Source organism: Bos mutus, chromosome 7 (genome assembly GCF_027580195.1).
Source record: "Bos mutus isolate GX-2022 chromosome 7, NWIPB_WYAK_1.1, whole genome shotgun sequence".
NCBI classification, from domain to species: domain Eukaryota; kingdom Metazoa; phylum Chordata; class Mammalia; order Artiodactyla; family Bovidae; genus Bos; species Bos mutus.
In genome coordinates, this window is record NC_091623.1 from 94341064 (window position 1) to 94413152 (window position 72089).

Consider the following 72089-nt stretch of genomic DNA (forward strand, 5'->3'; position numbering starts at 1 on the left):
TGGCCACAGGACTGGACAAGGTCAATTCTCATTCCAATTCCAAAGAACAGCAATGCCAAAGAATGTTCAAACTACCGCACAATTGCGCTCATCTCACATGCTAGCAAGGTAATGCTCAAAATCCTTCAAGCTAGGCTCCAACAGTAGATAAACCAAGAACTTCCAGGTATTCAAGCTGGATTTAGAAAAGGCAGAGAAACCAGAAATCAAATTGTCAACATCCATTGCTGCTGCTGCTGCATCACTTCAGTCGTGTCCGACTCTGTGTGACCCCAGAGACGGCAGCCCACCAGGCTCCCCCGTCCCTGGGATTCTCCAGGCAAGAACGCTGGAGTGGGTTGCCATTTCCTTCTCCAAGGCATGAAAGTGAAAAGTGAAAGTGAAGTCGCTCAGTCGTGTCCGACTCTTTGCAACCCCATGGACTGCAGCCTACCAGGCTCCTCTGTCCATGGGATTTTCCAGGCAAGAGTACTGGAGTGGGGTGCCATTTCCAACATCCACTGGATCTCAGAAAAAGCAAAGGAATTCAAGAAAAACATCTACTTCTGCTTCATTGACTATGCTAAAGCCTTTGATTGTATGGATCACAATAAAGTGTGGAAAATTCTTAAAGAGATGGGAATACCAGACCACTTCACTTGTCTCCTGAGAAACCTATATGCAGGTCAAGAAGCAACAGTTAGAACCAGACATGGAACAACAGACTGGTTCAAAATCGGGAAAGGAGTATGACAAGGCTGTATATAGTCACCCTGCTTATTTAACTTATACGTAGAGTACATCATGCAAAATGCCAGGCTGCATGACTCACAAGCTAGAATCAAGACTGCCGGAAGAAATATCAACAACCTCAATATGCAGATGATACCATTTTAATGGCAGAAAGTGAAGAACTAAAGAGCCTCTTGATGAAGGTGAAAGAGGAAAGTGAAAAAGCTGACTTAAAACTCAACAGTCAGAAAAACTAAGATCATGTTATCCATCATTTCATAGCAAATAGATGGAGAAAATTTGGCAACAAAGATAGATTTTATTTTCTTGGGCTCCAAAATCACCACAGACTGTGGCTGTATCACCGAATTAAGACACCTGGTCCTTGGAAAATAGTGAAAGTGAAAATGAAGTCGCTCAGTCGTGTCCGATTCTTTGCGACCCCGTGGACTGTAGCCCACCAGGCTCCTCCATCCATGGGATTCTCTGGGCAAGAACACTGGAGTGGGTTGCCATTTCCTTGTCCAGGGGATCTTCCCAACCCAGGGATCGAACCCAGGTCTCCTGCATTGCAGGCAGACGCTTTAACGTGTGAGCCACCAGGGAAGCCAAAGAAAACCTTGGAAGAAAAGCTGTGACAAACCTAGACAGAGTATTAAAAAGCAGAGACATTACTTTCTGACAAAGGTCCATATAGTCAAAGCTGTGGTTTTTCCAGTAGTCATGTACAGATGTGAGAAAAGTGAAAGTCACTCAGTCATGTGCAACTCTTTGCAATCCCATGGACTATACAGTCCATGGAATTCTCCAGGCCAGAGTACTCGAGTGAGTAGCCTTTCCCTTCTCCAGGGGATCTTCCCAACCCAGGGATTGAACCCAGGTCTCCTGCATTGCAGATGGATTCTTTATCAGCTGAGCCACAAGGGAAGCCCAGAGATGAGAGAGTTGGACCATAAAAAAAGCTGAAAGCCAAAGAATTGATGCATTCAAATTGTGGTGGTAGAGAAGACTCTTGAGAGTCCCTTGGACAGCAAGGAAATTAAACCAGTCAATCCAAAAGGAAATCAATCCTGAATATTCACTGGAATGACTGATGCTAAAGTTCCAATACTTTGGCCACCTGATGCAAAGAGCTGACTCACTGGAAAAGACCCTGATGCTGGGAGAGACTGAGGGCAGGAGAGAGGGCAACAGAGGATGAGATAGTTGGATGGCATCATTGACTCAATGGACATGAGTTTGAGCAAACTTCAGGAGATAGTGAAGGACAGGGAAGCCTGGCGTGCTGCAGTCCATGGGGTTGCAGAGAGTTGGACATGACTGAGCTGAACTGAATGGAAGAAAAAGTTGGTAGAATTAGACCTCTTGGCTTAGATCCCAGGTGTGTAACTTATTAGGGAGAAGGCCTAAAGAACTACTTTTCACTCTTCTGTCTCAGTTTCCTCATCTATAAAATGGCAATTCTCCTGGAGTATTGCAAGGGTTAATTAGATAATATATGTAAAATGGCTAGGACAGTACCTAACATACAGTAAGTGCTCAATAATCTAGGTATAAGATAATATACAAAACTGAGTTGGGAACATTTAATTGTGTGTCTCAGGAAAGTGAAGAATGTCTCTTTTTCACAGCTGAGTTCCTAGGGTGCATAGCAGGTATATTTATAAGGTGAATGAGAGAGAAAGCCAATGAATGGATTAATAAAAAGTATGAGTGGATCAATTATAAGAATGAGTCAATGGAGTATAAATGCAGGGAACCCAGAGGAAAAATACTGGCTGAGGGGAATTTTTGTGTGCTGGTGATTTTTCTAAAAATATCAGTAAGAGTTGCTTGTATATTTTTGAGATTAGTTGTTTGTCAGTTGCTTCATTTGCTATTATTTTCTCCCATTCTGAAGGCTGTCTTTTCACCTTACTTATAGTTTCCTTTGTTGTGCAGAAGCTTTTAAGTTTAATTAGGTCCCATTTGTTTATTTTTGCTTTTATTTCCAATATTCTGGGAGGTGGGTCATAAAGGATCCTGTTGTGATATATGTTGGAGAGTGTTTTGCCTATGTTCTCCTCTAGGAGTTTTATAGTTTCTGGTCTTACGTTTAGATCTTTAATCCATTTTGAGTTTATTTTTGTGTATCCTACAGCTCAATTCCAGAAAAATAAATGACCCAATCAAAAAATGGGCCAAAGAACTAAATAGACAGTTCTCCAAAGAAGACATACAGATGGCTAACAAACACATGAAAAGATGCTCAACATCACTCATTATCAGAGAAATGCAAATCAAAACCACTATGAGGTACCATTTCACGCCAGTCAGAATGGCTGCGATCCAAAAGTCTACAAGCAATAAATGCTGGAGAGGGTGTGGAGAAAAGGGAACCCTCTTACACTGTTGGTGGGAATGCAAACTAGTACAGCCACTATGGAGAACAGTGTGGAGATTCCTTAAAAAACTGGAAATAGAACTGCCTTATGATCCAGCAATCCCACTGCTGGGCATACACACTGAGGAAACCAGAATTGAAAGAGACACGTGTACCCCAGTGTTCATCACAGCACTGTTTATAATAGCCAGGACATGGAAGCAACCTAGATGTCCATCAGCAGATGAATGGCTAAGAAAGCTGTGGTACATATACACAATGGAGTATTACTCAGCCATTAAAAAGAATACATTTGAATCAGTTCTAATGAGGTGGATGAAACTGGAGCCTATTATACAGAGTGAAGTAAGCCAGAAAGAAAAACACCAATACAGTATACTAACGCGTATATATGGAATTTAGAAAGATGGTAACAATAACCCTGTATACGAGACAGCAAAAGAGACACTGATGTATAGAACAGTCTTTTGGACTCTGTGGGAGAGGGAGAGGGTGGGATGATTTGGGAGAATGGCATTGAAATATGTATAATATCATATATGAAATGAGTCACCAGTCCAGGTTCGATGCACGATACTGGATGCTTGGGGCTGGTGCACTGGGACGACCCAGAGGGATGGTATGGGGAGGGAGGAGGGAGGAGGGTTCAGGATGGGGAACACATGTATACCTGTGGCGGATTCATTTCGATATATGGCAAAACCAATACAATATTATAAAGTTAAAAAATAAAATAAAATTAACAAAAAATAAAATAAAAATATCAGTAAATGTACATCAAGCACTTGAGGCGTTTTTGAGAAAAGCAGGATGGCACGGAATCTCTCTGGAGGGCAGTGAAAGGAAGATAGGTGACTGATGGCTGGTAGGGGTCTCCTCATTTGTTACCATGATTCCTCCTGCTCTTTGAAGTCATGTCCATATTCCTGAGGGAAGCTGAAGGTTTCTGTTCCTGAGTGTGGCTCTTGCCTCTTCACAGGCTCAGATAGCATGATCTGCAAAAGCTAGAACACTCTAGCAAATGCTAGAATGCCCCTGGGGTGTATTTAAAGTAATGCATCTAGTCACTCGCCAGGAGGCCTCCAGAAGATCTCTGCAGAATCTCCTCAAGCAGAACTCCCCATCTGTCTCTCCAAATCAGACCAGGGAAGTGGACTGCAGAGAAGGAGTTCTCCACTCTCCAGAGCACTCTGCAGTGCTCTGAGTTCTACGGGAACTGAGAATGGACCCAGCCTTCATCCTTTCAGTCATGGGGCTTGCAGAAGGGCACAGTCTCGGGGGGCTTGGAGAGTGGCGTGACAAGGTGTGTGTGGCTGAGACTGACGGTAGAGCCACGGGGGCCTGTCTGGGGCCTGGCAGGATAGAGGGGGAGTTTCACACATTTCTCACAGCGAGGCCTGTTTTCCACCCTGGTCCAACACCATGACATCACTCTTTTCCAGTTACAGGAAATCCAGTGAGTGCCAGCCACAGAAATTCCCTGTGATCCAAGGTAAACAAGCCACTCCTCCTCAGTCCTGGAGGCTGACAACGTGCAGAGAAAAAGCCAATTCACAGTATCCTTCTGTTGGGCCTGAGAGACTGAGAGTGAATCTGCTGGGTGGGCAGGTGGACAGTGGGCAGCTTTCAGAGTGCAAAAATGACCAGGTAATTGGGGACACACACTCCTGTCTTTTTCCTTCTTTTTAAAGAAACATTATTTGAATCCCATTTTTCCATCTGACAGTCTGCCAGGGCTGACAGCCTAGGTCTGCTATTTCTAATCTGGGCAAGTCCCTTATCGTGCTAAGCCTCAGTTTCTGCATCTGTAAACTGGGGCTAATACTAGGACCAATCCTCATAACACATGTGAGAATTAAATGAGAACATCCACATAAAGTATGTGGCATAGTGCCTGTCGCAGGTTACACACACTATAAATGTTTTCTTTTACTGTTATCACCAATGAAGATGGTCAGATCATATTATTCAGGGATTTAACTGCCTTCTCTGTCTCAAATACAGCATATTTTTTAGAGTAAAGTTTTTCTGAGGTAAAAAATCCACACTCGGAGGGTCAGAAACCCTAAGCGAGAAGTTTGATGAATGTTTAAAAAGCAAATGGCCCCCATGGAGTCACCATCTAGATCAAGATATGTAACATCACCAGCCCCAGGAAGCTTCCTAGAACCCTTCAAATTCATTATTTTCACTGTTCAGACTTCTATTGCTATAGATTGACTTTTTAAAAGTGAAATAATTGTCCTAACCAGCACGCAAATAAAAATATAGAACATTTTCAGCCATCCAGCTGGATCGCCCATTCCACTCAAAAAGAGCTGCTCTTTTGACTTCTATTACAATAAATGTTTCTGAATTTATATAAATAGAATTATACAGATTGTGCAGTATGTGCTCCTTGGTGTCTGGCTTCTTTTACTCAACCATATGTTTACTTGAGAGATTTATCCATGCTCTTGCATGGAGCAGACATTCATTTCTTCTCATTGCTCTGTAGTGTTGCACTGCATAAATATTCCACAATATTAGTCCATATTATGGTTGATGAATATTTGTGCTATTTCCAGTTTTTTTCTTTTGCTATTATGAATAATGCAACCGAGTAGTATTCCATTTATATACATGTACCACATCTTCTTCATCCATTAATCAATGGATACTTAGGTTATTTCCATACCTTGGCTATTAAAAATAAAGCCTCTGTGAACATAGGGGTGCAGATCTTTTCTAACTCATTTTTACTTTCTTTAGAGAAATACTAGAATTGGAATTTCTAGGTTGCATAACAGTTTTCTTTTCAAGTTTTTCAGGAATCTCCATACTGTCTTCCATATTGGCTACATTAATTTATACTCCCAATAATATATTGCAATAATAATGCAAGAGTTCCTTTTGTCCACATCCTTGTCCCAACATTTAGTTGTCAGGTTTTTGATAACAGCCATTTTGACAAGCGTGAGGTATTATTTCACTGTATTTTGATTTGCATTTCCCTGATGGTTAGTTATCATGGAAAAAGGAAAAGAGTTCCTGAAAAACATCTATTTCTGCTTTATTGACTATGCCAAAGCCTTTGTCTGTGTGGATCACAATAAACTGTGGAAAACTCTGAAAGATATAGGCATACCAGACCACCTGACCTGACTCTTGAGAAACCTATATGCAGGTCAGGAAGCAACAGTTAGAACTGGGCATGGAACAACAGACTGGTTCCAAATAGGAAAAGGAGTATGTCAAGGCTGTATATTGTCACCCTGCTTATTTAACTTCTATGCAGAGTATATAATAAGAAACACTGGGCTGGAAGAAGCACAAGCTGGAATCAAGATTGCCGGGAGACCTATCAATAACCTCAGATATGCAGATGACACCACCCTTGGGGCAGAAAGTGAAGAGGAACTAAAAAGCCTCTTGATGAAAGTGAAAGAGGAGAGTGAAAAAGTTGGCTTAAAGCTCAACATTCAGAAAACTTAGATCATGGCATCTGGTCCCATCATTTCATGGGAAATAGATGGGGAAAGAGTAGAAACAGTGTCAGACTTTATTTTTTTGGGCTCCAAAATCACTGCAGATGGTGATTGCAGCCATGAAATTAAAAGATGCTTACTCCTTGGAAAGAAAGTTATGACCAACCTAGATAGCATATTGAAAAGCAGAGACATTACTTTGCCAACAAAGGTCCGTCTAGTAAAGGCTATGGTTTTTCCAGTGATCATATATGGATGTGAGGGTTGGACTGTGAAGAAGCTGAGCGCTGAAGAATTGATGCTTTTGAACTGTGGTGTTGGAGAAGACTCTTGAGAGTCCCTTGGACTGCAAGGAGACCCAACCAGTCCATTCTAAAGGAGATCAGTCCTGGGTGTTCATTGGAAGGAATGATGCTAAAGCTGAAACTCCAATACTTTGGCCACCTCACGCGAAGAGTTGACTCATTGGAAAAGACTCTGATGCTGGGAGGGATTGGGGGCAGGAGGAGAAGGGGATGACAGAGGATGAGATGGCTGGATGGCATTACTGACTCGATGGACGTGAGTCTGGGTGAACTCCGGGAGTTGGTGATGGACAGGGAGGCCTGGCATGCTGCGATTCATGGGGTTGTAAAGTGTCGGACACGACTGAGCGATTGAACTGAACTGAACTGATCATTAGTTATGTTGAGCATCTTCCATTCGTCTGTTGGACATCTGTGTGTCTTCCTTGGGAAAAGTCTGTTTTTGTCTGCTGCCCATTTAAAAATCAGATTATTAAAAATATTGAGATGTGTGAGTTATTTATATATTTTGGATATTAACCTCTATCAGATAACATTTGCAAATATCTTTTCTCATTCAGCAGTTTTGCTTTCTTGTTTTGTTGATAGTTTTCTTCATTGTGAAAAAGTTTTTTGTTTGATATAGTTCCATTTGTTTAGTTTTGCTTTTATTATCCTTGCCTATGGAGAAAGATCCAGAAAGATATTGTTAAGACCAATGCCAAAGAACTTACAGCCTATGATTTCTTCTAGGAATTTGATGGTTTGGGGACTTATATTTAAGCTATTAATAAATATGCGGGGCTTCCCTGGTGGCTCAGCAGTAAAGAATCCACTTATAATGCAGGAGACACAGGATTGATCCTTGGGTTGGGAAGATCTCCTGGAGAAGGAAATGACAACCCACTTCTGTATTCCTGCCTGGGAAATCCCATAGACAGAGGAGCTTGGCAGGCTCCAGTTCATGGGGTTGCAAAAGAGTAGGACATGATTTAGTGATTCAACTACCACCACCACCACCAATCTACTGAGTTTGTTTTGGTATATAGTTTAAGAAAGTGGTCCAGTTTTAGTCTTGAATTGAAACCCATTTGCCACCTTTAACAAAGAATTTCTGATAGCCCTTAACTTCACTAATCCTTAAAACTCCTAGGAACTTACTCCTTTCAACATAATCACTCTAAATTTTTCTCTGAGTTCAGCTGTGATTGAATTGTACTGCATTTAAGGTAGTATAAAAGAAGGTAAAAATTCTGTAAAACTCAGCGGTGGCCACAGGACTGGAAAAGGTCAGTTTTCATTCCAATCCCACAGAAAGGCAATGCCAAAGAATGTTCAAACTACCACACAACTACACTCATCTCACATGCTAGTAAAGTAATGCTTAAAATTCTCCAAGCCAGGCTTCAACAGTACATGAACCTAGAACTTCCAGATGTTCAAGCTGGATTTAGAAAAGGCAGAGGAACCAGAGATCAAATTGCCAACATCTGCTGGATCATAGAAAAAGCAAGAGAATACCAGAAAAACATCTACTTCTGCTTTATTGACTACACCAAAGCATTTGACTGTGTGGATCAAAATAAACTGTGGAAAATTCTTAGAGAGATGGGAATAACAGACCACATTACCTACCTCCTGAGAAATCAGTTAGAACTGGAGATGGAACAACAGACTGATTCCAAATCAGGAAAGGAGTACATCAAAGATATATATTGCCACCCTGCTTATTTAACTTATATGCAGAATACATCATGCAAAATGCTAGGATGGTTGAAACACAAGCTGGAATCAAGATTGCCAGGAGAAATATCAATAACCTCAGATATGCAGATGACACCACCCTTGTGGCAGAAAGTGAAGAAGAACTAAAGAACCTCTTGATGAAAGTGAAAGAGAAGAGTGAAAAAGCTGGCTTAAAGCTCAACATTCAGAAAACTAAGATTATGGCATCTGGTCCCATCACTTCATGGGAAATAGATGGGGAAACAATGGAAACAGTGAAAGACTTTATTTTTGGGGGCTCCAAAATCACTGCAGATGGTGATTGCAACCATGAAATTAGAAGATGCTTGCTCCTTGGAAGAAAAGCTATGACCAACCTAGAGAGCATCTTAAAAAGCAGAGACATCACTTTGCCACAAAGGTCCATCTAGTCAAAGTTATGGTTTTTCCAGTAGTCATGTATGGATGTGAGATTTAGCCTATAAAGAAACCTGAGTGCGAAAGAGTTGATGCTTTTGAACTGTGGTGTTGGAGAAGACTCTTGAGAGTCCTTTGGACTGCAAGGAGATCAAACCAGCCAATCCTAAAGGAAATCAATCCTGAATATTCATTGGAAGGACTGATGCTGAAGCTGAAGCTCCAATACTTTGGCCATTTGATGTGAAGAACGGACTCATTGGAAAAGACCCTGATGCTGGGAAAGATTAAAGGTGGGAGGAGAAGGGGACAACAGAGGATGAGATGGTTGAATGGCATCACCGACTTGATGGACATGAGTTTGAGCAAGCTCTGGAGTTGGTGATGGAAAGGGAAGCCTGGCGTGCTGTAGTCCATGGGGTTGCAAAGAATTGGACATGACTGAGTGACTGAACTGAAAAGAAGGGAACTGGCTGGTTGGCTAGATGCCTGCAGCAGGCCTGCTCAGGTAGGAAATTCCTTGGTAATGTAATCTCAGGACAAGACCTAACCCTCAACTTTGTAGTTTTAGACACGTTATTCTATCAGCTGTCCCTGAGCTTATCAAGTTCCCAGGCACTGACTCATAAGAAAACTTAACTAGAGACAGATTTATAAATCAGTGTGCAACTGAGTGATAGTAGAAACATAAAACTTTTCCATGGGTAGAATACAGGTTTCACTCCTTCACACTGAGCTACCCGGGAAACTGAATTAGGAATTTGAGGGTTAGTGATTAAGGACTAAGGCTCTGGAGTGGAATTCTACATTTGAATCTAGGTCTTGGTGATCTCAGGCAAGTTGTCTTTAGCTCCTAAATCTCAGTTGTCTCATCTGTATATTGAGGGTGGAGGCGAGGGTGGTAATAGCAATTACTTCTGAGGATTCAATGCATATACATCATTTAATAGTTTAGGATCAGGAACATAGTAAAAGTCAATAAATGATAAATTATTAGTACAGACTCAGCACAAAAGGAATAGAACACTTTTAAGAGATGCTTTGCCCAGACTATGGAAAAGCTTTGAACTGTTTCCTCTCCTAAATCATTAGCTTTATCTGATGAAGTATCTGTCACTTTCTTTTTGTTGGATAGTTTTATATGAATATTAACAACTCTTAAACACTGAATCTTCATTCTCTAGATTTCCTGCCTACTTCTATCCTCTTCTGATGGCAGTCACTATAACACTAGATCAAATAAAAGGACTACATCATAACATTTATATTGGGCACATTCTACCCCTGAGGATAGAAGCTGGGCATCTTTATTAGATGACAGACTGAGAGATACTTTGATTGGTCCAAGAAGATACCTTGACTTCTGTGGTAAAGCCTTGGGAGAGGTCAGGAGGAGCACACAGGTGCAGACATGCTTATTTTGACTGTGATTTTACTGGAGATGGGGTGAAGAGGAAGAAGGAACTGTTTCCAGAGTGATTGATGTGTGTTATCACTTCACATATGCTACCTCAGTTAGTCTTTATAATAGCCCTGTAACTTTGGTCTTTTACCCACATTTTATGGACAGTGCTACAGAGATGTAAGTAACTAGCCTGAGACCTCACCAGCTAACAGGTGGTGGATTTGAATGTTTGGTGGACTTGAATCTGGAGCTATTTAATATGAGAATCCATGCTCTCTCCATCACACCCAACTGACTAATTTTAGCTGATGTTTCAGAGGTTGACATTTCTTCTGACCTCATCTTAAAAATAATAGTTTGGCTCTGTGGCAGTTAGCATGATCACAAAATCCTTCTTCATGTATATCAAGATTAGAAGAGAGAGAGCTGTGAGCAGATTCAGGAGAATGAGCCTCAGTAGGAGGAAGGAAATTATTTAAACTAGTGGTTCTCATATTTGAGTGTGCATCAGGTTCACCTGGAGGTCTGGCTAAACCAAACATTGCTGGGCCCTACCCAGAGAGAGACAGTGAGTCTTAAGTGGGACCTGAGGATCTGCATTTCTGACAAATTCACAGGTAGTACTGATAATGCTGGTACAGTCACTACACTTTGATAAGAATTGGCTGATTTAAACAACGAGAGGGAAAGGAACAAGAATGGAAAAGACACTGGACCAGAGGACTAATTATTACCCAAGGGAATCTACAGATGTAACACAGTCCCTATCAAATTATCAATGGCATTTTTCACAGAACTAGAACAAACTTTTTTTAAACTGTATGGAAATACAAAAGATCTCAAAGAACAAAAGTAATACCGAGAAAGAAAAACAGAGATGGAGGAATCAGGCTTCCTGACTTCAGACTATATTACAAAGTTACACTAATCAAAATAGTATGGCACTCATCACATCAAAAAGAATAAAATATCGAGGAATAAAGTTACCTAAGGAGACGAAAGACCTGTATGTGAAAAATTAAAAGATGCTGATGAAAGAAATCAAAGAGGACATAAATAGTTGGAAAGATATACCATGTTTGTGGATTGGAAGAATCAATACTGCCAAAATGACTGTACTACCCAAGGCAATCTACACATTCATCACAATCCCTACCAAATTACCAGTGGAATTTTTCACAGAACTAGAAGAACAACAAAAAAATCTCAAATAGCCAAGGCAATCTTGAGAAAGAAAAACAGAGCTGGAGGAATCAGGCTCCCTGACTTTAGACTTTTACAAAGTTACAGTCATCAGAACAGTACAGTACTGGCACAAAGATAGAAATATAGGTCAAAGAAACAGAATAGAAAACCTAGAAATAAACCCATGCACCTGTGGCCAATTAATCTACAACAAAGGAGGCAAGACTATACAATGGAGAAAAGACAGTCTCTTCAATAAGTGGTGTTGGGAAAACTGGATAGCTACATGTTAAAAAAATGAAATTAGGTAATTCTTTAATACCATACACAAAAATAAATTCAAAATGGATTTAAGACCTAAATGTGAGATTGGACACTATAAAACTCCTAGAGGAAAACATAGGCAGAACACATTCCGACATAAATTGCAGTGATATCTTTTTTGATCTGCATCCCAGAATAATGGAAATAAAATGAAAAATAAATACATGGGACCTACTTAAATGCAAACACTTTTGCATAGCAAAGGAAACAATAAATGAAATGAAAAGAAAGCCCACAGATTGGGAGAAAATATTTGCAAATGATGTGATCGACAAGGGATTAGTCTCTAAAATTTAGAAACAGTTCATGATGGTTAACAGCATCAAAACAAACAACCCAGTCAAAAAGTGGGCAGAAGACCTAAATAGACACTTCCTCAAAGAAGACATACAGATGGCCAAGAGACACATGAAAACATGTTCAACATTGCTAACTATTAGAGAAATGCAAATCAAAACTATAATGAGATATCACTTCACATCAACCAGAATGACTATCATCAAAAAACCCACAAACAATAAATGGTGGAGAGGGTGTGGAGAGAAGGGAACCCTTCCACACTGTTGGTGGGGAGGTAAACTGGTATAGCCACTATGGAGAAAGCACGGCTGCTGCTGCTGCTAAGTCGCTTCAGTTGTGTCCGACTCTGTGCAACCCCACAGATGGAAGCCCACTAGGCTCCCCCGTCCCTGGGATTCTCCAGGCAAGAACACTGGAGTGGGTTGCCATTTCCGTCTCCAATGCATGAAAGCGAAAAGTGAAAGGGAAGTCGCTCAGTCGTGCCCGACTCTTAGCGACCCCATGGACTGCAGCCTACCAGGCTCCTCCATCCATGGGATTTTCCAGGCAAGAGTACTGGAGTGGGGTGCCATTGCCTTCTCTGGAGAAAGCATGGAGGTTCCTTAAAAAACTACAAATGGAGCTACCATATGATCCTGCAATCCCACTTCTGGGCATATATCTGGAGAAAAACATGATCCAAAAGAATACATACATCCCAATGTTCACCGCAGCACTGTTTACAATAGCCAAGACATGGAGGCAACCTAAATGTCCATTGACAGAGGATGGATAAAGAAGACGTGGTATATATAATATACATATATAAAATGGAATACTACTCATCCATTAGAAGGAATAATAATGTCATCTGCAGCAACATGGATGGACCTAGAGATTGTCATACTGAGTGAAGTGAGTCAGAAAGAGAAGAAGAAATATCATATGACATCCCTTATAGGTGGAATCTAAAAAAAAATGATACAAATGAACTTACTTGCAAAACAAAGAGAGACTCACAGACTTAGAGAATACTTATGGTTGCTGGGGAAAGGAATAGTTAGGGAGTTTGGGATGGACGTGTACACACTGCTCTATTTAAAATGGATAACCAACAAGGACCTACCGTATAGTGTATTGAACTCTGCTCAGTGTTATGTGGCAGCCTGGAAGGGAGGGAAGTTTGGGGAGAAATTGCTAATCCCTTCAAGTCAACTGAAATCATCACAACATTGTTTATTGGCTATACCCCATTACAAAATAAAGAGTTAAAAAAATAGTATGGTACTAGTACAAAAACATAAATATTGGTCAATGGGACAGGATAGAAAACCCCAAAATAACCCATATATCCATGGTCAATTAATCTACAATAAAGGAAGCAAGACTATCCAATGGAGAAAAAGACAGTCTCTTCAATAAGTGGTGCTGGGAAAACTGGACAGTTACATGTAAAAGAAGGAAATTAGAACATTCGCTAACACCATACACAAAAATAAACTCAACATGGATAAAAGACCTAGATTTAAGACTGGATGCTATATAATTCTTTGAGGAAAACATAGGAAGAACACTCTTTGACATAAATCACAGCAATATCTTTTTTGGATTCACCTCCTAGAATAATGAAAGTAGAAACAAAGATAAATAAATGGAACCTAATTAAACTTAGAAGCTTTTTGCACAGCAAAGGAAACAATAAACACAACAAAAACAACCTAGTACTGAGAGAAAATATTTTCAAAGAAAGCAACTGACAAGGGGTTAATCTCCAAAATATACAAACACCTCATGTAGCTCAATTAAAAAAAAAAAAAACCCAATAAAAAAACAAGCAGAAGATCTAAATAGACATTTCTCCAAAAAAAGAAAAAAAAGACATAACACATGAAAAGATGCTCAACAATGCTAAGTATTAGAGAAATTCAAATCAAAACTACAGTGAGGTATATTACCTCAGACCAGTTGGAATGGCCTTTATCAAAAAACATAAAGTGAAACAACCATTTATGGAGAACAGTACAGAGGTTTCTTAAAAAACTGAAACTAGAACTACTGTATGATCCAGTAACCCCACTCCTGGGCATATATCTGCAGAAAAAAAGCGTAAAAAAGATATCTATGCTCCAATGTTCAGTGCAGCACTGTCTACAATAGCCGAGATGTGGAAGTAATCCACAGAGGAATGGATGAAGAAGATGTGGTGCGTATGTACAAAGGAACCCTACTCAGCTATAAAAAGAACGAAACAATGCCATTTGCAGCAACATAGATGGGCCTAGAGATATTCACCCTAAGTGAAGTAAGTCAGATAGAGAAAAGGCACATATCATATGATATCACTTCTACGTGGAATCTAAAAAAATGATACAAACGAACGTACTTACAAAACAAAAACAGACTCGCTTCAAAAACAAACTTCTAGCTACCAAAGGGGAAAGGGGGAAGGATAAATGCGGAGTTTGGGATTAACATTTACACACTATTATATATAAAATATATATATATATATTTTAATATGAATTGACTTAGTATGCTTATATAAAATAGATCATAAATAAGGACCTACTATATAGCATAGGGAAATCTAATCTGTAATAACCTATACGGGAAAAGAATCTGAAAAAATGGATTCATGTATGTGTGTAACTGAATCACTTTGCTCTTCACCTGAAACTAACACAACATTGTACAATCAACTATATTCCAATATAAAATAAAAATTGAAGTACCCTCTCCTTTGTTTTATTGGATTTCACACTCTTGTTGTCTATTTAGCTCTATCATCCCTCCACGTGCCTATCAATTCGGAGACTGGTGGTGAGATGACTGAACAGGAGGCAAGGACGGAGGGCCCACTAGCAGAGAAGGCAGAGGCGGTTGTGAACCTCGTGAGTTAGTAGCAGGAGCTCCTAGTTAGTACCAGGAGCAAGTACCCCACTCTTGCCAGGGTCTAAGCGGCCCTTTCCAAAGGGAGAAGTGACTTGGGCCTGGCCCTCTGCAAGGACAGCTGGATCAGGTCAGATAAACGCTACTAGGTAGCAGATCCTCCTGACCAGCCAGGCCTCCAACAGGGGAGGCTCAAGCCACAGAACTGGCTCTTGAATCACTCATCCTTGTTTCTGTACTGATGCATGAGCCAAACTAAGCCAAAGTTTTCCTATCAAACTGCTCTCTGTGTGTTTGCCAGAGTTGCGAAGAAGAACAATAACAAATGAGGAGGCTCCCCCTACCCACTGGAAGACCTGGAAACTCACCTGGGGGCAGGGAAGAATAGGAGAAGATTAAGCAATTCACTCTTCTACTTACTACCCAGTATTGAACTTTAAGTCTGGAATGTGGTTTGAAGAAAAATATTTTCTTCTTAACAGATTGTCCTTGGGCAAAGAAGAATGTCAACAAACCTAAGAAAAAGCTTTATCTGCTGTTATCTGCCCCTGCAGAGGTGTTTTTTTCCTTTCCTTTTCATTTCTCTAGCTTCATATATCGCTTTAGGTGAAAATAATACTGATTAATTTCAGGCACTATTGACTGTGAGCCATAGGTTTGCAAGATTCCTGAGGTGCCTTGTTTTCTTGGCCATAAAACAGAAATGTTGATGTTAGATAGTTTGAGTCATTTCAAGAGGGGATGTGGTGTTAATTCAGGTTGGGTGAGCATTTCTTGAGCACGTACTATGTGCTAACGTACTATTAGGTGCTAGAAGTATCAGTAGTGAAAAGAACATTGATCCCAAAGTGTTAAGACCTGGGTTTGAGTCCCAGCTCTACAGATGACTAGTTGTTATGTCACTGAGCTTTTCATAGCCTCAATTTCATCTGTAAAATGGGAATACCTTCAGCATATGAGATGGCTTCAAAATGACTTTAGAAATCATAAAAAAGACTTCCCTGCTAGCTTATTGGTAAAGAATCTGCCTGCCAATGCAGGGGACCTGGGTTTGATCCCTGGTCCAGGAAAATTCCACATGCCGAGGAGCAACTAAGCGTGCGCACCACAAGTACTGAGCCTGCACTCCAGAGGCCAAGAGCTGCACCTCACGAGCCTGCGCACTGCAGCCACTGAAGCCTGTGCACCCAGCGCCTGTGCTCTGCAGTAAGAGAAGCCACCACGATGAGAAGCCTGTACATTGTAATGAAGAGTCGCTCCTGCTTGCAGCACCTAGAGGAAGCCCACACGCAGCAACAAAGACCAGCGCAGCCAAAAATAGAAAATAACAATTTTTAAAAAGTGTTTAAAAATCATAAAAAGCCATACAGGTACAAGGTGGTATTGTTGGAGCATTTGAGCTATCTTCTCTTCCTCTCTTTGGAGAAGGCAATGGCACCCCACTCCAGTACTTTTGCCTAGAAAATCCCATGGACGGAGGAGTCTGGTAGGCTGCAGTCCATGGGGTCGCTAGAGTCGGACACGACTGCGCAACTTCACTTTCACTTTTCACTTTCATGCATTGGAGAAGGAAATAGCAACCCACTCCAGTGTTCTTGCCTGGAGAATCCCAGGGACGGGGAAGCCTGGTGGGCTGCCGTCTATGGGGTCACACAGAATTGGACACGACTGAAGCGACTTAGCAGCAGCAGCAGCTCTTCCTCTCTTGGCGTTATTCACATGGACTGTACTGTGTAGCCTGGGATCAACACAGGGCCTGGCACATTCATGGGAAGAAGGGCATTATATCATGCAGATTCTTGGTCTTAGCATTTTGGTTTCAGTTCTCCCGGAACAAAGATCCATAAGGGTACACTAACTGGTGAGGCAGGAGCTGAGCCATGTCTGTGCTGACTCACCCCAGGCCAGACCTAGGCACCAACCCACATTCTCTATCCTACTGATCACTGAACCTCTGAGAAGACTTCACTTCTGAGCTGTAGTCTTCAAGAAGTACATATGTATCTCCCACTCTGCCCACCTCCCTGGGCTGCTTTGAAGATCAGACAAGATAGTAGACTTGTGTACAATACAAACGAGATGTTTGCTTATCTCTTTTTATTTATCCGTGCCTCTTTTCAACTAAGAGTTACAGGAAGTCTTACATTATTTCGTTAGCTTGCTAGGGTCCTGTTCTCTTGGGGAACTACTTATGTAAAGATGAAAACAAGAGAAAAATAACCTTCTGAAACCCTTTCCGGGGAAAGACCACAGTAAAAATAATGGGTCACAAGAGAGGTAAGAATATTGTTGTGAAAGGGAGAAAAAGGAACTAATGACCAGCAGCCAGCAAGGAGGGTAGGAAGGACAGATAATGGGTGACCAGGAGCCCTTGGTTGATGGTGGAGCTGATCAGAGTGAATTCCAGTTGCTACAAAAACAGACCATCTTCCCTGGGAGGAGATAGCTGGTCCATTGGAAGGCAGGTCCTCCTCTCTTTCTTTGGCTTTGGAATTTACTGGGGAAGGACCTCTGATTTGCTAACTGTGACTTAAACTGTATCCTGGTCCTGCATGTGAGCCTCAACAGAAGGGCCCTCTTTACAGATCAATAGGACCAGGCCAGGTGTGCAAACAAGGGAAGTTTGCAGGCAAAAGAAATAGGGAGTTTGGGGCACTGGACAAGCTCAGCAACGAATAGCTGAGCTAAAAGTAGCAGCCATTCCAGTTAAATGAAGCCACTCTGGAATATAATCCAGTTTTCTAGGCCATCTAACTTGTTTAAAAAAAAAAAAAAAGCAAGAAACCTGGATTTCCAAGTTGAGATCTCCTAGTTTTAAATGTTAGAATTATTGTGTGGGGCCAAGAAGATGTATCCGTGATTTGCTTGTTTGGAGTCTCAACTGTATCACAAACACACTTTTATTTATTTGTGTGAATTTCTCATAAGAACCATCAGAATAAGCTCTATGTACCTGCTACTATTTCAGAGCACACTGACTTCTTCCCTCTTAGAAAAGCTACTGTATGTCTAGCTGGGACACAGGCATTATGGTGTAGGGGTTATGAGCTTGGACTCTGGAGCCCTGGGCTTGAATTCGTGCTTTATCACTTTCCTAACTGTGTGACTGCAGATAAGACACTTAATCTTTCTGAGCCTTGGATTTCTAATCTGACATGGAGCCAATTACACTTTATTCTTCAAAGGGGTATCATTAGGGTTCAATGAAATATATAAACGACTTGGTGCCATGCCTGACACATCAATGAACACTGAATAAATGTTAAATATTCTCGCTGTTAATAATTATTAACAAGCTGTTGAGTAGTTCAGTTTTTCCAAGCATTTTAATTTAATCTACCAAACATTCTTCTTTGAAGCAGCAATTCTTTCTCATTTTCTAGTGTATACCCTTCAGAGTCAGGGGCCCAGCCCAGGTCCCCAGATGTAGGATGATGATACGTACTGCCATCACCATTATCGCTATCAGCACCATGGCTTCCACCATCGTAACTATGACCATCACTGTCGTCATCACCACTCTTCTCATGAACAATATCATCACCTCCACCACCATAGCTGCCATCTTCACCATCAGCATCACAACTGCTACCATTATCACCATCATCTCTAGGGCTATTATTCACCACACATATTATGTCCCAGCTCCTATACTGATACTTGTACTTTTCACATCTATTGGATTTATAGCCTAACAGCAACCCCACTAAGTAGGAACTGTCTTATTCCTATTTTAGGAAGGAGGATGACTGGGTGCTAAGGCATTAAACACCTAGCTCAAGGTCACCACTACAGAACCTCTGGACTAGATCCAGGTCCAGGCCCATCTGACTCCTAAGCCTGAGCTGTCTTCTTTATGTCAGGCTCCTGAACAATTTGGGAAATGGAAGTGATGGAAGCTATAGATCATGCTTGTGTTGCCCGTCTTAGTGTTCTGAGGTGTGTGTCCCTTGGCATTTTGGTATTAATACATTGCTATCATTTTGTCTTTTTCAGATGGCTGATAGCAGTTTATTTAAAACCAAGGATTGACAGTATGTTTATCAAATAGTTCTCTGAAAGTTTCCAGTTACGGTTCTGCCACATCTCTGAAGTCTGGTGGTGGAGATCCAGCACAATGTTATCTGTGCCTGCCTAGGATGGCACACAGCAAAACACCATTCTTTGAGAGGAGCCCCTATCAGGGGTGGGATAGCCACACTCCAGGGAAGGTTATTACCAAACATAGCCTTTTGAATAGACGCTGACCACCTTCCAGTTCATGTCCTCCACTGTGACTAATCCCCTTAGACAAGGCATGGTATCATAGATCTAACAGGAAGTCCTCTGTCTTGCACGATTTCCAAAAGGTGGGTTTCTTGTCAGCCTGAATTGACACACTCTGCAATGAGCATATGACCTCCCTTCTCACTCTCACTCTTATCATCAAGATAAGCTAGTGAGGCCACAGTGGACTTGCAGTTGATTGGTCCACAGCAGCAGGGCAGCATCTGTGGCCCAGGTCCTACACTGAGCACCAGAGACACTAAAGATACAGAATTCAGAACCTTCGCCACTGTTGAGAGAAGAGATGAGGTTGGATGTGTAAGCTGGGGCTGGCCTGAGGGTATGCACCTTGTCAGGATGCTCTATGTGAAAGTCTGATTTTGCACTTCGAGGAGCTGCATGGAAGCGAAAAAACTTAATCAGCAGGCACAGCATAGCCAAGAGAGCAGCTTATCAGACATCTTCTGCCACAAACTTGCTACGTCAGCTTGGACTGGCTGCTTCAACTGGAGTCAGACTGTCTGGGCTTGATTCCCAGCTTTGCCGCAGACTAGCTGTGTGACTTTGGCAGGCTAGTTAATTCCTCTGAGCCTTAGTTTTGTTTTCTGTACAAGAAGGATACTAGTCAATTTTGCACAGAGTTGTTAGGAGAATTAAACAGGATAATGCATGTGAAGTCCTTAACATTGTACCTTGCATACAGTTAGAGCTGAAGGAGGGTTTAGTAAGAATAATAAAAATTAAAACATGTAGATATTCTCATTAGTATGTTCCAGGGCTCTGTGCTAAGTTTTGTTCTCCTTTACAGATCCACTCCCTGGAGAAGGAAATGGCAACCCACTCTAGTATACTTGCCTGGGAAATCCCACGGACAGGAGCCTGGTGGGCTACAGTCCATGGGGTCACAAAGAGTTGGACATGACTTAGCGACTAAACCACCACCACTACAGCTCCATTCACTCTCAGGATGACCACATCCTCTCTTGACTTTAAATGCTATCTCCAAATTTATACCTCAGGTCTCATCCCTCTCCTGAGCTTCATACTCATCCCACACACACACCAGTGAATGCATATGTGTATATGTATATATATCTGTGTTTATGTTATGTGTATATATATATACTTTTTTCCTTTCATAGACCTTAATAGGCCTTTAACACTCTCTAAGTCCCTCACCAAATTCTTGTTTATATCCCTACTCCACCAAACCTCTCCCAGCTCAGTAATATCAGCCCCACCTTCCTTGATACTCAAGCCAAAAAGCTGGGAGTCACCCTTGATTTCTCTGGCTCACTTGTCTCCTATGTCAGTAAATCCCATCAACTCGATGTTCAGACCCAGAATCTGAGTACATTGTCACTGCCACCACATCCACTCTGGTCCCAGCCATCCTCCTACCTCCCCTGGATTATTGTAACAGTGTCCTCCCTGCTGTCCTTGCTTTGGCCCTTGGCCTCCTGCAATCTACTCTCACACAGCTACTGAAGGGATATTATTAAGACCTAAGTCAGGTCACGTCACTGAGAAGGAAATGGCAATCCACTCCAGCACTCTTGCCTGGAGAATCCCATGGAGGGAGGAGTCTGATTGGTTACAGTCCATGGGGTCGCAAAGAGTCGGACACAACTGAGCGACTTCACTTCACTTCACTTTAAGTCAGGTCACGTCACTGCCCTGCTCAGTACTTTCTAATGGCTTCCCATTACCCTGAGAATGAATCAAAGTTCCATGAAGCCCACAAAGTTCCTTGGCCCTTGCTCACAGCTTCATCTCCCATCATCCTAACCCTTCTCAATGAACTCTACTTGAAGCTCCCACTCAGGGCTCCAAACTGCCTGCTCATCCTGCCTGGAATGCTCTTGCCCCAGATATCCATATGGCTCATCCCTTACCTTCTTGTGCTCCCTGCTCAAATAGTGCTAATCAAAGAGGTCTTCCACATCTACCCCATAAAGGAGAAACCACATCTCTTGTCCTTCTTTACTCTCACTGAAAGTGAAAGTGAAATTGCTCAGTCATGTCTGACTCTTTGTGACCCCATGGACTTTAGCCCACCAGGCTCCTCCATCCATGGGATTCTCCAGGCAAGAGTACTGGAGTGGGTTGCCATTTCCTTCTCCAGGGGATCTTCCTGACTCAGGGATCAAACCCAGGTCTCCACATTGTAGGCAGATATTTTACCATCTGAGCCGCCAGGGAAGTCCTTCTTCATAGCACATGTCCCCTTCAGACCTATCATATACTCTGTTGTTGTTATTTATTGCTTCTCTTTCCTAGGGGAATATAAGCCCCATGAGCATAGGATTTTGTTTAGTTCACTGTTGAAGAGTATGTACACAATAGGTATACTCTATGTCTTATTATGAAGGAAGGAAGGACCATTAGAAGCTTCATTTTTCCTGTCTCCAAAGAGCAGTGATTGGGTTAGATACTCTCTAAACGACCCCTCCAGCTCAAACATTTCATCTCTCTCTCAGGTCAGCAGAAGTCCAATCAATGGCTCTCAGCTCATATATTTTAGCAAAGTCATGTCACCCAGAAGACTAGAGTCCTTCTTCATAACAAATTAAGCCATTTACCAATATCCCCACACCCCCCACCCAAGTTTCATGAACTGAATCAGATTACCCTTAAGAAGACAGTCTTGAGCAAATTTCAAACCTGCTCACTATTAACCCCTGTGCAACCATCTCTTCTCTGACATCTGCTCCTCCTCCCTACTTTGTACCTAAAGAGGCTGGCCCATGGACCACTCCATCAGGGCTCCCTTGCCTTCTGGCTTGGCTGATTGGGTTTGGCCCATGGAAGCCGGAGATGAGGGGCAGGAAGCAAGAAGACCTGGCATATTTTGTCCCTGCTCCTTATTTTCTCTTCAATCTCTTCTGGCCACACTCCTCTGTGGCCCCAGCAACTGCCAGGCAGCCCTCCCCAGCTCTAGCTCCACTGGGCTCCCAGGACATCCTTTCTTTTAAGCTTTAGGGGTGAAAATGCCTTCTTCCTCTTGCTGCTCCCTGAAGTTTCAACATCCTTTTTGGCTCCATTTAGCCTATAAATGATTCCTTTATTAAAGTCTCTTCAGTGAAAGCCTATGAGTGGAATTCTGCATTCCCTCTGTCAGTACTTTGACAACAATGAGTGGATCTTGTTCCTTTGTGCTTTGAAAGGCATGTAAGTCGAGATACGTGATGCTTTCTGAGTAAACACTTGAGACCATGTGTGCGTGGGTATAGATAGCCCATGTAGTGGTTTAGAACCAGACCTAGAGATCTTTCACAATCTGAGGAGCAATCCATGCATTCTTTTTACTTGATTCAACCCCCAGACCTGTGAAATGGAGACTACTTGAAGAAATGTCTATGGATTGACACACCGTGGAAGTTCCACTAACACATGCTCCAGGGTGGGGGTAGAAAAATCCAGCTGAGTATTAATTTTATATTCTTACTATTCAGAGGAAAAGCTTAAGTCATCCTCTTTACTGTATAAGTATGAAAAAATCACTCTGCATGCCTTTCTTGGGACAAGAGTTTTGAATTCCTTTCTTTATCTTTATTCAGAACAGTTCTGCACATTCCTGAAGAAACAAGCATAAATCCAGAGAGCTGGGTGACAGGACAGTGGCAGAATGCCAGGAAACATATTATCATGTGTGCTAACCCTGTTTAAGAAAACAGATCATTTTAAACTTAAGCAGATTACTTTAAAAAACAAAGTGAAGCATAACCAAGGAGCCCTAACTGAGAGAATTTAAAACGAGACTATAATACAAACTAAAATAAGAAAAAGAGAAAAAGGCGGGGGGAATATATTTGTGGGGAGGAGTGAAAGATTTAAAAATTCAAGTTGATCATCGTGTAAATAGAGATGTAGACGTAGAGGACAGATGGGTGAACACAGTGTAGAAGGCGAAGGTGAGGGAGCTCAGTTCGGTGCTGCGTGATGACCTAGAGGGGTGGGGGCAGGGAGTTAGAGGGAGGCTCAAGAGGGAAGGGATATACGCAAACCTATAGCTGGTTCATGTTGCACAGCAGAAGCTATCATAACATTGTAAAGCAATTATATTCCAATAAAAAAGAAAAAAGTAATCAAGTAAAATGATCTTTTCTTTTGCCTTCATACTTTTGCTAGAGACAGGAGTACCTCTGAAAACATGCACATTTCAAAACAAGATATTCCAGCTAATCTGAGCTATCCAGCCAACATTGCAATAAAGAATGAGCTAGATTTCCCCATCTGGTGAAAAGCATTAAATTCACAAATACAGAGCTGTGGGTAAGAAGGTTTTATAAACTAGAAGGTAGCAATGGTCTGTGCATGTTTATTTCACCTTTGCAGGCTGCTGAATATGAAGAGCCTTCAAAACAGAAAGGATCTGAGTTCACTAAATAATAAGCCCTTTAATGCCTTCTAGAGAAAGGACAAACAGGAGAGGCTGAAAACTAGAATGAACACCTGATGAGGGGGAATAGCTCCCTCCTCCAGACCCTGTGATTCACCAGATACTACAGCACCAATCAGAGCCTTAGGTGGAGCTCAAAATTGATCTGTGACTTGGGACATAGCCAGAACACACAGAGTTTCCCATTTCAATAGAGTCCTGAGAGTACCCTGTATTCCAAGATGAATCTCTTGTCTCCATCTAGTTCTATAAGCAAGGCCATATGAGAATCTTTCTGAACATTCTGAACCTACTACTTATACTGTTGCACACTGGGTCCTTCCTTGACATGAGGGTTCACGTGATATATCGCAGCTAGGACTCAGTGCTAAGGGTTTCCCTTTCCAGGCAAATTGGTAGTCCTCCTTTCTGAGCAAACAAAAACTGACACGTTATATTTATTCTTATTTTCTCTTCTGAGTAATGTCACTCATCTTTTTTTTTTGTCTCAGTAGGCATGAATCTCAGAGCAAATATAATAATATTCAATATATATATTTTTAAAAAATATTTTATTTTTTAATTTTACAATATTGTATTGGTTTTGCCATATATCAACTAGCAAGACAACTCTTTCAGTGCAAAGCTATGTAGGAGTCCAAACATAAAATAGATATACGAGGCACTATTCTGAGGAGAGCAGAGACAGAAAAGCCCACAGATATGACCCCTTCTCATCTCCCTCATCCCTTGGTGGCCTCTCAGTCTCCTCTCAGGGTAAAGAGGGTTTCTCAAACACAACCCAGAAAATACATAATATAAAAGAAAAAAATCCATACATTTGACTGTGTTAAATAAGTTTCTGCATTTTTTTTTTTTTTGGAAAAGCCACCCCAAATAAAATTATAGGAGCAAGCAATCAACAGGGAGAAGATATTTGCAATTCTTATAACAGGCAAATGTGTTTCTGGATTATATAATGAATTATGAATGAGCCAGAAGAAGATGAACCTACCAATTTAAAAAAAATGGACAAAGTTATAAATAAGTAATTTCTAGAAGAAAGAAACTGATTGGCCAGTTAAGATATGGGAAGATGGTCAACCTTACAATTAATTAGGACATTATAATTAAAAGGCCACTATGGAGAACAGTATGGAGGAAACTTAAAAATAGGACTACCATATGAGCCAGCAATCTCACTCCTGGGCATATACCACAGAAAACTGTAGTTTGAAAAGATACACACACCCCAATGTTTCTTGCAGCACTGTTTACAATAGCCAGGATATGAAAGAAACCTAAATGTTCATCAAAAAATCATCATAAAAAAGAGGTGGTACATATACACAATGGAACACTCTCAACCATAAAAAGAACAAAATAATGCCATCTGTAGCAAGATGGATGGACCTAGAGATTGTCACATTGAGTGAAATAAGTCAGACAAAGAAAGACAAATATGGTATCGCTTATATGTGGAATCTAAAAAATAAAAGGGAGTACAAATGACCTTATATACAAAACAGAAGTAGAGGCATGGATGTAGAAAACAAATGCTTCCTAGTGGGTAAATAGGGTAGGAATAAATTGGAAGACTGGGATTGATATATACACACTACTATATATAATATAAATAACTAATAAGAACCTCCTGTAGAGCACAGGGCACTCTACTCAGTACTCTGTAGTGGCCTGTGTGGGAAAAGAACCTTTAAAAAGAGTAGGGATATGTATACGTGTAACTGATTCACTTTCCCGTACACCTGAAACTACAACTGCATTGTAAATCAACTATACCCCAATAGAAACTTTTTAAGTGGAAAAAAAAAGACATAATGATTCCAACAATAAGTAGGAATAATAGAAAACCCAGGGGGAAAAAAAGACAGTTCCACATGTATCAGATAGGGAAATGTTTTAAAAGTTTGACAATCACTATTGTTGGGGACGTTCTGATGTGCTGCTGGTGGGTGTATAAGTCAGGTGAGCCCCTTGGCAATGTCAAGAGAAGGTGCAGCTGCGGGGATGTGCACAGCCTACATGTCGTGAGTCCTCTCCTAGACAAAGGTATTTACATTTAACACAAAGTTTTCTCCTAGATGTAAGCTATTTACATATTACACAAAGTCTCCACATGCATGCAACAATAATGCACAGGAGAGCTCATTAGAGTGGTTTTTGTAGTAGCGAAAATTTGGAAACTCACTCAGTGTCTATCAATATGCAAATAAACTAGTTGGTCCTTTCTTTAGAATGTTATTCAGCAGTTAAAACAAACAACTTAGATCTATATATATATATCAACATAAACAGCAAAAACACAATATAGAATGGAAAGGCACACTGCAGAATCAAAGGTACAGCGCGTTTCCATCTGTGTAAGGCTAACACACTAGCAATACGTACAATAATACACTACATACATTACAATATACTATGTCACATGGGTAGATGCATTTGTAGCACCAGTGTAGAAACCTGGACAGAAAGGATGTGCATTCTGCTTTCTGTTCCTAAACAGAAGTGGTTTAGGTACAGTGGTTACCTCTTAGGCCCAAGAGGGGATGAGAGCTGGCCAAGCACAGGAGGACTACAGCAAACCTGGGACATCTTTGTTTTTTATCATAAAAAGAATAGATTTGAGTCAAATATGGCAAAAGCATTTACATTAGTGAAATCTAGATGACAGGTAGATTGATAGTTGTCATATTATTCTCTGTTCTAATTTTTTAAAACAAAAATAATACACTTCAATGAAAACTACTACAATTAGGAAATCAAGTAATCCCAGCCATGATTTCTGGAAGAGACAGGAAAGACACAAAGTGCAAAGGGATTTCCTTCCATGATCCAACACGTGACCTTCTACCCTCACTGTAGACAGAAGAACTGCACAAAAAAGATCTTCGTGACCCAGGTAATCACGATGGTGTGATCACTGACCTAGAGCCAGACATCCTGGAATGTGAAGTCAAGTGGGCCTTAGAAAGCATCACTACGAACAAAGCTAGTGGAGGTGATGGAATTCCAGTTGAGCTATTCCAAATCCTGAAAGATGATGCTGTGAAAGTGCTGCACTCAATATGCCAGCAAATTTGGAAAACTCAGCAGTGGCCACAGGACTGGAAAAGGTCAGTTTTCATTCCAATCCCAAAGAAAGGCAATGCCAAAGAATGCTCAAACTACCGCACAATTGCACTCATCTCACACGCTAGTAAAGTAATGCTCAAAATTCTCCAAACCAGGCTTCAGCAATATGTGAACCGTGAACTTCCTGATGTTCAAGGTGGTTTTAGAAAAGGCAGAGGAACCAGAGATTAAATTGCCAACATCCGCCGGATCATGGAAAAAGCAAGAGAGTTCCAAAAAACATCTATTTCTGCTTTATTGACTATGCCAAAGCCTTTGACTGTGTGGATCACAAGAAACTGTGGAAAATTCTGAAAGATATGGGAATACCAGACCACCTGATCTGCCTCTTGAGAAATCTGTATGCAGATCAGGAAGCAACAGTTAGAACTGGGCATGGAACAACAGACTGGTTCCAAATAGGAAAAGGAGTATGTCAAGGCTGTATATTGTCACCCTGTTTATTTAACTTATATGCAGAGTACATCATGAGAAACACTGGACTGGAAGAAACACAAACTGGAATCAAGATTGCCTGGAGAAATATCAATAACCTCAGATGTGCAGATGACACCACCCTTATGGCAGAAAGTGAAGAGGAACTCAAAAGCCTCTTGATGAAAGCGAAAGTGGAGAGTGAAAAAGTTGGCTTAAAGCTCAACATTCAGAAAACGAAGATCATGGCATCCAGTCCCACCACTTCATGGGAAATAGATGGGGAAACAGTGGAAACAGTGTCAGACTTTATTTTCTGGGGCTCCAAAATCACTGCAGATGGTGACTGCAGCCATGAAATTAAAAGACGCTTACTCCTTGGAAGGAAAGTTATGACCAACCTAGATAGCATGTTCAAAAGCATGTTCATTACTTGGCCAACAAAGGTTCGTCTAGTCAAGGCTATGGTTTTTCCTGTGGTCATGTATGGATGTGAGAGTTGGACTGTGAAGAAGGCTGAGCACCAAAGAATTGATGCTTTTGAACTGTGGTGTTGGAGAAGACTCTTGAGAGTCCCTTGGACTGCAAGGAGATCCAACCAGTCCATTCTGAAGGAGATCAGCCCTGGGATTTCTTTGGAAGGAATGATGCTAAAGCTGAAACTCCAGTACTTTGGCCACCTCATGCGAAGAGTTGACTCATTGGAAAAGACTCTGATGCTGGGAGGGATTGGGGGCAGGAGGAGAAGGGGATGACAGAGGATAAGATGGCTGGATGGCATCACTAACTCGATGGACGTGAGTCTGAGTGAACTCCGGGAGTTGGGGATGGACAGGGAGGCCTGGCGTGCTGCGATTCTTGGGGTCGCAAGGAGTCGGGCATGACTGAGCGACTGATCTGATCTGATCTGATCTGCAGTGTATATGCTCCAGTCTCTGTGTTTGAAATAAGATGACATACATAAAGGTCCTAGCATGGCGTGTGACACAAGGCAATTATGTTAATTTCCATCCCACTTGCAAGCTTTTCTGCAGCATTATATGGGGGAATTTGAATAATAAATAGTGACTTGGTTGTCCTTCATGTTCCTAGTCATTAGGCACTTCAATTTACTGTCTCACAGTTCTATAGGTCAGAAGTCCAGTGGGCTTGGCCATGGGTCACACGAGGTCAGAATTAAGGTGTTTATCTCCCTGGCGTCTAGGGGAGAAGGCACATCCAGGCTCATGCAGGCTGAGCTCAGCTGCTAGGGTTCAGCTCCACGTGGTTCTAGGACCAAGTCTTGTTTCCTTGCTGGTTTTCTGGCCAGGTTTGTTCTCAGCTCCTAGAGGCTGCCCACATTCCTTGGCTCACTGCCCCTTCATTTTCAAAGCCAGCAACAGTGGGGTGAGTCCCTCTCATGCTTTGCGTCTCTCCTGCCTCTTACTGACTCTTCCTCCTCTACTTTTAATGGTCCATGTGATTACATTGGGCCCACAGATAATCAAGGATAATTTTTCCACCTCAAGGTCTGTAACCTTAATTACATCTGCCAAGCCGCTTTTTGCCATATAAAGTAACATATACACAGGGTTAGGGGTCAGGATGTGGACGTCTCTGGAGAGCCATTATGCTGCCCACCATACCACCTATTCAACTATTAAGGGACCATCAACAACAATGATTAAAATAGTAAGGCAATGTTACAGATGACAAAATATAGGCCCAGTAAATCTTGGCTCCATGATAAGAAGTCAAGGAGTCTGACTCTAGAGACCATGTTCTTAACCACTATGCCACTGCAAAAGTGCTTGATCTACTCATTCTGGAATTTGTAGAGACAACAGATTGCTGTCTTAGCTCTGATTTTCATTGTGCCTTGCTAATGTCCTTACAGTACTCTGATACAGAAATGAGGCCTCAGGATAGGACCTGGAGAGTTGGGGTTTGAAAGTCCTTTCCATTTAAAGAGAAAATCTGAATTCTTTTATTCACAAGTTAATGATAAAGTCATGGTATTAGGGTCTTCAGTATGTCACTATACACATGGGATTGGACATAGAATCAAATATAGAGTATTAATCATAGAAAATGCTCACAATGTAAAAAGTGAAAACAGCTGATAATAGACTAGGAATAAATTACTATTTATTGAGCCCCTGAAAATACCAAGCACTGCACTAGACACCTGGATACAAAGTGACTAAAACTCCCACCCCATCTTATAGAAGCTTACATTCTATGGGTTTCTGGGAGATTGACAACAACAGGTACTGAAAATAATATATATATATTAAGTATATCATATACATGTGAGTGTGTGTGTGTGTGTGTGTGTGTGTATATATATATATATATATATATAGCATGTCAGAAGGTGATAAGTGCTTTGGAAAAAAACAGAACAAGATAAGGAAGACCAGGAGTGGTACATGGGCAAGTTTCAGTTTTAAGTGGGAAGGTCAGGTAGGATTCATCTAGAGAGTGCTATTTGAGCAAGGACTTACAGGAGGCGAAAGATCTGTCACACAGATATTAGGGGAAAGAATATTTCAGGCAAAAGGGATCTCCAGTGGAAAGTCCCTAAGGTAGGAGCATGCCTTGGGTGCTTGAGGAAGACCAAGAAGTCCAAAGTGTCTGCAGTAGAATTAAGAAGAACACAGTAGGAGGAGCAAGTCAGCAAGGGTCAGCAAGTAAAGAGGCCAAACGATGTGGGACCGTGGCTTTGACCCTGAGCAAGCCACTGGAGGACTGCCATCTGATTTGTTCCGAGTGGAGTGGAGTGGCTGCTGTGTTGAGAGTAGACTATAGGGAGAAACCTAACCTGCCTCCTGAGAAATCTGTATGCAGGTCAAGAAGCAACAGTTAGAAATGGACATGGAACAACAGACTGGTTCCAAATCGGGCAAGGAGTATGTCAAGGCTGTATATTGTCACCCTGCTTATTTAACTTATATGCAGGGTACATAATGCAAAATGCTGGGTTGGATGAAGCACAAGATGGAATCAAGATGGCTTGGAAGAATATCAATAATATAACCTCAGATATGCAGATGACACCACCCTTACGGCAGAAAGTGAAGAGGAACTAAAAAGCCTCTTGATGAAAGTGAAAGTGGAGAGTGAAAAAGTTGGTTTAAAACTCAGCATTCAAAAAACGAACATCATGGCATCTGGTCCCATCACTTCATGGCATATAGATGGAGAAACAATGGAAACGGTGAGAGACTTTATTTTTTGGGGGTCCAAAATTACTGCAGATGGTGACTGCAACCATTAAATTAAAAGATGCTTGCTCCTTGGAAGAAAAATTATGACCAGTCTAGACAGAATATTAAAAAGCAGAAACATTACTTTGCCAACAAAAGTCCATCTAGTCAAAGCTATGGTTTTTCCAGTGGTCATGTACAGATGTGAGAGTTGGACTCTAAAGAAAGCTGAGCACTGAAGAATTGACCTTTTGAACTGAGGCATTGGAGAAGACTCTTGAGAGTCTCTTGGACTGCAAGAAGATCCAACCAGTCAATCCTAAAGGAAATCAGTCCTGAATATTCATTGGAAGGACTGATGCTGAAGCTCCAATATTTGGCCTCCTGATGTGAAGAACTAATTCATTGGAAAAGACCCTGATGCTGGGAAAGATTGAAGGTGGGAGGAGAAGGGGATGACAGAGGATGAGATGGTTGGATGGCATCACTGACTCGATGGACATGAGTTTGAGAAAGCTCCAGGAGTTGGTGATGGATAGGGAAGCCTGGTGTGCTGTGGTCCATGGGGTTGCCAAGAATTGGACACGACTGATTGACTGAACTGAACTGAACTGATAGGGTGAAAAGTAGAAGCAGGGTGGCTAGTAATCCTGGCAGGCCCAGACCATGTAGTAATAACTGGAGAGTCTGAAGTCTGGTTCTCTTTTCAAGATAATATGCTGATGGACTGGTTAGGGTCTTTAGCAATGAAGGTGGAAAAGACTAAGTGTAGAACAGGTTTGGTAGGGATGGGAGTGAGTGGAAGGGAAAAATAGGAGTTCATCTTGGACATGCTGAGTTTCAAAATGCTTATTAGACATTCAAATTGAGTTGGTTGTTGGTTATGAGTCTGAGGCCCAAGAGAGAGGTCTGGACTGGAGATAGAATTCCCAGAGTTATCAACATAAGATTAAAGTAAAATGAGAGTTGTGGGGGTCCCTGGGGCACCTCAACTTTGTAGAGAAGAGGAGAAACAAGCAAAGGAGACAGAACATGAGAAAGTAGGAGGAAAACCAAGACAGAATGGTGTCCTATAAATCCATATCAAAGCTGAATACTGACCACTGGATTTAGTAACCTGGAGATCACTGGTGACCTGAAGAGAGCTCTTTTCAAGGGTTGGGGAAGCTGGAGGAACTAGGCTGGATTGGCCTTAACATTTCATGGGAGGGGATGAATTAGTCTCCACGTAAAGACAACTGTTTGGAGGAATTTTATGACCAAAGAGAAAATAGAGAAATCGGGTATAGCCTTGGGGGAATTGGAGGCTATTAATATTATTATTAAAGATAAGAGGAACAATGGCACATTTGTTGGCTGATGGGAATGATCCAATAAAGAAAGGGAGGGAAGAACTGCTGAAGTATTGTCTTTGATTGGCCAGAGGGGATTAGGTCAAGGAGAGAGAGAGAGACTGCCTTTAGATAGGACAGGAGAAGAGTGCTGTCCAGCAGTGGGGCTAAGGAAAATGAACTTTTGAGTGACTTATATTTTCTGGTCAAAGAGGATTCTTCTCTCTCCATGAGGTCACTATGCTTGCAGCTGCAATGTTCAGTGTCTGGAGTCTAGAGTCTTTTAGTGACCTCAATATTCCTTTTGTTAGAACCAAGCTGCCTTAAGTCTTTCTACCTGTTCAGTTTTTTATTTTTATTTTTCCAGGGAAAGTTCACGTAGCAGGATAGAATGTCAAAACTTACTGGGCAAAAGTAGCTATCTGATTCCTTTCTAGACCCAGAACTAAATTATTTAAAAGACAGAATATACATGTACTTAATGCCCTACCAGCAAAGGAGGGGCACTAAAAGAGAGGGATGCAAAAGGGCAGAGAAGAATTCAGGTTAATCACATTTATTCAGAATTTTGCCATCTCTAAAGCCAAACGATGTTATTTTGATTTCTGACTGCATATAAATTTTCTGTTTTACAGTTAAGCACTGCTTTATGGTTATGGTGTCTAAGTATCACAATCCAGCCCTGTTCAATCCATGTCCCTTTGAGTAGAAGAAATCCTGACCCGTGGTCAGAGATCATACTCAAGACTACATAGACAGATCTTTTACACGTGCCTGATCCAAACAGGACTGAGAAGAAGCATCTGCAGCTCAGCTTTAACTCAACACCTCTAAGTGAATAATCATAAGAAATGTGTATCCTAAAACAGTGGGCCAGAGTATCATGTCTACATGTGACAAATGACACATGGTCCATCTAAATAAAGATTTTCTTTTATGAAACCCAATTACATCAAAGCCATAGGCAGCTCCTGGTCTGTCTCACAAAAGGTATTGAAGACATGGATGGGTGCCTTTGCTTATAGTGCACAGAGAAAACACATCGTTCTCTAGTTGGCCCTCTCAATGAGGTTCCTTCACTTGATGAAATAGTCAAGCATTTATGTTCTTTCTTTCCAAATTACATTCTCCAGAAAAGAAGTGGAAAGGGTGGACAGTGGATTTGCCTTTCCCTAATGGTAGACAGGGGCAAGGTTATGGAAGAGGAGGGTAAACATCAGGGCATTAACAGGAAAGAAAACAGAGAGAGGCAGTTGGCAGTAAGAGAGAACAGGAGTAAATTCAGTTCCCACTTGCATGTGCTACAAAGAGAAATAACCCACAGTTCCTGCCCTGACTATCTGATAGGTTAGAACAGGTTCTCAGCATCTTCAGTCAGTCAGTTCAGTTGCTCAGTCGCATCTGACTCTTTGAGACCCCGTGGACTGCAGCACGCCAGGCTTCCCTGTCCATCAACCAACTCTCAGAGCTTGCTCAACATCTTGAGTAATATCTATTAGATAGTGTAGGGTTGGCAGAAAAGTCCAATTGAGTTATGGAGAAACCTGAAGGTCTTTTCGGCCAAGCCTGTATTTCACATGCCCCACCCACTCAAATTATCAGTAAGGGTACTTCTGGACTATGATAAGATATTTTGCAAAAGATATATAGTTCTGAGCTCAGAATTTACACATTTCCCCTTTTTCACTGCCCTCTGTAAGGACATTGCTGGCAGCCCTCCCATCCTCACCTCTCACTTCTCCCAGCGCATAATACACTCATGGAGTTAGGTTGATATTGACCCATCCCCAGCTCCAGGACTTAAGCAAATCTGTTATCATTCTGTTTGGTATAAGAAAAGGAGTGCGACTTCTCTTTTCCTGGAGAGAAAACCAGGACTGTGGCATAATGGTTGAGGTGGAAGTGTTGGGGGTGGAAGACAAGTTCTTCCTTGACATGTGGTACAGTGTGGATGTGGGACCTAGAACTGCTAATGTCATTTTGCTACCATGGGTGACATAAGCTTGAGATGAAGCCAGTAGAGCAAGAGCACTGCAGCCGAAAGGAGCTAGGGTCAGACACAAATATGCCAAAAGTTCATATAACATACATATATGTGTGTGTATACACATACATATTTATATATATTAGTTACAGAAGCTAATACATTCCTTTTAACATCGTTTAACCCAGTGGCAACTGGGTGTTGGGAACTTGGCACCAAAAGCACCAATACCCATAACAAGTCTCTCAACACTGTGGCCAAGAACCTCCAGTGTAGAGTAAGTTCAAATACAGTACTAGTTTGACAAAGAAAACAATTATGTGCTCATAATAGCAACTATTATTATAATATTAGATAGGTTATATCATGTCATATATAAGCATACACTAAATGCCAAAGAATTGATGTTTTTGAACTGTGGTGTTGGAGAAGACTCTTGAGAGTCCCTTGGACTGCAAGGAGATCCAACCAGTGAATCCTAAATGAAATCAGTCCTGAGTATTCATTAGAAGGACTGATGCTGAAGCTGAAACTCCAATACTTTGGCCACCTGATGCAAACAGATGACTCATTGGAAAAGACCCTGATACTGGGAAAGATTGAAGGCAGGAGGAGAAAGGGACGACAGAGAATGAGATGGCTGGATGTCATCACTGACTCAATGGACATGAATTTGAGCAAGCTCCAGGAGCTGCTAATGGACAGGGAAGCCTGGCGTGCTGCAGTCCATGGGGTTGCAAAGAGTCAGACGTGATTGAGCAGTTGAACTGAACTGAAGCCCCCTACATATGCGTACCTTCTAGTTGCAAACTTTCAAAGATGCAAATGTGGGACTTCCTGGTGGCACAATGGATAAGAATCTGCCTGCCAATGCAGGGGACACAGTTTCAGTCCCTGGTCTGGGAGGATTTCACGTTCCATGAATCAGCTGAGCCTATGCACTGCAACTACTGAGCCCAAGCTCTAGAGCCCAGGAGCCACAACTACTGAGCCTGCATGCTGCAAATACTGAAGCTCGAATGCCCTAGAGTTGCACACCACAACTACTAAGCCCACAGCTCATATGGCGCAACTACTGAAGCCTGCACACTAGAGTCTGGGCTCTGCAACAAGAGAAGCCGCTGCAATGATAAGCCCATGCATCACAATGAAGAATTGCCCCTGCTCACTGCAATGAGAGAAGACTACGTACAGCAACAAAGACCCAGGGCAACCAAAAATAAGAATAACAAATAAATAAACAATATTTAAAAAACAATATTATACAAAAATGCAAACATGTTTGCATGTCCAATCATGTAAGCTGAGGTGTTTGTAAGGTAATTGTACTCTAAGGCTAAGGATGCTTTCTTTATTTTTTGTTTGTTTTTTTTTATGTATTATTTGTGTGAAAAGTATTATAAACCGACTACAGTTTAGTAGTCGGCTTCCACTGGCTTCCCTGGTGGCTCAGACAGTAAAGAATTTGCCCGTGGTGCAGAAGACTCAGGTTTGGGTTGGGAGGAACCCTTGGAGAAGGGAATGGCTACCCACTGTAGTATTCTTGCGTGGAGAATCCCATGGACAGAGGAGCCTGGTAGGCTACGGTCCATGGGGTCGCCCAGAGTCAGACACGACTGAGACCAAGACTGCCACTGTCACAGTACAGTACTATATAGTTGATGGTGTTAGTTGGGTACCTAGGCTAACTTTGTTGGACTTACAAACAAATTGGATTTACAAATGCACTGTTGGAACGGAACATGTTTGTATGTAGGGACTTAATGTATTGTATACAGATATGTAAGATCCAAAAGCAAATGAGAGCATTTAGAAAGATGTCTTGGGATCGAGGTGGTGATGGCAGTGGTGACACAAGACAGAGAATGAACATGAAAACTCCAGACGAGGTAATACTTCATAATTGTTCATCGGCTCTAAAATATATAGAGTTACCAGAGAGGTCTTCCCATCATAAAGCTATAAACAGTATGGGAGAGGTGTTGCTAGAAGACAGAAAGTCCCCACAGATAAGAGATTGTAGATCCAGACAGGAAATACTAAAACATCTCTGGTGCTAAGTCACTTCAGTCATGTCCAACTCTTTGTGACCCTAAAGACTGTAGGCCGCCAGGCTCCTCTGTCCATGGAATTCTCCAGGCAAGAATACTGGAGTGGGTTGCCATTTCCTCTTCCAGGGGATCGTCCCAACCCAGGGATTGAACCCAAGTCTCTTATATCTCATGCATTGGCAAGTGGGTTCTTTACCACTAGGGCCACCTGAGAGGCCAAACATCTCTGGACCAACCAGCAAAACTGATGCTCAGTGTGGCTGACATACTACGACCATCTTGGAGGCCCTGAGGTATTAATGCCACTAGTGTGTAAAGTAAACATTTGGTCATTAACAGAAAAACAAGTGTCTCAAACACACAGGCAGCTAGTTCACATGACTATGGTGTGTTTAAACTAGTATGTTAGAGGGTCCTCCAGAGAACACAGTACCTGAGGATCCATCAACTTAGTTGATTCAATAAAACATGACACCTTTATTTAGTTGCATCCTTTAACTACAATGTTCACATCCTTTAAGAAAAATATTTTTCCCTCCCTCCATCTCAGTTCTTTTATTTTTCCATTCCTCTTCTTTGTGTGTGGATGCTTGCCTTTATAAGTACAGCTTCTCATTGATACTTGAGGTCATTTTGCTCTGGGGCCTCAGGATTGTGCAAGCTCAGCCTGCGTGGCTCTAGGCAGGTTCTTGAACTTGACTGCATTCAGGAAATTTTTAATATTTCCTGGAAATTGCTTGAGTCAGCTCAGAAATCAATGATAAGACATATCCTGTAAGCCTGTGTACAACATGTGGGCAGAGTAAAGATAAAGTAATTTTCCAGCTGTTAAAATCATGAGCAGAGGAGTCCCTTCAGCGAGTTCCCTTGTGTAGGATAGAAAGTTAAGGCAGGATGGAGTGGGCAGGACGCTTGCATGATGCCTGGAAAATGAAGTGGGAGAGAAGACCATGTGGTTGTGGGAAGGCCCCTGAGCGCTGAGAGGACAGATCCCAGGAAAGAGGTAAGTCTACAGTCAGACCAGAAAGTCCTCCAATTTTCATTTTTCCAAACACATCTTAGCATATAAGCTATGAGAAAAGAAAAGTGCACAGTGTGCTTGGAAAACTCAAAAGAACAAAATGTTTGAGCTTTTCTGTCTCACAAATCCCATATTCTACCTTGCAGTTCTAAGACTGGAGATGAACAGTGTTACTCAGTTCAGATAAGTGGCTGAGAAATAAAAGACATTTTCTGGTTCCAAGTGCTCAGATATCTTGGGTACAGGAGAAATCCAGAAATCTTGTCCCTCCACTTCACACAGAGCTTTAGTAAGTCTCCCTGGGTTTGAGGACCCTCAGGGGATCAACTACGTTCTTTTTCCCCTCCCTTTCTCCTTCCTCCCGCCCTCTTTTCTGCCATTCATTCAAACAGCTCAGGGACCACGGATCACTATCAGATACTATGATAGGTGCTGGGAATAAAAGGATGACTAGGCATGGTTTCTGTCCCAGAGGACAGCATTCCCTAGTTGAAGAGCCAAAATATGACTAGATAAGTTATAATATAGAAAGATGATTGTTATGAAGAACATGGAACAGTGGGAGTCTGAGCCTGCTGTGGGGTGCATTTCTACTAAGGTAGGGCAGGGAGCAACTTATCAAATATCTCCACAGAACCAGGCATCCAAGAGATCATCAGCTAACAGGAAGTTCTGATACCAAGAATAATACTTTAGCTGGCAGAGAAATACCCTCAGGCAGAGGTTTGATGAGTTGGTGTTAAAAAATTGCCAAATTTCCTCTTATAGATTGTTGATTGGAAAGGAAACTGGCACTGGTTTTTATTTGCCTTTTTTTTTTTTTTTTTTGAGGAGAGAAGTAATCTGGCAGTTTTTCTATCAAAACAAGAATGGGCATAAAAATATGTATCTTTGACCCTGCAATTCTATTTCTAAGAAATATGCTCTCAGATACATTCTGAAGAATGTATGAGGATAAATGTATAAGTAAGCTCACTAAAACATTGTTTGTAATAGTAAAGCTTATAAAAGACCTAACTAATTATAGAGGAATGGTTAAATAAATTATTAAATACTATGCAGCACTTTAAAAGAATAATACAGAGATCTAAGTGGAAAGAACTTGTTCAGTACAAAAAGCATGATGCAGAATACTTTATAGAGTCTAATACCAATAATGATTTTTAAAAACTCTCCACACATACACACGCATTCTATTTTTCCATATATCTGTCTAGAAAGAAGCATAGAAAGATGTTCACAAGTTAATAGCAGCTATTTCTAGGGAAGGGAATAAGGCTGAAAATAGGGAAGAGGATGGATGGAATGGATACTCATTTTTCCATTACCTATTGCTATGTGATTTGAATTATTTTTATACTGAGCATGCATCTGTAATCTGTGTGTTACTCTTACTATAACATAAAAATGACATTTCAAATTCCAATGGCTTCAAAAATACCACTTTGGGCATGAGGCAGGAACAGAACCTCTAGTGAAGTGGTGAATGGTTGGCAAATTTCAGCTGCACAGAAGTGGCCTCTGACATTCTGCACATTCCCCAAAGGGAGAAGGCCTCAGACTTGCTCTTTCACAGTCAAACCTAGGACTCTAGGGAGTCAGCAAAGATTATATGAATGTGTGAAACTTCTGAGCTGAGCTTCTGATTCTGTCCATGTGGTGCCATAGGGACAATCAGAAAAGTGGAAAGTTCAGTCAATTGAACTAGCTGCTTCAACTATAAAACTGGGCCCATCCCTTCCCCATATGGATCAGTGACAGCATCAGTCAAACCAGTTATACTTGTTGGCATGCAGACAGACAGAAACATTCCCTTTCCAACCAATAGCTGCCCCTTCTTGCACAGGCAGAACCAAAAGCATGCATGGCACTCTCTGGCTATTAACTTAAGTTGTTGGCTTACCCTTTGTTCAAAAAATTTTTGAAGCTGCTTCTTGGCAGGAGTGTGGAGGGGGCCCAAGGACTTCTCACATGAGATGAAAGCAATCCAGCTTGCAGGCAGGCAGGGCGGCACGGAGGAAGAGAGTCAGCCAGATCTAGATCTGCACCGTCTGTTCTTGCATGCTCTGTGACTGTGGGCAAGTTCCTCCACCTCTCTGGGACTTTCTGTCCTCATCTGCAGAAGAGGAGCATATTTTGCCATTCAGTCGCTTGCTCTAAGAACTAAATACACCTTAGCAATATGCCAGCCACGTCATCCCTGTATTATTATAAGTATACTGAAGAAAAACATTTGTGTTTGTTATTAAAGCATAATATCCTTGAGATTATCATCTGGTCTACAGCTTTCATTCTCATTTGACTTTTTCAGTTCAGCAAAGGCCTCTTTTCCGGCTAGAGAAATGTCTTGGATTTCAGGTTCAGGGCAGTTTGGTTTTTGGGTGGGGTGGGCTCAGTATAGTCTGGGGCATCCTAGTTGGAGTCTGTGTCCTGCAGCTTGCCCATGTCTTCAAAATATCTGGTAAATACCAAAAGCAAATTTCACCGAGCTGGTAATTCCAGGGGAAACAGAATTTCATACTGTTTACCAAGAAGACTCCCAGGTAGGCACTAAACTATTTGGTCTGATTTTTACCACTAGGGACAAGTTTCCTTTTGAGTTCTCCCAATTCTCCTGCTGCAGAAGCAAGAATCCTTTTGGGGTTAGAGCTCTGGCAGTTCTGTGGGCTTTGCAAGCCCCACACATTTCTTGGTCCTCTCCAGAAGGCTAGAGTAACCGGAGCAGTATAAAAAGTATATTCAGTCTTCTGTGTCTGGAAGCAGACCAACCCGAAGTATGGGGAACAGCAGACTGTATTAAAAGACCAGCTGAGAACACCACCTTTATACAGACAGAGGGAGAAAGGAACAATTTATGAATGTGGCTGTACCCTTGCTGAGCTGAGCTCCCCATCAGTTAGTACCTGGTCACATGGCTGGGGAAACCATCCAGATGGGCAGGGAAGTCATCTCACCCACCTGAGGGATGGATGAAGAGACAGAGGAAGGTCACTCCTCTGGTCCACAGCAGAGCTTGGATTTTCATCTGTGCTGTTCAGCCCTCAAGTCTGAGCTCTGAACCTTTGGGATCATGCAAAGTCCGAGGGACCCTGTCCCAGTGGTCCGATCAGCTGGTGACTTTGAGCAAGCAGTTAAACCTCTCTGCAGCCTCAGTTTCCCCATCCATAAGAATGGGAATCAGAAGAAGCTCTCCCTCAGAAACTAGGTGTATCGATTCAGTGATTTAATATACCAAGAGATTATCAACAATGTCTGTATACAGTAAGTGTTCGTATGTTGTTATTTATGGGTGTGATGATTATTCCCCTTCATGGATCACAGCCTTGCCATGGTGAAGGGACTTGCCTAACTCAAAGGAGCTACGAGCCATGCTGTGCAGGGCCACCCAAGATGGATGGGTCATAGTGAAGAGTTCTGACAAAATGGGGTCCACTGGAGGAGGAAATGGCAACCCACTCCAGTATTCTTGCCATTAGAGCCCCACCTGGAGAACCCCCTAAACAGTATGAAAAGGCAAAAAGATGTGACACTGAATGATGAGCCCTTACAGGTTGGAATGTGTTCAATATGCTACTGGGGAGAAGTGCAGGGCAGTTACCAACAGCTCCAGTAAGAGTGAAGTGGCTGGGCCAAAGTGGGAACAGTGCTCAGCTGTGGATATGTCTGGTGGTGAAAATAGAATCTGATGTTATAAAGAATAATATTACATAGGAACCAGGAATGTTAGGTCCATGAATCCAGGTAAACTGGACACAGACAAGCAGGAGATGGCAAGATTGAACACTGACATTTTAGGAACCAGTGAACTAAAATGGACAGAAATGGGTGAATTTAATTCATATGACCAGTATATCTATTACTGTGGGCAAGAATCCCTTAGAAGAAATGAAGCAGTCCTCATAGTCAACAAAGAGTCCAAAATGCAATAATTGGGTGCAACCTCTAAAATGACAGAATGATCTTAATTCATTTCCAAGGGAAACCATTCAACATCACAGTAATCCAAGTCTATGCCCAACCACTGATTCCAAAGAAGCTGAATTCAATGAGTTCTATGAAGATCTACAACACCTTCTAGAACTAACACCAGAAAAAGACACTCTAGGGAAAAAGACATCATAGGGAATTGGAATGCAAGATTAGAAAGTTAAGAGATACCTGGAATAACAGGCAAGTTTGGTCCTGGAATACAAATGAAGCAGGGCAAAGGCTAACAGAGTTTACTCAAGAGAACATACTGGTAACAGCAAACATCCTCTTCCAACAACATAAGAGATGACTCTACACGTAGACATCACCAGATGGTCAATATCAAAATCAGACTGATTATGTTCTTTGCAGTTGAAGATGGAGAAGCTCTATACAGTTAGCAAAAACAAGACCTGGATCTGACTGTGACTCAGATCATGAGCTCCTTACTTCAAAATTTAGGCTTAAATTGAAGAAAGTAGGGAAAAACACTAGGCCATTCAGGTATGACCTAAATCAAATCCCTTATGATTAACCAGTGGAGGTAATAAATAAATTCAAAGGATTAGGTCTGGTAGAGAGGATGCCTAAAGAACTATGGACAGAGGTTCGTAACACTGTACAGGAGACAGTGACCAAAACAATTCCAAAGAAAAAGAAATGAAAGAAGGCAAAGTGGTTGTCTGAGGAGACTTTACAAATAACTGAGGAAAGAAGAGAAACGAAAGTTAAGGGAGAAAGGGAAAGATATACTCAACTGAACACAGTTTCAGAGAATAGCAAGGAGAGATAAGGCCTTCTTAAATGAACAATGCAAAGAAACAGAGGAAAACAATAGAATGGGAAGGACTAGAGATCTCTTTAAGAAAACATTTCATGCAGTGATGGGCCATGATAAAGGACAGAAACAGTAAGGACCTAACAGAAGCAGAAGATATTAAGAAGAGATGGCAAGAATACACAATATATAGAATATAGAAAAACTATACAAAACAGGTCTTAATGATCAGGATAACCAAGATGGTTTGGTGACTTACCTAGAGCCAGATATTCTGAAGTATGAAGTCAAGTGGGCCTTAGGAAACGTTACTTGAACAAAACTAGTGGAGGTGATGGAATTCCATCTGAGGTATTTAAAACCCTAAAAAATTATGTTGTTAAAATGCTGCACTCAAAATGTCAGGATATTTGGAAAACTCATCAGTGGCCACAGGACTAAGAAAGGTCAACTATTATCCCAATCCCAAAGAAAGGCAATCCAAAGAATGTTCTAACTACCACCCAATTGCACTCATCTCACACGCTAGCAAAGTAGTGTTCAAAATCCTGCAAGTTAGCCTTCAGCACTATGTGAATAGAGAACTTCCAGATGTACAAGCTGGGCTTCAAAGAGGCAGAGGAACCAGAGACGAAATTGCCAACATCTGTTGGATCACAGAAAAAGCAAGGGAATTGCAGAAAAACATCTACTTCTTCACTGATTACGCTAAAGCCTTTAACTGTGTGGGTCATAAAAAACTGTGGAAAATTCCACAAAAGAGATGGAAGTACCAGACCACATTACCTCTCTCCTGAGAAACTTGTATTTTAGTCAAGAAGCAACAGTTAAAATTGGACATAGGAGCAACTGACTGGTTCAAAACTGGGAAAGGAGTACGGCAAGGCTGTATATGGTCTCCCTGCTTATTTAACTTATATGCAGAGTACATCATGTGAAATATTGAGCTAGATGAATCACAAGCTAGAATCAAGATTTCAAGGAGAAATGTCAACAACTTCAGATGTGCAGATGATACCACTTTAAAATGGCAGAAAGTGAAGAGGAACTAAGAGCCTCTTGATGAGAGTCAAAGAGGGGAGTGAAAAAGTTGGCTTGAAACTCAACATTGTAAAAATAAGATCATGGCATCTGGTCCCATAACTTCATGGCAAATAGAAAGGGTTGGTGGGGGGCGGGAGTGGAAGGAATGACATTTTATTTTCCTGGGCTCCAAAATCACTGCGGATGGTGACTGCAGCCATGAAATTAAAAGACACTTGCCCCTTGGAAGGAAAGCTATGACAAACCTAGACAGTGTATTATAAAGCAGAGACATAATTTTACTGACAAAGGTCCATCTAGTCAAAGCTATGGTTTTTCCAGTAGTCATGTATGGATGTGAGAGTTAGACCATAAAGTAAGCTGGACACTGAAGAATTGATGCTTTAGAAGTGTGGTGCTGGAGAATACTCTTGAGAGTCCCAAGGACAGTGAGGAAATCAAACCAGTCAATCCTAAATCAACCCTGGATATTCATGGAAGGACTGATGCTGAAACTGAAGTTCCAGTACATTGGCTACCTGATGGGAAGAGACCTTAGACTCACTGGAAAAGACCTTGATGCTGGGAAAGATTGAAGGCAAAGGGAGAAGAGGGCAGCAGCGGATGAGATGGTTAGATAACATCACTGACTCAATGAACAAGAATTTGAGCAAACTCTGGGAGACAGTGGAGGATAGAGGAGCCTGGCATGCTGCCGTCCCAGTAGATTTTAGGACTTTCTGGTGTTTTCAGCACAGTGATGACCTATGCTGCTCTCTGGACTGGACTGAGACTAACAGAACTTTCTAGGTAAAATATTTTTCGTATAGCAACCTTTATTAGTTATTCAGCAATATTTACGATGTGCCTAATGATATTGAGTGCTTGCTGGTTGCCAGGTAGAGCAGAGAACATGATAGACGCCATGTTTGTTGTCAGGAAGCTCATGTTCTAGAAGGGAGATGGGCATTAAATATGTGCTTAAAAGCATCATTATATGCACTATAGTAGGGATTAGCATGGGGGCTTCCCTGGTAGCTCTGAGGGTAAAGAATCCACCTGCAATGCAGAAGACCCCAAGATTCCTGGGTCAGGAAGATCCCCTGGATATGGGGTAGGCTACCCACTCCAGTATTCCTGGGCTTCCCTGGTGACTCAGATGGTAAAGAATCTGCCTGTAATGTGGGAGATCTGGATTTGATCCCTGGGTTGGGAAGATCCCCTGGAGGAGGACATGACAACCCACTCCAGTATCCTTTCCTGGAGAATCCCCATGAACAGAGGAACCTAGTGGACTACAGTCCATGGGGTCGCAAAGAGTCAGACATGACTGAGCACTAAGCACAGCACAACACAGGCATTGGCATAATGAAGGAAAAGGCAAAGAATGAAAGAATCTGACATAATGTGGGGGGATGGTGGACAGTCAGAGAAAATTACATTTATGCTGAGGCTCGAAGTTTGCAGAGAAGTTGGCCAGATAAATCAGGGTAGAACAGATTAATTGTTCATTCACTTATTCAATAATTATTTATTGAATACCTCCTCTTGCCAGTCACTGTTCTAGAATATTAGGAAATGCTATTGAGCAAATCAGACCTAAATAGCTATGCTTATAGAGTTAAATTCTCAATTGTTCTGATTATAACCAACCACCTAAAAACTTAGTGGGTTAAGACAACCATTTTATCTGACTCACAATTGTTTGTGCCAGGAAACTGGGACAGGCTTTGCAGGCTGGTTCATCTCCACATGGCATCACTGGGGCTTCATCACTCACATGATTAGATTTTTAAATTAAATTTATTTATTTTAATTAGAGGCTAATTAACACATGATTAGATTTTGTCTTGGGTGGAGGATAAGTGATGGTGGCTGATGGCTGGGAACTCTACTGGAGTTGCCTACTAGCCTGCCATATGGCATGGGCTTTACAGAGTGAGTATTCCAAGAGATCTGGGAAGAAGCTTCAGGGCTTCTTTTCCTTTGTTCTCTTTTTTTTTTTTTTAAATGATACTGATTTATGCTTCAAGTCTTCTTATGATCTAGCCTCAGATGTCTCAAAATACCACTTCTGTCCCTGTCTATTGGTCAAGCAAATCACTAAGGCCAACCTAGATTCAAGATAAGGGGAAGTAGACTACATCTCTGCATAGGAGGAGGAATAAAGGATTTAGGTCATTGTTAGCCTACTATATGGAGAGGAATCAATATATTCTATTTTGAAGGTCTCTAAGGTCACAAGTGTGGATAGAGCCTCCGACTCTGAGTTCAAATCCAGGTGCAGATTACTGGAATTTGGAACTTTTGATGTTTATATTTTTTTAATTCACTTTGGCAACAGCAAAGCAATGAACATAAATTGGACACCTCTGACATACGCTTATATAGCAGGAGTCAGGAAACCAAATACAACCTTCTGCTTGTTTTTATAAATAAAGTTTTATTTGAACACAGCTATGCTCATTTGTTTGTTTTTTGACTGTGGCTGCTTTTACACTGCAATGAGTAGTTGAAGACTTGAATGTTTGTGACAGAGACTGTCTGGCCCACAAAGCATAAAACATTCACTATGTGGCTTTTCATAGAAAAAGTTTGCTGACCCTTGCTATACGGCTTTCATTAATTAGATATTTATGAAGCACCAGTTACTGGATTAGGACTTCATATGCATTAAGTTGTTTGATCCTCATGCCAATCCTTTGAGAGAGGTATTACCCCTGTTTTATAGATAGAACATAAAAATTCAAGGAGGTTAAATAACGTTTCCAAGATCACTGCCATTGCCTTCTCCCTCTTTTAGACTTAGACTTAGACTTTAGATTTGTAGGACACCAGTCACTTAAACTCACAAATGCAGTAAGTGACAACTGCCGGACACAAGGTATCCCCGAGGGCCCATCATTGGGGTAGCCTCTTTCAGGCCATGACGAGGTGCTTGTACTTTAGTCAGGGAGCAGTGGGAGACAAGGAGTAGTTTAGAGTAGTGAAGGACAATGGAGGGTGGGAGCAGGGCAGATTGGGCCTTATACCCTAGGATGTCCCTGGGGCTCAAGCCCCTCGGCTTATGGTCTGGGATCCCGATTTGCCCCCTGCATAACGCCTATGGGGCCCTCCATCTGGTGCTGCTTTCACAGGTTGCTGACTAGAGGCAAAGTTAGGGACACAACAGCAGGAACGCAAAGATGGAGATGGATGAGAAAAACTTACAGAGAGGGGTGGTAGCTGAGATAGTGACTTCTCAAAGCTGCCCATGACCTCATTTCTGGTGTTGGTGAATGTGTTAGGTTACATGGCAAGGAGAATTAAGCTTACAGATGAAATGAAAGTTGCTAATCAGCTAGCGTTACAACAGAGAGATAAAAATCTTGAATTAAAAAAAAAATTTAAAAAAAAATCTTGAATTATCTATGTGGGCCAAATGTAATCACAAGGGTCCTTTAGAATGAAGGAAGGAAGCAGAAGAGGAGTCAGAGAGAGTTAAAGATGCCACACAGCTGAAGGAGCCTTTAGAGGCTGGAAAGGTCAAGGTAACAGATTCTTCCCTGGAACCTCTAGAAGGAAAACAGCTCTGCTGATACCTGGACTGTAGCCCAGTGAGACCCATTTCAAATTTCTGACCTTCAGGACTGTAAGACAACAAATTTATGTTGTTTTAAGCCACTTATTTTGCAATAATTTGTTATAACAGCAATAGAGAAGTAAGACTGGGTGCAGCCCACCAGGTCATCATATTGCAAACCCAAGCACTTCAATGGTAGTAGCACTGCAATGAGGGAGGTAGGCAAGAAGTCCTAACTAAACTAGAGGAGATGAAAACATCTCCTCTATTAGCTACATCCTCACCAGTCTTTGAGACAAAAATCCCATCAGTGAAGCAAAAAGCAAGGAGAGTGGCCTAATGCCAACATGTTTGGTACATGCATAGCCTCTTGCTGTTCACAATAATAGCAACATCTGTGACTATGACTGAGCACTTACTGTGCACTAGGCACCTGCACACATCCCTATTCTGTATAACAGTTCACGAGACAGGATTTGGGCTCTACTTTTCTATATGAAGGAAGACTCAGCCCAAGTGACCTACACAAGGTTACACATGTAGTAAGGTGTTCTGAACTCAAATTTCACTCCATTATGCCATATTGTTAGAGCAACTCTACCACAAATTTGATTTACACTTTCAAATTGTTTGGGGGAGGGGAAAGACAGAAGGTTATGTATCCTACAGGGGAGAGATGCTATCCGTCCTAGTTATTACTTAACCCCTCTGCCTAAACACTATCTAGAGCACAGGAGGCACTGCAAGTACAGATTTCCCCCCCAATGAATGAATGAATGAATAAATAAAGGGCTGGATGGAAGGAAATTCCTAGTGTAGGAAAACGGGATCCTAAGTTACAATCAAAGAGCCTTAGAACTGGAAGTGACTTTAGAAATGATATAGGACTCTTTACTTTTGCAGATGGGAAAACTGGGTCCTAGTGAGCAGAAGAGTGATCTCATGAGTGAGTCAAAAAGTGCTCTGCCTAGAAGGGATGGTTTTGGATGAATATACATTTAAGAAGAGCAGGTTACTGGATTATAAACCAGAACTTCACAGGTAACTGCTTCCGTTCCAGATATTCTAAGCTGAGTTCTACAAGATAAAGGCTACTGTGGGTCATTTTACTACCTCACTTTCAGGACTAGTCATCATCTGCACACAGTGGGAGAATGGGGGATGCCCAAGCAGACAAGAGAGAAGGCAAGAGAACACAGCGACTGACTTCTACAGTTGATCCTTGTCTTCAGCCCTGGGTGAGTCATAGGTATTATCTGAACCTGGAAAACAGTTGTGTTTTCACCACAGTTCAACCATATTACACTTGTTGAAGTGTGCAAAACTGAGAAGAAGGTTATGGAAGCAGGTGGACAGGGGAGTAGTTGAAAGCAGTTTTTGTAAAAGGAGAAAGAGATCTGGAGCAGGACTGTCTTTTCCCTTCAGGGAAGCTAGGACACCTGGGACACCTGAGACTGGTGAGAATGTAGCTAATAAGTGAATGTGAGACTGTGTGAGCTCCAGAGAGCCCTGTGGGCTTTAGGTCACATCAGTCCTTTAGAGGCTAGAGGTAATACATCAGAGACAGACTGGGCTATAAAATGATTGCGTAGCTTCTCCTGTTGTGTTAGCCAACATATGAAGGTCAGTGTTTCAATCGGCTGGATAAAAAGTTCAAAGTTTTCTCTTTGTTCATTGTAAGGAAAATGTAAATGACAATTAAAAGGCATGTTTTATAGACTATGGTTTAGCATGGTAATAAGAGGCTCTTAATTTGGAGAACTGGTTCTCCACAAAATAGAAAACATTTGATGTGATAGTATAATCAGACGCAGACAGACTTGATTTATTGTCAAAGGAAGACAGCACAGGTGTCGCTAAGAACTTGAACTTCAAGTCAAGATGGACCACCCTTTACTTTCTGGGAACATTGGCTTAAGCTGTTTCATCTATGAAAAGATATCAATAATAGAAACCCTTTCATAGGGCTTCCCTTCTATTCTCAGAGGGCTTCCTTGGTGGCTCAGATGGTAAATAATCTGCCTGCAATGCAGGAGACCTGGGTTCAATGCTTGGGTTGGGAAGATCCCCTGGAAAAGAAAATGGCAACCCACTCTGGTATTCTTGCCTGGGAAATCCCATGGACAGAGGAGCCTGGCGGGCTATAGTCCATGGGGTTGCAGAGAGCTGGACACGACTGAAGTGACAAACACTTTTTTAGTACTGTTTCTCTGGTTTTTAAACTTTTTAATTGGAGGATAATTGCTTTATAATTTTGTGTTGGTTTCTGCTATACAACAATGTGAACCAGCTATAAGCATGCGTATATGCATATATCCCCTCCCTCTTGAGCCTCTCACCCATCGACCCCTTATCCCACCCCTCTAGGTCATCACAGAGCACTGAGCAGAGCTTCCTGTGCTTTACTGCAGCTTTCCACTAGCTTCTATTTTATACATGGCAGTGTATATATGTCATTGCTACTCTTTGAATTTGTACACCCCTTTCCTTCTGCTGCTGTGGCCATAAGTCCATTATCCATACAACTGTTGTGAGGATGAATTAACATAGGTAATACACATGGTGCATAGTACATGCTTGCTAAACACACGCTATTTGTATCCATTTCTAAACTCCTGGTCATGTTTTTCATCACTCTCAATACTTCAGTGAAGCTATTGTGTATACATGCTTCCTCCACCTTCCTGGTTGATCTTTTTAAATATTAGATAACATGTGCCCAGAGGAAGAGCTGAAATTAACACTCACCCTCCAGCTTTGCAGCCAAATGAGTCCTGGAATGGAAATGGCCTAAGGAGTCTGTGTGTGGACTGCACACCCAGCCACTTAGGGTGTGGGCAGGGATCTCCTGTCTGCTCACCCAGCAATCTCATGCTGAGGACTGGTGCCTCTCTCTGCCTTGTTGTTGGCATCGTTCAGTTACTAAGTCGTGTCTGACTCTTTGCAACCTCATGGACTGTAGCACATCAAGCTCCATTGTAAACCCAGGGCCATTTTCCTGTTGTCTTCCTGTCATTCAGGCCTCTTATTTGCAGAGACAAACACATACACCTTTTACCTAGGCACCATGTGAGCAAGCCTTGGATCTTTCCTCATGTCGATTCCAAGTAAATGTGATTCGGTTCCTTGACTAAATACTGGTGGGTGATTTTTTTTTTTTTACAAGTGTCTGGTGAGCAAAAGCAGGAAAGGTGCTCCATGGAGGCAGGCTGTGTTGACCCCAGGAAAAAAAATCTGAAAACCCAGCTTCCCTGGCAGTACTGTTCTGATGTGCTGACTGACGTGTTTGCTGATTAAATTCTTAACCCATACCTATTTGGGGCTTGCGTCAGTTTTGCGTCTTTGATCCTTAATTTTGCAGTGTTTTTGTTCCCAATTTATTGGTTTTTTTTTTCAGTTAACTGCATAAATGACTCATCAGCAGGAAATGTGGATAAATAGTCAACCTAACTGAAAATACAAATAAACATATTTCTTGTGTGGGGAGGATTTGCTTAAAGGGGAAAGAACCACGGGAGGACAGAGTGTAGTTCCAGGGCAAAATCTTCTACTTTTTGTGGAACTCTAGCTCTTTTCTCTGGGACAGAGATAGCAGAAGCTCAGGTGCTAAGGTGAAGAAGGCAATGGCAACTCACTCCAGTACTCTTGCCTGGAAAATCCCATGGACAGAGGAGCCTGGTGGGCTGCAGTCCATGGGGTCTCGAAGAGTCGGACACGACTGAGTGACTTCACTTTCACTTTTCACTTTCATGTATTGGAGAAGGAAATGGCAACCCACTCCAGTGTTCTTGCCTGGAGAATTCCAGGGACTGGGGAGCCTGGTGGGCTGCTGTCTCTGGGGTTGCACAGAGTTGGACACGACTGAAGCGACTTAGCAGCAGCAGCAGCTGTTAAGGAGACATCTATCCATATGTGGAATTTGGGATTATTGGTTTCAAACTGGCTGTCTGTTTATCAGGAACTTAGGTGGTTTTTGAAGACTTTTCTGATAAGCATGTGAATGTGTGTGTGCACACATGTTCACCCACATGTGCCTGCTCTAATCCTTAGAATGATCATCCTGGTCACTCATATGACTAACAATATGACCTCATAGAAACAGAAGTCTAATTCTATTTATTTATTAATTTTGGCAAGTCGTGCAGCTTGAGGGATCTTAGTTCCCTGACCAGGGATCAATCTCAGGCCCTTGGCAGTGAAAGCATAAGTCCTAACCATTGGCCCACCAGGGAATTCTAAGAATGGAGGTATAATTCTGCTGCTAAGTTGCTTCAGTCGTGTCCGACTCTGTGCAACCCCATAGACAGCAGCCCACCAGGCTCATCCATCCTTGAGATTCTCCAGGCAAGAACACTGGAGTGGGTTGCCATTTCCTTCTCCAATGCATGAAAGTGAAAAGTGAAAGTGAAGTCGCTCAGTCGAGTCCGACTCTTCACGACCCCATGGACTGAAGCCTACCAGGCTCCTCCGTCCATGGGATTTTCCAGGCGAGAGTACTGGAGTGGGGTGCCATTCTATCAGTCACTAAACATGCAATGACACCAAGCACTATAAAACATACCATGAAAGGATTGAATGAGGAATAGGAGGTAGATCAGATTGTTCCCATACGGGCATGGTCTTTGGGGACATAAATACAGTTTCTTGATTATAATGTCCACATGCCCTTTGATTCCAAAATCTTCTGAATTTCCATGTAAACAATTGTGTCAGCATGGCAATCACAGGGAGAAGTTACAGGAACCGGTGCTGTATCTCTTGACAGAGATGAAAGAGGCAAAGTAGCGGTGGTGATGAAAGTGTTGCATCAGAAGTGCCTTTCCATATTTCATGTCTGGGGCAAAGCCAAGTTGCAAAGTTTAGGAGGCCCCCTGAGCCCGCTGGAGAGACTTGACTTGATGACTCATGAGAGGTGGAAATATTTCTCTTCCTTTGTTCAGGCCTGACTGTCAACTCCCCCTGCTCTCCCACCATTGCCTCCTGTGAGTCCCTGAGGTGGGTATTTCCCCCATTTTTCCCATCTGTGATGTGCCTGACAGTTTGCTGGCATACCACACTGGCAGGGATGGGATCACACCCAGGAAGTTTTTCTCCATTATGACTTTTTCTGTTTAATATAGAAAATGCAAACTTCCAATTAATTTTATGATACTGGAGACCTACAAACTTGGCAAATGCAAAATAAAATTCAGGGCAATGTGTTATCTAGTCACAATGAAATGGAAATGCTTGTGTTGTGTTTTAAAGGAGTAATTAATACTAAAGTTAAAAAATGTTAAATTTAGTTAAAAGGATAAAGAATTATAATTATGGGCACCATCACTTCATAACAATGTATCAATAATTGGCAAAAGGCAGAGGGGAATTTAAGACTCTTCCTACAAAACCCCAAATAACTTTATTAAATGCTGAAGTATCAGGATGTAGTGTTTAGATACCAGCTATACTCAATTAAGTTGCAGGGGAAAGCCAAAATAGACTCTTCTTTCTCTGACTCTGGGAATTCTGATTCAGGAAGAGGATGGAGAGATATAGAAACACTTTCAGGACAGCCATTTTGGCAGATCTTGTAAGCAAACCGCTTAGTGATATATGGCATGAAAATTCATCTTGGTTATGAGCTTAAAGTAACCTCTCATATTAATACTGCCTTCGATATCTTTCCAATTTTCCTAGATTCAGATTTATGGTTTTGAGAGGCTACTACAGTACCACCACCTAGTGCTGACTATCCCCTTGTAGTTCTAAACACAGTTCTAAGCGATATGCAAGTACTATCTCATTCAGTCCTCATAATACATTCATGAGATGGATGTGCATATTATCCGCACTTGACAAGTGTGAAAATGGAGGCACTGAGAGATGCCGAGACCTATCTAGGGTTATGCATCTGGTGGGAGCAGGGGAGGGGCAGGATTTGATCAGAGAAGCACTGTCTCTGGCCATGGGACACATACACACAAAGAGCTGAGGCAAGGGCTCCAGAGCTTCCCTTCATTCTGAACTGCTTGCCATGGATGGCCTCTCCCTGCTTGTAGCATCCTGGTGTTTTTTCCCTATCAGCTCTCACAACAGTCATTAATAAGGAGTTATTTGTTTAGTTTCTCTCTTCTTTTCCCAGTTACAAGCTTCTTGAGAGCAGGGACTGCAGGTCTTGCTGAATCCCTAGGCCCTGCAGTGACTCAAACTTAGTAGATAAAAAATAAAAATTTGCTGAGTCAACGAATTCTCTTCTATGGAGATGTATGATGTTTGGGAAACATTTGTCCACACACCCCTAAAACGTCAGGACCTTCATGCCTTTCCAAGACATACTTTTAACCTCAAAATGAATAGCCTTTTAAAATTTTATTTTTAAAAGTAAAAATTTGGAATAAAACTCTTCATGGGCCACAGGTAAGGATGAATTTGCTCTTTGCAACAACCAATGTCACAGTATGTATATGTATTTTCATTTAATTAAAAGTGGCAAGGTTAATGAAGTAATCAAGATTTCAGAGATCTGAGCCAGATGCCCCTGGTCTTACTTAACCATCTGCAAGATAGTAGGCATGTTATGAATGCCCTGTGCCTCCATTTCCCTGCCTATAAAATGGGAACAATAAAAGAACCTATCTTAATAAGGATGGTTGTGAGAAATTAATGAGTTAATGTATGCATAAGTGATGCCTGGCACATATTAGTTGTTATGTAAACATTAACTACTATTCCTAATGTGTTACTATTTTATGGTATTACATTTATTTTCCTACCATCTTTATTAAGCTAGTTTATCATCACTGAACATTATTTTTGTTACTTTAGTATTTCATATTTTCTGGGCTCTTACACTTTTTTCAATGATTTGCTCATACATTCAGTGTTTTAACATTTTTTTTTTTTTTAGTATTTATCATGAGCCAGGAACATAAGAACATTTGAATTACTTCTTTTGAGCACATTAAAAAAAATCATCGGCCTACCTTAGTTGAAAATTTTTTCCTTTTCCCTGTAATTACAGACATATTTAGTGGTCTGTCTCACTGGCAGAGAACCTCACCAACATTTCTGCCAGAAACTATTTCCTAGGAAATTTTTATTTCTTTCTTAGTACTCAGAAAATTTATATGTAGGTGCCTATACATTAAAAAAGGAATCAATTTTGTCCTTCTTTCATTTCTTTCTCTTTCCTCTACAATATCTTTATTGAGTATATGCTAACTTCCATCCACTTGGCCAGGTCATTTGGCAGCTACAGATGTGCCAAGTCTCCTCTCTTTATGGAGGACACTGGGAAGAAAGCTGTCCAACAGAAAGCACACAAATATATCTGTGATTTCATATTATTGTAAGTGTTATAAAGAAAAATTTTAAATGTCATGAGAGAATAATAATGGATGGCTGGATTTAGAATGAGAGGGTCAGCGACAGGTCCCTGAGGAAGTGATATTCAAGATGAAGAAAGGATGTTTTATAAATAAGTTCATTTGTATCTTTTTTTTTTTTTTTAAGATTCTGCATATAAGTGATATCACATGATATTTGTCTTTCTCTGTCTGACTTACTTCACATAGCATGATAATCTCCAGGATACAAATGAATTTGTTTACAAAACAGAAACGACTCACAGACACAGAAAACAAACTTGTTGTTACCAGTGGGGAAGGGTTGGTGGGAGGGAGGGATAGATTGGGATTTTGGGATTGATACCTGCACATTACCATATTTAAAATATGGTTATGGTAGGTCCAACTAGGACCTACTGTATAGGACAAGAAACTCTGCTCAATACTCTGTAATTACCTAAATGGGAAAATAATCTGAAAAATAAGACACACACACACACACACATATTTATATAGCTTCCCTGGTGGCTCAGGCGCAAAGAATCCGCCTGCAATGCAGGGGACCCAGGATCGATGCCTGGGTCGGGAAGATCCCCTGGAGAAGGGAATGGCAACCTACTCCAGTATTCTTGCCTGGAGAATCCCATGGACAGAGGAGCCTGATGGGCTACAGTCCATGGGGTCACAAAGAGTTGGACATGACTGAGCGACTAATATTTTCACTTTCATATATATGTATAAGTCAATCACTTTGCTGTACACCTGAAATTAACACATCTTTAATTATATGCAGATACAAAATTTAAAAAACTAAAAAAAGAATGGATGAAGGGCTTTTAGGGCAGAGGGAAGGGACTGGACTGTGTGAGGAGCCTGGGGCAGAAGAACCCACACAGTTGCTGCAGGGCCTGAAGGGAGACCCTGGTAGAGAAAAGACACAATGGGGTGGGTGAGGGGTTCCGCTGGCAAGGCAGGCTGGTTCAGGGTTGTGTGCTTTATGGTCAGGTGCCAAGTACTGGCTTTGAAGGGTTGTAAGCAGTGGAGCTCCACATATAGGTTTACTTTTGAGAAAGATCATCCTGTGCTCTGGGATCCCTTGGGACCTCAGCAGCTCTGGGGAGGTGCCAAGATGGAGACCCATCATCGCTTGATTGGATCAGTGAAAATCATCCAAAGTCCTGCTGATGCGAAAGTCTGATACTCTCACTACTGAACCCATTAACAACTTTAGAAGATGGAGGCTAGCCTAGTGACCTCCACCATGGGTGACACACCATGGAAAGTTCTGGAAACTGCACTGCAGGGTGGCAGGGAAATATTAGGAGTTCTAGTTTGAAAAATAACAAATAAATACAAAAGTTAAAAATCGCATTTTCAAATTAGCCATTTCTTTGTATATTTTGTAATGTACAAAATATAAATACATAAACATTTATACATATGTGTATACACACACACACACACATATATGTAATTTATAAACAAACATATACAAATATGGGATGTTACTAAAAAGGCTTTAACTGATTGGGTGGCCTTTCCTCCCATGCTGCAAATCTGTTATCTCTGTTAAAGGTTAGTCTGGCTCAATCCATGAATTATTATTCTAGCATTTTTATTGAAATTTAGGGAAAACTTAGGTCAACATTTACACCAATAAATGAAAACAAATAAAATCAACAAATTAAAACTGAAGTTCTGCTCATCTCTTAAGCTCAGCTTTTCCAAAGCCTATGATAGTGCCTGATACACAGTAGGTATCTGATTTTGCTGAATGAATTCATGGATAAAGGAAGAACAATTTTTTTTTTTAATAAAGGTAAAAATTAATTCTGTGACCTGAAGTGTACCTATGTGCTGTGCTGTGCTTAGTTGCTTCAGTCATGTCTGATTCTTTGCGACCCCATGGACTGTAGCCCACCAGGCTCTTCTGTCCATGGGATTTCCCAGGCAAGAATCCTGGAGAGGGTTTCCATGGCCTCCTCCAGGGGATCTTCTTAATCCAGGGATCGAACCCAGGTCTCCTGCATTGCACATGGACCCTTTGCCATCTGAGCCACCAGAATGATCTTAAATTGCTTAAATACACTAATAAACAGAACTGCTACACTTTCACTTGATTGTATACAAATATTTCAGACATTTATCTTGTTTTTCTGTATGTCTCCCTAGTTTCTTTGTGGAACTCACTGTTTCAACCTACACCCTTTCTGCCACTTTGCTGCACCCCGGCTTTGACAGTTTCCGGAAGCTGGCTGGCTCTCCTGCTTGCAGATCCTCAGCTGTGAGTAGTTCTTAATTTAATTCCCTCCCATCCTCACTGGCTCTCCCTCCTTGGGGCCATTTACAGTAAACTCCTGGTTCTGGCAGCAGAAGCCAAAGTGAAATGTAAACCTCATTTCAAATGGATCTATTTTCTCCAACTAGTCTGGGTATTGATTTAGGCTCTCTCTCTCCATGTGATGACTGCCGAAGCATGACAAGATAAAAAGCATAGGTTCACATTCCTGGGAGCAGCTCAGTGTCTGGGATGAGCAGGGAAGCTCAGAAAAGTGTCTACATTGGCTCCTGGTGGCCACAGCTGCTGGACTAAAGCAGAGCTTGCAAAATACAGATGGCTCTGGGGGCTAGCAGTTAACGTGAATGATGAGTAGGCTTCCAGAGATGTGGAAGAAAGAGAATTTAGGCAGTGTCCGGACGGAACAGCTGCTCTTCGTTTCTAGCCTAAAGCTCTCATGCAAAATATTTTTATATGAAATACTGATTTTTAAATGTTGATAATTCAATTTTAAAGATCCTACTGTCCCAGCTGAAGAAAACATAGCTGAGGGCCTGAATCAACCCTGAAGCCACCTTGGCAACTTCTGGTTAGAGCTATTTTCTTCCACAATCTCTCTAGTTCCTTCTTGGCTTGGTGTCATGTTTGTTTTGTATCTTTCCTTCCTGACATGTAAATAGCCTTAAATTAGTTCAGATTTTTTCTTCATTCCTCAAGGAGGAGCAAACAACAGAGATCTTTAAAAATATATATATATATATATATATATATATATATATATATTCCTTGAAATTTAAAAATTAAAAACATCCACATATCTTTCTCTCATGAAGGGTCAACAGCTGCCTGGAGCAGAATTTTGAGCAAAGGAACAGAAGATTAGAATAAAGCTTGGAGTAAGAGCTGGATGATCTGCTTTCCCTTTTTAGAACCTTACCTGAAACCCATGTTGATCTTTTGTTCCCTGGAAATGCCCTTCCTGCTTTCCTCTTTCAAAGGATCCTCTGGCAGAACCAAAAGGGCTGGAGAACCTTGCATCCAGGTTTGGAAGAACTTTAAGTTCTCCAGTCCTGTGTGGTGGACATGGGTGGGTTTTGCTCAATGACAACTTCATTTTCTTGTGGGAAAACCCTCCTCCCTGCTGTGATACAGGGGTTGTATCTGTCCACATGCCTTTCCCTCCTCTTCCTGGGGACCTGCAATTGGGCTCCCAAGGGAGACTGTGAGCAGCAAGACAAGGCACACTGACAAGCTGACACACACAAAAAAAGAGAGCCCACTGGCTGGACAGGCAGAGCTAACTGATGACCACCACACGCAACACTGGGTAATGTCAATTTAGGGAAAAAGGTGTTTCCCAGAGAAGTCCTTGCCTAGTTCTCTCATGCTTTGGGAGAGGAAGTGGAAGCTTGGGGATGATGGGCGACCAGTGTGCAGCACAAGAAATGGGACCTGCAGTTTGTTATCTGCTTCTGATACAACTTCGGAGATTTGAGCATTATTGGTCTGTCGGTCCTCTGCCTCAGTTGCCTTATCTGCAAAGTGATCACAATGGTTTCTGACTCAAATAAATTTTCTGAGAACAAATGAGGTCTTATCAAAGTGCACTGTGCCTTGAAAGTACAGAAGTGAGTAGTAAACAGATTGCCATGGAGGGTTCACATCCGGTAAAATTAAGTAACACAAAGTCTTGAAGATAAGGCTTGTTCTTCCATCCCAAATTATCTCAGGGGCTGGAGGACCCTAGTCATACTAATTCTTGACCAAATCAGATAGCTCTGGAGAAGTTTCTAGTTGTTGATTTCTACCACTGAGAAGTGGCATAGTGTGGTTTCTAAGAGTGGCCTGATGGACCCAGATTCTAACTCTGGGTTTGTCACTTTCTCCTTTGACCTGGGCAAGTGACTGCAACTCTCTGTGTATCAGTTCTCATCTATAAAGGGAATGAATGATTGTAGCTACCACAATAGTGGTGAAGATGGAAGGTGGTCAGGAGAGGAAATGCTTAGGAGGCTAGCTGGTACACATGTAGCTCTCAGTAAATGCTAGCCAGTGACCTTGCTGATGAAGTCTCAGTGCTAGCAGTAATGGTTCTGTTCCTAACTGGGTGAGACCTTGGCTACATACTGATTTTTAGGGAGTGTATGGAAGGACCAAGAGTGTGTACATTACAGATAAGCTGGCTCAAGTGGTCCTCTGCCCTTCCCCTTACTACCCCAGGCAAGACATCCAAGGTCAATTGTTAGAGGCAGTAGGGTCACCCAGCCTTGTGGTCTGCTTATACAGGGAAAATGCCTTCTTTTACAGTAAATGGAATGATCATGGAGGAAAGAGAAGGGAAATGAGGCAGGATTGGCCTGATGGTGGTGGTTTTTCTGTCAACTTGCTTCAGTGTCACCCTAGAATAATGGTTTCTTATGGTCCTTTCCGAATATGTAGGGTGCATACGCCTTCCTGTCATAACTTCCTGTGCTTTCTTCCTAGCTCCCATCACAAAATTAAATGTTTACTTGTATAGTTAATTGTTAACCATGTCTCCCCCACCAAACTATGAGTTCTATGAAATCAGAGACTATTTCTGTCTCATTCACCACTGAACCCTCATCACCCGTCTTTGTATATAGTATGCTCTCAATAAATATTTGCAGAGTAAATGAAAACACGAATCTTTCATGAGCTTCCTGGTTCTTTCTGTATCTGAGAACATGAGTCAGGATTAAGTTTGAGACAAAACTGCCCAAACTGATCAGGTAGCCCTTGCTGGAATCTTCATTTCTCTTCCAGAAGAAATTTCTAATGAGGTGGAGACTGAACACACAGTGACACTTCTCACTTGGAGTAACACAGCCTTGCTCCATCTTGGTTAACACACACACATGGGCTTTGACCGTATCAACCATGTCAGATAAGGAGTCATTCAGCCTGGGCCAGACCTTGGGAGTTCAGTGAGAAGTTAGACAAATTCCCTGGTCCTCAAAGACTTTGCCTTCTAATGAAGGAGACCAAAAATTAAAAAGTAGACAAGATGACTGCAGGTAGTGATGGGAAACATGTTGAAAATAGGAGATGGTGGGGTGCTACACGTGAAAGCAAGGAAAGAATGGAAGGAGTTACACAGATTTGGGTGTTCAGGGAAGGCCTGAGGAGGTGGTGGCTGAACTGAGACAAAAATGACAAAGGGAGCCAGCCTTATGAGGATCTGAGTAGAGAGTAATCCAGGAAGAGGCAAAGGCCCTAATGGATAAGCTTGGCATGTTTGAGGGGCAGAAAGAATGACATGGCAGCACATTCAGCCTCCACGGAGTCAAACGCGATCAGTCAGACAGGTAAGGAGGACCTGGATCCTGCATGATAAGGCACGTGTACTTTATCCTAAGTGTGTCAGGAAGACCTCAGGGGGGTTTAGCAGGGGAACATGGCTCGTCAGGAATTGGCAGCAAAAGCAGTCATGTTTTAGCAGTCCAGGTGAGAAACTGGACCTTCTAAGGTGTGGCCTTAGAAGAGCAGTGGTGGACAGGGGAAGATGTATCAATAGATCTCCTGCTGATGAGTAGGATATGAGGGGAAAAGTGGAATCAATGATGGTGTTTAAGGATGGATTTGAGCAACTGGGTGGTGCCATTTACTTATTTGGGCAAAAACAGAAAAGAAGTCAATCCTTGGGGGAAAACCTCCACAAAATTCCATTTTAAGTTTGGAAATGCCGAGCTCAGTGTAGAGGTCTAGGCTGGAGAGCCACGGAGTCATCCGTATGTGAAGGGGCTCAACTCCATGGCTCTGAGTGAGACCACTGGTGCCAAGAACTGAGATCACGAATAAGGAGGGAAGGGAAGTCAACACCTTGAATATGTAAGCCTATCAATCTATGCTGACTTATTTTAAGGTCTGAGTCAGCCTGAGCATTTCTTCAGTTTGTCACCATACTTTGCATCTGAAGAGTCATGTGTTTTTATTAGCTAGGTATTTGGTATAGAAGTTATTACTGTAAGCGATCTGTAATCACATTCTAGAAATCAGTTGGCGGGTAACAGATGCACGTATGACCAAAGGAAATGCCAAAAACCCACTTCCCATGGTTGTTCCTCTTGCCTGTACACATCTATTTTTTTTTTTTTTTACACATCTATTTTTAACACTCATGACTGCAAGGCCAAGTCCAAGGCACTTGAGGGAACTGTGTTTCCCAACAGGGACCCACAGCAACCGGACAGAGAGAGTGGTGTACCATTGTGTGCCAACATTTACTGCTGCCGATTTGGCAACAGAACTCAAACCGCAGGGAATATAAGAATGACACTGTGTGTGTGTGTGTGTGTGTGTGTGTGTGTATGCGTGTGTGTGTGCGTGTGTGTGTGTATGCGTGTATGTGTGCGTGTGCGTGTGTATGCGTGTGTATGCGTGTGTGTGTGTGTGTGTGTGTGTGTGTGTGTAGGGAGAGAGGGAATGGTTGCAGAACACCAGTTCTATAGTTCTATAGTTTTAAAGGTTTCCTAACACGTCAAAATTTTTCAGAAAACTTTGCTAATACAGGACTCTAATGATCAGAAGTATTTACTCATCTCTTTCTTAAGAACTCATCCTTAAACTCAGCTAAGTGAAGTTCATTATTTTCTAAATTGCGGTAGGTCTTGACCCAATAACCCGAGAGGGATTTCTTAAAATTCAAACTCCAACAGGTTCCTGCTGTTTGCCTGGAGCTGTGTTTTCTTGGTTCCTGAATACTCAACTGAAAAGCTAATTATTGCTTGACAATGGATTGAACCAGCTACAGATAAATGGTTTGGGGTGGGTGGGGGTCAAAATCAGCTACTCCAGTTAAGTGGCTCAGCTTAAAGGTAGCCTGTTTTGTAACCATACCCCATTGGTTTGGATTCAGACTCTAAAACTTACCGGTTCTATTATTGTGGGGAAGTCACCATATATTTTTGGTCTTTTGTTTCATTGTCTATAAAATATGTATTATAGCTACTCCAGAGTTCTATAAGGATGGAAATGTACTTTCTAAACTAGTAACTGCCATATAAACCTTGAGATAGTGAGAAAAATCCTTACTACTTCTCCATTTGTTCAGAAGGACTTTTGGAAGGGCGTGGAGGCTTAGAGGGAGAATTCCCATCTCCAAGAATCTGCTGAGTTCATGAATTCTCAACCACAGAGGGCCTGGGCCTTAGTGCTCCTTCCTGTCTCAGTCTACCAAGCAGGCTATGTGTAAACGTGAATCTATACAGTGGTGACTCAATATGGTCCATTAAGAACTCAGTGACCTTGGTTATATGAGATGAGGAAGAATCGAGCATTTTTTGACCTTTATTGTACAAAATCACATTTCCTTTCACACTCCAGTGTGTTTCTTCTGACTCGCTACTTCATGCTCTTTCTGGTCCCACTTCCAGGAGGCTTTGAGGCCCCTTTGTTCAAAGTTAGACTCATGGAGGGGGAGGCAATTAAATAATATTTATTGACCTGTAAAATGCCTAAGTCATGGGCCCCAGCAATTATAATTTAAGAATTTATAATGCAAATAGACTCACAAAACTACTCAAAGATACTTGGGTAAGATATTGCTGCATTAATTATAATACTAGAGAACTAAAAACAACCTAAATCCTAGGGGATTTATTAAATAAATTACAGAATTTCCACACAACCTTTGTAAATAAGATGACAGATATATATTTTAGGACTCTGGAATGGGATTGTATAGTAACAAATGACTGCTGAGCGCTCACTCAGGCTGAAGGTAGGGAAAGTCATTATGGGAAGACACTCCAAAAGTTACCTCCAAGACTATGGATGTTTTTGGCAAGCTTGAAAGTCTGGGTTGCTAGGTTACAGATGAGGCTATTTTTAATTGCCAAGACACTAATTCACTCTTTTTGTTGTGCCACTGATTTATTTTGCTAGGAAAATTCACACTGAAGAACCTGTGGTACAGAAATACTGGTTTAAAAAAGAATACTTTGAGTGCTCACTTTAGATATATTTAGTAGCTTGCTAGTAGCTAACCAATTCACACAGGCTGGAATCACTTGGTGTCTGAGACAACTCAATTATCATATTGGGCAGTGTTAAAATTACAAGAATAGAACACTTTATATCACCAGAAGATATTCTTTCTTCTCAGTCTTTAATCAACTGACATACCAAGAACTGACTGAAGGATTGTTGTTCAAATATATTTTTAAGATACACCAGAATTAAAATAAAAGAATATAAGAACCTGGGTCTCCCACATTGCAGGCAGTTTCTTTACCATCTGAGCCACCAGGGAAGCCTGACCTGCATAGATGTTGTATATTCATATCCATCTATCCATCTAACTAGTATTTATGACATACCTAGCTACTACAGGTCAAGCACTTGCTGCTGCTGCTGCTGCTGCTGCTAAGTCGCTTCAGTTGTGTCCGACTCTGTGAGACCCCAGAGATGGCAGCCCACCAGGCTCCTCTGTCCCTGGGATTCTCCAGGCAAGAACACTGGAGTGGGTTGCCATTTCCTTCTCCAATGGATGAAAGTGAAAGTGAAGTCACTCAGTCGTGTCTGACTCTTCGTGACCCCATAGACTGCAGCCTACCAGGCTCCTCCGTCCATGGGATTTTCCAGGCAAGAGAACTGGAATGGGGTGCCATTGCCTTCTCCGCAAGCACTTGCTAAGCATGAGGATTAAAGGGTGGTAATAGCAAAATCTGCTCTCAAGAAATTTAGTCTACTGGAGGAAGCACTCATGTAGATAATGTACTACATTAAAAGATAAAGATTTGGGCAGGAAGTGAGAGCTCAGAGGAGAGGTGCAGGGACGCACCTTGTACATGGTACCAATACCTCTACCTTTGAGAACGTGTGAGGAGGAAATGGTGGATTCAGTTTCAGAGAAAGTGAATGTTTAAAATCTTTGGTTTTCTGTACACCCATGTCTGAGCTTCAGGATGACTTGTTCTTTCTACACAAAGGGCAAAAAAAAAAAAAAAACCCCGAAATAGCTAGTCATTTAATCCTTCATTGGACTAAATCCCATGGCAAGAGCCTGTGTTCCTCTTATTTACCAGCATGTCCCCTATACCTTCATCATGTCTGGTACATCACAGGTGCTCAGCAAGTATGCCTAAAAGGAAAACTGTCTATTGAATGGAAACGTACATACAGGAAAGCACACAGATCGTAAGTACATAGCATGATTAATTTTCATGATGTGACTATAACCACCAAAATCAGGGAATATTAATGACACCCAGAAGGCCCTCAAGCCCCTTACCAGTCATGACCCCTAAAAAGGTAAACACCACCCTGACTTTAATTACCATAGATGAGTTTTGCCAGAGTTTGGACTTCATGTAATAGAATTACATAGTATGCATTCATTTGCCTGTGGCCTCTTTTGCTCGATATTACACTTGAGAGGTTCATCTGTATCTTTGTATGTATTAAATCTGTTCATTCTCTTGCTATGTAAAAATATATGGATATACCACAATTTACTCATTTTTCTGTTGATGGATATTTGGGTTTGGGGCTCTTAAGAATAATATTGTTATTAATGTTTTTGATTATGTCTTTGGGTGTAAAAATTTCTGTTGGGAAGATTCCTAGACATGGAATTGTTGGGTTGTTAGTAAATCCCCAGTGCATGCGTTAGTAAACATCAGCTCCTACCAAAGTTTTCGGAGTTTACTAGTTTACATTCCTCTCACATGTTCACGAGCTTCATTTGCTCCTTATGCTTGCCATCAACTTGGAATGATCAGTCTTTTTTAAATTGTAGCCATTCTGGTGAATCCGTAGTGGCATCTCACTGTGGCTTTCATTTGTATTTCTCTGATAACTAATCATGTTGATATCCTATTCACATATTTGTGGTAACATGAATATCCTTTTGTAAAATGTCCTTTAAATCTTTTTGCCCACTTTTTTTCTTTCAATTGAGTTTCCAGTTCTTTTTCTCTTTGAAGGAGTTCCATGTATATTCTGGATATAATACATATAATCTCTGTTCAGACAGAGGTATTGCAAATATATTCTCCCACTGTGGCTCACCTTTTCACTCTCTTAATGGTATTTTTTGATAAATAGAACTTCTTACTTTAATGTGATCCAATTAATCAGTTTTTTCTTTTGTGGCACTTTGATGCTTGTGTCTTGTTTAAAAATCTGATTATTTCAAGGTCATGAACACACATACTTCTACATTTTCTTTTTTTCTTCTATGTTTTCTTCTATGTATTTTATTGTTTTGCCTTTCAGTCTTATATCTGAAATATAATTGGAATAAGCAGACGTTAAAGAGTCTGCCTGCAATGCGGGAGACCAGGGTTCAATCCCTGAGTTGGGAAGATTCCCTGGAAAAGAGAATGGCAACCCACTTCAGTATTCTTGCCTAGATAATTCCATGGACAGACCATGGGGTTGCAAACAGTCGGACATGACTGAGCACTAAACGGTAGCAACATAATTGGAACGATTTTTGTGTATGATGGGGTCAAAATTCAATATCTAGTGGTCCCAGAACCACAAAAAAGGCCATCTTTGTGCCATTGAGTTTCATGTGCTATACAATAGTTCTTGTTGTTTATCCATTTTGAATACAGCAGTATGTACATGACCTTCCCAACGTCCCTAACCATCCCTTCCCCCCGCAACCATAAGTTCATTTTCTAAGTCTTACAAAACAGAGAAAGACTCACAGACTTAGAGCACCTCTAATTTGTTGGAATGTCCAGCAGCTTCTTTATTCCCTTCATCCACACAGAGCATACCATAGGTATGCCACAGATAATTGCTCACTGTTATTTTTCTCCAGCTTTACTGGGATATAATTGACAATAAAATTTGTTTATATTTAAGATGGAAAAACTGATGATCTGATATATGCACATATTTGTGACATGTCCACAATACATTTATAAAGCAAGATATGGAAACAATCTAAGTGCTCATCTACAGAAGAATGCATAAAGAAAATGTAAGATACACACACAATGGAGTATTAGTAAGCCTTAAAAAAGGAAATCCTGCCATTTGTGACAACATGAATGAATGAACCTGGAGGACATCATGCTAAGTGAAATATGCCGGTCAGAGACAGACAAATATGTAAGATCTCACTTATGTGAGGAATATAAAATAGTCAGACTCATAGCAATGGAGAATAAAAGGTAATTGCCAGGACCTAGAGAAAAGGAGAACCGGGGAGACGCTGGTCAGGTGTACAAAGTTCCAGCTATGCAAGATGAGTAAGTTCGGCAGAACTGGTGTGCAGCAAAGTGACTACAGTTGATGATACTGTATTGTGCTCTTAAAATTTGCTAAAGGGTATTTCTTGGTTGTTTTCACCATAAAAAAAGAATAAAAACAGTAAACATTATTGCTTCTGAAGTTTTCTGTTCTGCTTATTACTGCTGGTTTAAGAAATAATAGAAATAAAATTAAAAATAAATAAAAAATCAAAACAGCTCAATTAAGAAAAGATAAAACTAGCTATTTGGTATCACTCAGACAAAGCAAAGTGGTTAACTTTTTTCCACTTTACCATAGAACATGGATGAGCAAGTATGTGAAATGGATATTGCTCAGAAAGAGAACAGAGGAAGAACTGAAGCAAAGATAGGTAGGCGGTCTCCCCTGTCCTGGGCTAACCACTAGAATCAGGGGCTTTCATCTACTGAATCATCTGGCCTATACATGCAATTTGTTTGATGGTCACAACACATTTTTTAAATAAAATGAGTCAACAAGAACAACTGGGATATTAAAGAAATGCAGCTTCGGAGACTGTCTTGAAAAACTGACAGTGTGCTGGGTCTCCAGTACTATCAGTGTCTTTGTGACTGATTGTCTTCTGAAGTGGACTCCTTCGTTTCTAGACTAGCTTTATTTTTAAATTTCCCTTTGTAGCCAAAATCCTTAAAATAATTGTTTAAACATAGTGTTTCTGCTTTGTCACCTCCCGGTTCCCTTTTCATCATTTAGATGGTTTTTGTCCCCATCTACTCCACTGAACTGGCTCTTTCAATGTCTTCACTGACTGAAATCTTAGCAAATACAGTGACCAAATGTTGGTCTTCATTATACTTGGTCTCTTGTTATAGCCATGGCCCAGGTTGATCATGCCTTCCTTCTGGAAGATGAAACCCTTAAAGCTTTCATGATGCCAAGCTCCTCTTGCTTCCCTTTGTCATATAATACAAGGGACTCCTGAGTCTTTTTGCCTTGTTTCACTACTGTCAGATTCTAAATGTGCTCCAGAGCACTGGTCTCAGCTTGCTTCTCTTCTTTACCTGCCTTCTCTCTAGATGAGCTTATCCAAGAAGGCAGGGTCTTCATCATATTCACTCTCCTATCCCCAATATCTATAAAAGTGTCTAACACAGGATAGGAGCTTGACAATTGCTGGTTGAATGAACAAGTGTCAACATTGGGAATGAGGATTCCTTAGGATTCTTGCTTTCCAGTATTGTTCAGTGTTCACCCCCTTTCACCCTTAGACGCTTGGAGTCTCCTCACTGACAAACGAGCCAATTAAAATAGGATTGAAGAAACACAGTATTAATTTTAACAATATTGAACACATGTTTATTGGAAATAACAAAGACAGGGAAAATAATCTGTTGTGTTTCATATATATGGTCTTGCTGGTTTTAAAAATGTAGGGAATACATTATAGTACAAAGATGGCAAAAGGGATTCTCTGCATTAAATATGACTCAGCAACACTTCTAACAGAGATGGGTTGTCTTTAGAGGATCTTTCTTTTTTTTTTTAAATCTCAATCAGATATCCTTTTCTTCTAATTTTCAAGAAAACACTCAAGATATCTTTGATTGTCAAATTATCTGATTTTACTCTTAATGATAATGAAAATTATGCTAATGATAATGGAAACTAAACTCAACTTACATTCTTTACCATTGCCAAAGTCTGGAGAAATACCTTTTGATCATTTTTATAGTTTTAATTTTACTGTTTTACTGTTTATCATGCAGTTTGCTGTGGACCCCAGAATTTTCTGCCTTTCTGCACCAGTGGTCATAGAACTAAAATTTATCTTTGCCAATTGTTTCAGTGAGATTTCTTTCCAAAGATAAATGACTATATTAAGGACAGATGTCACAAGAAAGGTATCATCCCCATGTGTGTACATTAAAACACAGAGCAAACTGTGCAGCCTTCATTTCAGGAACAAAGCTATACTTCATGGTATATATTTATTGGTGTTAAAGCTTAAAAGTCAGGGAAATTCTCTGAATCTTCGTGCATGTACCTTACCCATAAGGTGGAGATTTTCCTTTCTATTAAATACTTTCTGGAGATTTGAGTACTCACTTGCTGACTACATTTAAATGAGCTGTTTTATCTCAGCCAGATACTTCTTTCCATGTGTGCATGCAGCTTTCTAAATAGGGTTCACATAAACCACTCTAGCATCTTTTAGAGTTGCTCTTAATAAGACAGGGTCTGCTTATTTTAGGAAGCAGACCAACATATAAAGAAAAGGCTGTGCGGACAATGAGAAGGTTGAATGGTTACTCGCTGGATATAATCCTCTGAGCTATTTTATAAAGATGATTAATTACAACATGTGTCTAGTTACACGAGTTTCAGAGCCCAGCTGTCTGGGAGTGAAAGTGAGAGGGCTGTTGTCAGCCTTGGGTGAAAACTGATAGCCAGGGCAAGAAATAGTCTTTAGCCTTTTCACTCTCATCCCTCCACCTGTGTTTTTGATCCTGGGTTCCTAATAATTCTTGCTCTCTTCTTTATCAAGATTTCCCCACTCCTGGACTCTTTCTCTCTGCTGATAAATAAGCTCAGATCACCCTTAGGTGGGACTGAGCATGTGGTTGCTGTTTAGTTGCTAAGTTGTGTCCAATTCTTCTGTGACTCTGTGCACAGTAGCCTGCCGAGTTCCTCTGTCCGTGGCATTGGCAGGCAGAGTATTTACCACTGAGCTACCAGGGAAGCTCCAGGATTGAGGATATAAGGCATCAATTCAACAATTAACTCATTCCACAAATATTTATTGAACAACAGTCAGGGACAATTCTAGGCATGGCAGATACCGACTGTATTGGACAAGAAAGCCAAGATGCTGTTTTCAGCGAATTTACAGGGGAGTGATGGTGGAGAAGACAATAAACAAATAAATGGACAAGACAATGTTTGATAATGTCAAGCACTATATAAAAATAAAACAGAGTGATGGGATCGATAGAGACTGAAGGGGTTATGGAGGAGACCATCCTAGAACAGCCTGGAGTTTGGGGTAGAAGTGTGATGGGATCCACTATGTCTGTTTCCTTCCCTCCATCTCCATCCTCTGCAGCATCCCTAGTCATTCAAGGCCAAATGTCCAATAAGTGCACCTGCAGCCAGTGGGGCCTGAATCCCTGCTGGCCACTCACTCCTTTACTTTTAACATACTGAAAGCACTGAAGCAACCACAGAGTTTCTTCACAACTGTTATTTAAGCATGTCCTTTGTACTTAGGCAATGTTGTAAGTCCTAGTCTCCTTTAGTTATCACAGTAGTATCAGAATACTTTTATTTTTTCATTTTATATATGAATCCCAGGGATATTACATAACTTGTCCAAGGCTCACAGCTAATAAGTGTCACAGCCACAGGGACATACTACTGCCTTTCAAATCTCACCATTTTATGGGTAGTGTAGCCTTGGCACTTAAACTCCCATGGCTAGATAACAAAGCTTGTCTTAAAGCTCTCTCATTGCCCTGACTTTCCTGCCGTGACCCTCCCAGACTTTCTCCTACCTATCTGCCTGACTCTCTCCCCAGGGATCTGCCTCTTTCCCTGCACTCATCTCTTACCCTGGCATCTAACACTTCCCCCCACCCCCCATCCCACAAGCAGAGCTTCTCAAAGCTCTATCCATATCCTTGATCTTTTCTGATTTGCTATAGTTGGCTAGGATTTCCAGAGACTGATATTTCCAGGTATTGTAATCAAAAGGATTTGCAAGAATGGGATTTTTTTTTTTCTCAGAATCACACAGTCCTGCAGTACTTCTGAAAGAACTGAAGTTAATGGGTGAAACATTCTTAGGACTATAAGGAACTGGAAAAAACTCATAATACTCAGTCACAACATAACCATATGTACTGAGTGTGCAGTATCCTGGGCCCTAGGAGGGCCCCTGGAATCAGGGACAGAGGAGGGGTGGTGGGCGTACTGCACTCTCCCTCCCTGGACAGCCACAGCTTATCAACCCTATCACACCCTCCCCAACAACTGCAGAGACTTCTCAGAAGCATTCTCAACACAGCATTCCTAACTGATGTCAGTTGGTCAGAATTAATACAAGAGAAGAAGAATATTCATAGTGGGATAGGCACTGGGAAGGTAGAGACCAGGATGACAGGACTCCCACCCCTAAGAGCCAGCAGGAAGAGATCCAGTACAAACAGGTAAGAGCAGTAAAGTGGTACAGATGTTGGAAAGGCATGTATATACGGAACAGCAGAAGCACAAAGCGGCCAGTTTGACTATACAGTAAGCGGTTTGGGTGAGGAACATGGGTGGATGACACCAGAAGAGACTTCATAGAGGGCGTATTTTCCACTATGGGCTACTTACTTAGTCTCCCAGAGCCTCAGCTAACTATTCTGTGATCTCAGGTGGGCTACTCAATGTTTCTGAGCCTCAGTTTCCTCATCTGTAAAACAGAGGTAATAACAATGCTTGCCTCACAGGGCTGGTGTAAGGATTGAATGGATTGATCCATATGAAGTTTTCAGAAAGTATCTAGCTGACAAAAAATACTCAAGTGGTAAGTGTTGTTACCTCTTACTTCCTTTTCAGGTTGAAAGTCCAAGGGTCTCTGATTTCATGGGGCCATCTAACATTTTTAATGAGAAACAAAGACTAACTTTGGGACAAGTCACCTTTCAACCTGGGGGCAGATGCTGCCCCTCGGTGGCTCACTTGTGCAGCCCTTGCTCTGCACACTGACAACCTTCCTTTCTCTTTGTCTCTGGGGCAGCTGTGAGGTGGACTCAGTGGTTGCTCATCACAGTGGGGCTGTAGGAACTGCGTGTCAAAGGGTATATTCAACTTGTGTGGTTACTTGGGGGACCTGTGGCTAGACCTCAGTGCTGGGCAGACTGGAGACAGGAGGCAGTACAGGGTGACAGATGATAGGAAAGGACATAAGACAGGGAAACAGACCTGCCAGATAATTATAATTATTCTATATATTTTATAGGATAGTACAAACAAGTCTCTGCTTGGAAAGGATAAAAGAAAAGCCAGATCTTTCTGTGTAAAAAAAAAAAAAAAAAAAATCCAGTGTTGAGAGGTGTAGATAAAAAAAACAAACAAACCAGGATTTAAAAAATCCCTCTAAGACGAAGTAACAATAGCAATGTGTTTCTGATTAGCCCCTAATGAAAAGAGCCAAAGCAGGAAAACAAAATTGATACCCGACAAAAATTTGGGGGAGGAGTTTGATTTCCAAGTCTCTTGTATTGATTGGACCTATAATCTTTATTTTACTTTGAATCTAGAAGCTGCTTTTTACTGGAAAGTGAGGCGAAGGATGAATCAAAAACCTGTCCGGGGTGTGTTACTTGTTGGGGAGAACAGCAGATGGAGAAAGTACATCTAATGGATAGAGGAAACATTCTGGGGAATTCCTGGTTTGCTTCAGCATGAGGGCTAGACAAACCTGTCTGGTTTCTGGTTGCTCCTTTAGGAGACCATCACGGAAACTAAGCAAGGACTTCAAATTACTCTAAGTAGGCAGATCATAGAAACTGAAGCTTTATGCTCTGAAATCAACTCAGCCACTCATAGTCAGAGTAAGCCCTGTAGTTTCTTTTGAAATATAAACTATTATCTGTCTTTCAGTTAACCAACATAGGCATGTTCACAAAACATAGCCGAAGTCATTCCTGCAAGGCAAGGGCAGCCACTTTTTTCATGTCTTGATGTCAGCTTTGCTGTCTTTCTCTTTAAATGTATCTGCTTGGAAGGAAAATGAAAAAGCACTTCAAGGATTGTTTATATGCAAAGGCACTCATTTCACTATCAGATGTTTTCTTTTTCACTTTTGTGCTGTCCTTCTGTATACTGGTGCAAAAAACAGAACTGTACCTATGTCAAGTTGAGAACAATTTAAAATGCACAAAAAGAAAGAAAGAAGGTCTTATTCGATTTCTGTACTTGTATAAAAGAGCAGAAAGGCTGATGCATACGAGTTTACATGCGTATACACCATTTCTTTCACGTCGTTGTGTCTGTGCTCTAATTCACAAACGCTGACTCATGTTGAACACACATTACCACGAGGCATCCTTCTAGATGCCTTGAAGCACTGATGCCTTCATTTCACAGCGACCTTAGGAACTGTGTACTGCTATCACCTCTACTGTACAGGTGAGAAGACTGAGGCCCAGCAAGATCAACAGATGAACTGCACAGCAAGGCTTTCTCTAAGGCCATCTGCCTCCAAGGCCCCACTGTGTCTTAGGTCTTTTGTCTCTTTAACTGCTAGATCCGCGCCACCCTGAAATACCCTTCAGAGTAGCTTCCCTCGCTATCTCATCTGTGATTGGGAGCCATAAACCTTGACACAAACACCCCGTGGGCCTAGGTAGTTCTGAACTCAGCCCCTGAAAGGCTCTCTGCAAGCAAGGACACTATGCAAGCTCAAAGGGAAGGCTATTTTTTCTTTTTTTTTTGCTTTTAATACTGCCATTTCTCAAAGGGAACCAAAGAGCAATTTAATTTTAACTAATCTTTCACCTTAATTATAAAGGTGACTCAAACTCACAAAAAACGTTTAAAAATGAAAATATATACAAAATAAAATCTTTCCCTCCTATCACTTCTTCCAAGAGGTCAGTGCTGTTTCTTTTTTTTTTCTAATTTTATTTTATTTTTAAACTTTACATAATTGTATTAGTTTTGCCAAATATCAAAATGAATCCACCACAGGTATACATGTGTTCCCCATCCCGAACCCTCCTCCCTCCTCCCTCCCCATACCATCCCTCTGGGCCGTCCCAGTGCACCAGCCCCAAGCATCCAGCATCGTGCATCGAACCTGGACTGGCAACTCGTTTCCTACATGATATTTTACATGTTTCATTGCCATTCTCCCAAATCTTCCCACCCTCTCCCTCTCCCACAGAGTCCATAAGACTGTTCTATACATCAGTGTCTCTTTTGCTGTCTCGTACACCGGGTTATTGTTACCATCTTTCTAAATTCCATATATATGCGTTAGTATACTGTATTTATGTTTTTCCTTCTGGCTTACTTCACTCTGTATAATAGGCTCCAGTT